Here is a 60,515-nt window from a genome sequence, read left to right as displayed (position 1 = left end):
ATATTTCTAAACCGAATTTTTTCAATATCTTTATATAATGTATCTATCTTCTTCTTTTTTTCAATTATATTTTATAATTAATATATATTGCAATAAGTTGGTGGTGGTTAACACTTGTCTTCAATTGTCTCAGCAAAGACAAAATTACTCCGAATCCATCAATTCTTAGTTCAATAAAAAGAAATCATTTGACAAACATCAATTAATGTTATAAAAATTTTGGATGGAAAATTGAAAAGGTGTGAAATCAAGAAAGATTGAAGTTTATAGATATATAGAGAGAGAGTTTTAAACATTGCAATTGATTGACACCGAAGCCCCATTGGGAAACACTCCACAGGGCTCCAAAATTGCATGATCACAAGATCTCTGTCAGGCTGCATCACTGTTTCGTGAGATCCAGCCTTGTTTTCTGATAAGCCTGATATTTGGGGAAAAAATAACTACATATATGAATAATTGGGTTGCCTCTTATTTTGCTTAATGATTTGGTATTAGTTTAGTTTAGTTTTAAAGGTCGAACGAGTCTGATACCTACTGACAAACAGCAATGCTTTCTTAAAATAATTAATGAAAACGTCAACATGTATATATTTGTTGCCTTGAAAGAGTGGTATATAAATTACAACCCACTTTTAGGAGATATTTAAATATCAAAGGAGGGAAATAGGAGCAAAACCAATTCCAATTTTGATGGCTTAACAACTAAGTTTGTCTGTTTAACTGGGTGGAATAATTTTTTGAATGCAAAAGAACCAACTCTGGTTGAAAAATGTTACTGACTTGAAAGCACCCTTCCATTCTCTCGATATTTGTAAATGATCTTTCATTACTAATCTTCATCACCCTTCCTTATCCACGATTCAATCCTACCGTGATGTTTTTATCTCTACTTTCCCCACTTTTTATTTACTTAATGCATTGACTTGGAAATCACTTTAACTTCAATTTTTGCTGTGTCAGATTTGCTGCCATTCTCATTTCGTTCAAAAAATTCTAGAAGACCTCCAGAGATTGGCCAAAGCTTTAGCTTAATAGCGTTTGTAAATTCATACAAAATGGCCAAAATGATCATCGGTTCCAGTAAACTACCAACACAATACATTATTATGGCACATGGGTGAAAATATGTATGTAATATACCTCATCATGGGTTGACTTTCAGGCCTGGGTGGGTGGTTCAGCCCATGATCCAGCTTACTATACAAATGGTCCTGGGTGGGTGGTTCAGCCCATGATCCAACTTACTATACAAATGGTCATCTAATTATGTCAATGTTCCTATTTTGGTTATCTAACTTTAAAAAATTTAAATTTAGACATTAATGTCTAAATTTGTTCTCGTTCTGGTCACCCATGTTAAATTGATAACGGAAAGTTTTTTTTAACTAGTAAAATAACACATTTAGTCCTCAATACTTAAATGTTCTAACGATTTAATTTTGATTCTAAATAATATTTTAAATTTAACCCTTCACATTTACAAATTTTATCAATTTGATCCTTAAACTTCCTAACCAAAGCTTTCAAGTTTTAAAACAGAGGCATTCCACGTCTATTAATTGTTCTATTTATGGTTGAAATTATCCAATTCGGTACATAACTTTTTTTTATAATTTTAAAAATTCAGTATTAGAAATTACCTAAACACCATTAAAAATAATAGGAAATAAAAAATTTAAAAATATAACATACAATAAAATTATATAAATAATTTAATATTTATAAAAACAATTTTTTTACTCTTACTAGCATAATTTTCGTTTTTAATTAAATTAGTAAATAATTTGACACTAAATCATATTATTATTGATGCAAATTACTTATTGTGGATTTAAAATTTAAAACACATGATTTAAAATAAATAGAGAACATAATAATCTATTAATTAATTCATAAAAAATCATTATCAATGTAACAAAAGGAAATTCAATTAAATTTTCACATTTTTTTCTTATGAAAAATTAAATGTTTATAGTTTTTATTATATAATTATTGATTAAACAATTAGATTTTTTGAAGTTATATTTTCTAATCTGAATTTAATTTTCAAATTTCATAAAAATATTTTTATTTATATTTACCAAATCTTTTTTTTAAATTTAAAAATAGAAAATAAAAATATTTCAAAAATCTAATAGAGTCTATATTATTACAACGAAAAAAAATAAAAATAGTACATCAAATATTTTAAAAAATCACTAAAAATGAAACATCTGTTTATAATAATCTAAAAGAAAAAATTCTAATAGGATTGATTCTAAAATTAAAATATTATTTATTATGATTAATTTAATAGTGAGTTTTAATTATCATTTTAATATTATTAAAATGTTAAAGTGTGAAACTGTGAAGCAATGAGGCCCACAGTTGTCCCATAATCAATTACTAATAGGTTAGAATAAATGTTTAATGATAAATTTGGTCATTAAAATTGATATGTTTATAAAAATGGTCCTAATTATATTTTTGAGTCTTTTTTTGTCATCAATTTTTAATTGTTTTTTCTAACAATTTTTTATGGAAGTATCATTAGAAAAGCTAACAGGATGATGTGAAATATTTTTAATGAGATGTAATTTATTATTTAGATAAATCAATAAAATAATTACATATGAAAATAATATTAAATAATTCATGAAGTTAAAAAAATAAATTTTAATTTAAAGAAAATAAACATAATTATCTAAAAAAATTCAAAATGAAGTATTTTCGATTTGATTTATTAACTAACTTTTTCAAAGCTTTTGTATGCATTCATTTTTTTAGATTATTTTCTTTAAATTAAGATTTTTTTTAATTTCATGTATCATTTATGATTTATTTATTTTATTATTTTTCATATGTAATTATCTTATTGGGTTACCTAAATAATAAATTATATCTCATTAAAAATATTCGGTTAAGTTTTTAAAGTACTTTCATCAAATCTGTTAGAAAAAAGCAATTTGAAAGAAAGAACAAAGGTTTATGGAAAAAAAAAGATTTAAAAATACAATTAAAATCATTTTGACAAAACATGTAAATTTGATTAAGCCTAGAATAAATAACATTTTTAAAAAATATACAAAAATTAGTGATCCATTAAACAAAAACTGAACAACTTCAAAATTCCTAAAATTTCTTCCCTTCCCCCTGATCAAGTAAAGACCCCTTTTTTGAAAACTTGGAATAAATGGTAAATTGAGATATGAGTGGATTAAAAAATACAAAACGACTGAGTGAGTGCGTCATAAATCAAGTTTTAAGACTGCATTATTTATTAAAACGAAAAATAAATCCAAATTCAAAACTCCCTTTCCAGCAAAAATCTACAGACCACAAAAAGCATCCAGTTTTACTGAAAATTTGGGAGATGCATGGGATGAGTCTGGTCCAAACTGGACCGCTTACATACAACTTCAATGTTCTTCATTAGTAGGATTATTAGGATAAAATTAAATATAGGAAAAATCTAATAGATTATTGGTATTCTGCATCTCGTATTTGCCTCTATCTTACACCGCATATATTAGTATATATATATTGTAGTTAAAAAGAAAAACAGAACTGCTATTCTGAATTATAATCCAGTACAGTATGATCCAACAAGTGGCAGTGACGACTCACAATTATATAGCATCAATTTCTTAATTTTTCTCATATAAGTGATTCATACATCATGATATCTCATCATATACTATAACTATAGAAAATCTCTTCCCCAAAACAAAAAAAGCTGTTGCTTGGTATACCAGAATATCTATTATTCCATAATGGAAATCAGAAAATATGAGTATGATGATACAAGAAAAACTCCACTGAAGGGGATCAAAAGAAACAACAGTCAGAAGTAAGACCAATACACTCAAATGAAAAGAAGAGCAACGTCAGACAAAAAGCAACAAAACCAGAATTACATGAGAGTTTGACTACCAATAACTGGCCGCAACCTGCTCTTCGGAACACCCAAGGGCAATGCGCAGCATTCATAGGATCATATTCAATGAATAAGCTAATCTTGTGAAGCCCTTCAGTCTTGGTAAATACTTGTAAAGCAGTTTTAGCCGCAACCAGAACAGCAGTCCACGTTACGGATATCTGCTGCGCTCACCTTTTTTTTTTCTTTTGGCAGTAAATTTAATTGTTAAAGGAAGCTAACAATAACATATTCATGAGCTTCACGGCTTTAATTTCCACAGGCAGCTTGTGCCAAGCCATGCAATATGGTAAGCAAGATTAGGGATGCTAGAAATCATATTGTTTCCATTTCTAGTTCAACATATGTCCGTACGGCGTGCCATAACATATCATTAACAAGATAAAATTTTCATAAAGTTCCATGATAAAGTGTTAAATCAAATACAATTGCTTTTTATACAATATGAGAGGTGAGAAGGAGAGTAGCACAATTCGAACCTATTCACTCGCACACTTCTTTTGATTACACCTAGTTACTGCTAGCTTATAAGCACATTCATTCTTTCTTTCTCTTTCTCATAAACATATTCATAGGGTAAATTAAACCGATCACTTAAAACCTTCCCGCACGTTTGATGTTGCTGCCTCTCTCTCTTTTATATTTATATATTATTCTTTTCCTGAGTGTTCAGGGAACTTGTAAAAAGCCATGTTTAGCCGAACAAGAACATTCTCCCTAAAGCTTATTTTTTGCAATCATAATTGTTTGCAGAAATCTTTATATATATATATTATTTCTTAAGCAAGGGGAGAAGCTTAATTATGAATTTCTCTCAATTAAGATCCTATTAATTGTCATTTAAAACTTGGAACAAAAAATAAATTGGCTGGGACTTACTAATATGTACCAGTTAAATAAGGCAACTCTAATAGTGCAGCGGCTGATCACCTTTCACGGTCCCATCCTTTACTAGTTCACCAACTCGTGCAAATATTTAAAGCTCATATAACTCACTTTGCAAAAGAAAAGAAAAAGACTGAGCAAAACTACTGTAGTACTTAGAAGATCTATCAAACAAGCAAAGGTTTATTAGTGCTATGGAATGTGACAACTTTTCAAATGCAGCAAAGTTGAGAGAGAAAGGCTCAAAGTTTGTTGAAGGGGTTTCCCAGAAAAATTAAAAAAAAAAAGTTTAGCAATTTAGTAGAACCGGCTAAAACCTGCATTAAATCGGATACTTACACAAAAAGACATGTTTGTTCAATCTGGTAGTGTGATTTATTTTATATATAACAGAATTTCGAAGATAGTTTGATTGAATTCGATCCATCCTGAAAAAAGTTTTTAAGTTACGCTGCTGAAGGACGTCTTATCTATTCTAGGGTTCTTGAGGTGCACAACAGCTTTTCACCCTCCGCAGAAGAAGAAACAAAATCTGTCTGATGTACTCACCAAGCAGGAGAAATGATTGACGACACGATGTGGCATTTGATGAATTTCCCCCAAGGAATAATACCATATATCCCCCCCCCCAATGCACTACATTTCAGTATTTCCCTTTCAGGTTTGAACAAAAAGAAAAATAGTCCCCCTTTCAGATATTTATGATCTTTGGAAATCCAGTATGTATCTTGCCAGGAAATCAAGCTTTTAGCCATTGCTGGTAAAATTAAATCAAAATTATTGCTGTTGTGGAAAAGAAAGAGAAATATATATAAAAGGAGAGCAACATTAAACTTGTTACCTTGAGAAGCCCTAGTGATGAGTAACAAAACGTCTTCAAAGCTTCAACACTATAACGATGGCCGCGGGATTTTAACGAAACCTGGAACTGCAAGCCCTCTTGGACCTTGTTAATAAACCAAAGAGATGGAAAGGTAAACAGGAAAACACGTATAACAGAATTCAGAAGGTGAAGCTACTTACCATGGTTAATGTGAAATGGATAAGTACACGCTATGTCCAAAAGAAAAAGGCCAAAATGGCATTCAGCTGCGCCTGCACCTGCACCTTATTATTATTTTCTGTTTTGGTCCTATTCTATTTTCATCAACATCACAAACAAACACATTTGGTTTCTGAAGCAGAAGCAGATAATTAAAAACAAGAAGGTGCAGGTGCAAATGCAGATAAAGGCTACATCTTAGCAAGACTTGGTTGCTTGAAAGAGCTTAAGCCCATCTACCATCTCTCACAAATTTCTTTTATCAAGTCTATTTATTTATAAAGAGAAGTTGGGAGGTGTCTTCAAAGTCCAGTTTTAGGGGAGGGGGAGAGAGATAGAAGGCAAGGCTCTAGAATTCAATCTGTTACTATTTGTTAAGCCAAAAAGAGAAGTGGTGAATAAAGATTTTGACAAGACAAGCCTCCATTATTTAATGTCTTTATGCGAGGCAAACTACATATATTTATGTCTGTCCAATGAACCAACTGGGGTCGGGGCCGCCTTCCTCCAAGGCCACGTGACCCAACCCACGATAGCACGTGGGTATTTTGGATACTTTCTAATCACGAAATGCCACGTGTCTGCCACATCTGCCAGTTCACTTGAATGGGAAGCGCTGCCTCGTGGGCGACCCAGCAGCTGGGATAAAAATTGTAGTTAATAATAAGATTAAATAGTAGTAACAGGTTTCACCAAAAAAACAAAAGTAATAATAGTAACAGGCATTTTGGTAAGAGGGAAAGTGGAGACCTTCAACAAGTATTGTCTCCCTTGCAAGTGTAAATGGATCATCCAAACTATGACTCGTACTAGTAGTAGAAGATGCCAGATATTGGCTATAAATAATAATAGGCTGTCAGTAGGGCCCTTTTCTCTTTTTCTTTTGTCTTCTTCGTCTGGTAGGGAACCCTTCTCGTCCTTTTTCTTCCTCAACTATCCTAAATCTGTGGGAGCCAAACCAAGGTTTGTTTTTGCCAATATTCTCTATGTGGCTTTTTTTATTTTTTATCTCCATATTGTTTTCCATGACATTCTTTATATTTTATTCATTAATACAGTATAAATTTGTATACGGAAAAACAACTAAAAATTGAGCAAGACCAGTTGAGTCGGGCTTTCAAATGATAGCATGCATGGTTTGCTCTGTATCTACTTACTAAAATAGAAATGCTTGATTTATCCATACAACTTGCTTTTTGGATTGAATGTGCGATAAGACGCATACAGCCTAATTTGGTAACACATCCTGCTTTACTATTTTGAAGTAGTAATCATGCATAAATATAGTGAATTTAGATGTTTATATTGTTGATTTTGGTCTATAAACTCCGAAACTGCTTGTGGTTTTCTTCATAAATACCTCAATTTAACTTGGCTTGGTGAATATCGGCTTTTAGTTCAAAACGGGGATTTTGAGTTTAGATGTAGTTGATCTAAATAATAATAACTGCAAACTGGCTGGGGATTACCATTTTGCAACAGAATTAACCAATAAGTCAAGAAAAAGAAATAATAATAATAATAATAATAATAATAATAATCTTCATTGTAAATGAAGTGGCCTTACGTTTGCTGAGATGAAATAAAGAGAAAAGCAGAGTGGTGGGTGTCGTGACCTTGTATTTCAAGGTGTGTGGTGCCCCCCAACACACTCCCATTGAGGGAATCAAACAGATAAAAAATACTGATGATAGTGGAGATTTTTGTTGAATAAAGTTAAATTTTGGCATAGTGCATCTACCACATATGGGGCCTGGATTATCGAATAATTCCAGCTAGCTCCCCCAAGCCTTGCACGTGCAGATTTGCCATTCAGCATCCTAACTAGCCACTGCTCAACATGAAATCTGGATAAGGAGCTCCAACCACAACACTGACAGCTTTGAACACCAAGACGAATTTTCCGTGTGATAAAAGTTCATGGCCCCGCTTGAAACCTGGAATTAGGGGTGAGCATTCGATCGAATCGAATTGAAAATTTTCGAGTTAATCGAGTTTTCGAATCTCATTTTATCATTCTAACTTTATTTGAAGTTTTCTCGAATCGAATCGAGTGAGATGGAATTCGAATCGAATCGAGTGAGATGGAATTCGAATCGAATCGAATATATTTGTTCGAGTTAAATTTTAAAAAATAATTTTGGGTCCTTATAACCATTGTCACCCATCGTAATAAAATTTGTCCACCTTAATCAAATTTTTTATTAACTTTCATTGCCTCATAATTTATTTATTAATTTTTTATATACTGGTTAGCTTCTTTGCTTGCTTAGTTGTTTCAATTATCTTCAGTTTCTTATCACTATATATTTTTGAATTAAAAAATATATTAAATATAAAAATATGATTTTTTTAATAAAAATTATTTTAAAAATAAAATGTGAAATTGATACCAATATAAAATTTTAACACGAATATTTTATGGCATAATTAATAATTCAATTTTAATATAAATATTCAATATGACTAAACAATTCAATAATATAAATGATATAAAATGTGAAATTTAATTTAATAATATAAATAGTAGATATAAATAAAATTATTACTATTTATGTTTAGAGATTTTTTTGGGGATAATTTTGATTTTTTATTTGAGAGTAAAGGGTGATAAGTAAAAGTTTAGGGGAAAAAAAAAGTTTTGGGGAATAAAAGTTTGAGGGAAAGTAAATAAGGGGAGTAAAATTTTGGAGGGAAAATATTAAAAAAAATTTGAGGGGGAAGGGTTTGGGATAGATGGGAGGTGGGATGGGAAGAGAATAAAAGTTTTAGGGGAAAAGTGAGAGGGAATAAAAATTTTGGGGGAAAATAAAAGGTTTTGAGGGTTTTTGAGAGTAAAATTTTGAGAAAAAGTAAATGGGAGAGTAAAATTTTGGTGGAAAATGGATTTTGGGTAGATTGGGGGGATGAGAGGGGAGGGGAGTAAAAGTTTTGGGGGAAAGTGGGAAGGAGTAAACGTTTTGAAGGAAAAGTAAAAAAGTTTGGGAGTTTGGGGTAAAAATGTAAAATATTATAGTTTGATATTCGAATTATTCGAATTATTCGAGTTATTCAAATTCGAAAACTCAACTCGATTCGAATTTGAAATTCGAAAAAAAAATTCGAGTTGATTCGAATAACTCGATTAACTCAAATAACTCAATTCGTTTAACTCGAAATTCGAATTTTTTTCGATTTTTTCGAGTCGAATCGAGTTTTGCTCACTCAAACCAGATTTCAGAATTGTGGAAACAACCTATAGACATGTGTCAAAACAAGACAGTTACAAACCCAAATAGCAAGGCTAACCGTACTTTTCCGGCCATTAAAATGGCAATGCTCTGATCTAATTTGCTTCACTACATCAGTTTTGAGAACCTCCTATTTGAAAATGACAAAACTTTTTTATTTTTTTTTAATGTTCTACTTTCCAGTCGCTCATTGACAACCTGCTTGCTTACTTATTATTATTCTTCCTAAGATAAGATCTGATCAAACCCGTTGAAGAAGGTCTGGGGGACTGGTCTTGCGGGGCCATGGCTCCCCCTAAAATTTATCAAATTTTTGTGTATCATATATATATAATAAACACAAAAATTAAGCAGCAACCATTGTTAGCCTCAATGCTCCACTGATGTCATGCATATTATTAAAAAAATGATATATTTCTATTCCCCCAATTTTATTTTTTTTAGGGAAAATTAAATTTTTTTTGAATTACTTTATATTGTTAGTCAAAGTTTCTTTTGTTTTTGGTAAATAAATTGAAATTATTTTTATTTAAATCACATTATAAGTTTATATAATATTATTATAAAATTAGTATTTATTTTTTAAAATAAAGAAATCAACTATTTAGGCAAATTAGATGAAATCATACCTGAGCTTAGACTTCTTTTTAGATCAAGTTATAACTTTATTAGATTCTACTCATAAACACCTCTTCACCCTTCTCCCGTTTCTGTCTTGGCAAAAAAAAAATGTAATGAACCTTTTTTTCCTTGAAAGACAAACATCAAACTTGTTAAGGTAATATATTTGGGCTTCGTTTATGGAACCAAAAACAAAGATTTATAATGAACAATGTTTTGTTCCTGGGTACGTACGCAGTCGAAAACATGATAAGGAAGAAGCCTCATGCGAGGAGCATTTACGGGTGATTCATCTCACATTAGCTTATATATAAACTAATAAAATTGTTACTCTCTTTATATATAATGGGTATAAACAAGAAATTGTTTTCTTCTCAAATTTATTTAACAATAATTATATATAGTTGGAGTGGTAAATATTTTTGTATATAAATTTTATCTTTATGGTTTTTAATCTTTTTAACTTAAAAATTATATTTATGTTATTTTATTTTTATTTAATAGATACAGAAACTAATTAACTTAATATTCTTTAACCTTGTAAAAGATTATCTCGTAGTTTTAGTGATCATTTTTACAAAAAAATTTCTGAAAGCAGTTTGAATATATAATATATAAACTAGATTTAGATTTGGCAAAAAAAGAAATAGGGTTTAAATAAACACTTCTACGGGACTATGATTTTTTACAAGTAAAACTCTGGTAACTTTTTGCTATTCTGAGTAAATGGTGGATTTCGTTTATGTATTTTAATATCATCAAATTTAATTTTTGTTTTATTAAATTTTAGAAATTCAATTTTGATTCAAACAATAACAGTTAATTTTGTTAAATTAAAATTTTTTATTACGTGGGAATTATAGATTTTAGTTATTATTATCAAATTTGACCATTTTTAATCTTAAAATTCTAATTCTAACTCTATGCCTTGCCATTATTCATGTTCTATGTGTATTTGTGGATTTAATCACAATTCTTCAAGTTGATCATTTTTTGTTTTTATATTTTTTAGATTTTAAAATTTCAATCCAAACTCAAAATGGTAGCCCTTAAATTATTAACTAAGTGATTTTAATGTAAATATAAATAACAAATTGACATGCATGTAGGGGTGAGCAAAACTCAATTCAATTTGAAAAAATTGGAAAAAATTCGAATTCCGAGTCAATCGAGTTATTTGAGTTTCGAGTTCGAGTCAAGTTGAATTTTACAATCCAAATAACTAGAATAATTCGAATAACATATTGGTGTAAATATTTTTTTGGTCCCTATCAAGTTTGAAAATGAGTAAATTGGTCTCTCTCAACAAAAAATATAAAATAATTTTAAAAACTTCAAAATATTTATAAAAATTTCAAAAATATTCTTAAAATATATATAAAGAAAGTTAAAAAATTAAAAGTTTTCTAGAATAATAATTTTGGCGACCTAAATAAGTTAATTAATGATTCAAGTTTATTATATTAAATTATTTTATTATTATTATTATTTTGCTTTCAAAAAGTTTTTAACTATATATGGTTTCAAAATTATGCACTCTAACATAAAATTAGTTATCCGTAACAAAATTTAATTTGACATTTAATTTTTTTAATTTAACTCAAACAATTTCACTCGATTCGACTGGACTCAAATTTCAATTCACTCGACTCGATTCAATAAAAATTAAATCAAGTTAGGATAATAAAATAGGATTCGTCAACTCAATTAACTCGAAAATTTTTACTCGGTTTGATCAAACGCTCAAACCTGAATGAAAGTTCAAATTATAAAAAACCTATAAACTAAAACTAACTAATTTAGAATATAAAAATTAAAATTAAAATTTAAGAATAAGGTAAAGACTAATAATAAAATTTGAGTTGCGGAGGGTGCTCAAGATTGCCAACAATTTCTGTAAAAACTGGAGGCCAGCCATTAGTCTTCACACAAGTGGCTTAAACAAATGTTGAGCCCAGATGTTGGGCAATGCTTGTATGATAAATGTAGTGGGTCGAGTCATTAGTCCAAATGGGTGGGTTTCCACAACAATGAAGGCCCATCCACTAATCAGAAACGTGGTTGGTTTCTCTTAAAATTAAGTACTAATTGAAAATAACGGAGAAGTGGTGCATGATTTTTTAGTTTCACTTGTAAAAAATCAAGTCGCAATCAATAGTTTTGAAAGTGGAGAGTGGCATATATGGAGTAAAAAGTTAGCTATTTAAGGGATGAATCGCATACCTATGGTTTAGGGACATTTTAATGAAAATAAATGAAGGGTACAGTGTTGTTAAAGAGGGCAGTACTTGGGGGCAGGTGGCGGAGTAAATTACTGTTATAAGAAGCAACTGCTGCATAAACAGACAGAAAGAAAGAAACAGCCAACAACTTCCAATCCCACAAATCACACCCTTTTTTAAACCCCACCACTTTAGTACCTTCCCCTTCTCATTTAAAACCATCCATGCAACATACATACATACATACATCATCAGCATTTTACTCCACCATGTCATCTCCTCCACTATATTTATATGTATATATATACTCCCAACTTCTCTCACTCCCTTTGTTTCCTCCTATTTCCACTCATAGCAAAACCACTTAGCATAACGGATTTTGACTCACGATGGGAGAGGTTGGTTTGCAAATACCATATCTCATTTTTTTTGGCTTTTCCTTTATTTTTTTTTATCATTATTGATAATATTATATGGGTTGTTCTTTGTCTATGTTGCAGAAAAAGAGTGGTAACAAGAAAGGAGGAGATGGAGATAAGAAGGAAAAGGGTTCCTTAACTGTTGTTTTCAAAGTTGACTGTCTTTGTGAAGGTTGTGCTTCCAAAATCCTCAAATGCGTTCGTGAATTTGAAGGTATAAATATATTCCCTTCTTTGTCCAATAACAACAACAACAACAACGAAGTTTGAATATTTCCAGTTTGTTCATGGGTTTTACCTTTTTCTTTTTCTCTCAGGTTTTTGAAACATTTCTTCTGTTTTTTTTTTTCATCTTTTTGCAGGGGTGGAGACAGTGAAAACGGAGAGCAACTCAAACAAAGTGACAGTGACAGGAGCTGTGGATCCAACAGCCATCAAAGAGAACATCGTGAAGAAGTCTAAGAAGAAGGTTGACGTCATTGCTCCTCAGCCTAAGAAAGATGATAACAAAGAAGACAAAAAAGAGAAAAAACCTGAGAAAGACAAAAACCAGCCTTCTGATAATAGTAAACAAGAGAAAAAACCCAAAGAGGTATTATCTCTTTTTTTTGCTGCCATTCTCAATTTTAATTTTCGGCAATCAAATTGCTGCATTTGCATGTTGGTTTTGAATTGAAGTGCATTCAAATCCACATCCCTGTCAAAAATTTATTACTTCCTGCCGTTTAAGTAAAACAAATTAATAATCTTTTTATATTTTGAATTTAAGTTGGTTATTTATTAATTTTGCTTAGGCTCCGTTGACGACGGCGGATTTGAAGGTGCAGCTGAAATGCCAGTGCCAGGGATGCATTCTAAAGATTCGCAAAATTATCTCTGAAACCAAAGGTGGTGACTTTATCACTGGTTTCGGACTGTAGATAGCAAGATTTTTATTTACCATACCTTTACTATAACGTCGTCGGAATCTTGTTGTAGTTTCTGACGTTTGATTTGTGACGGCGATACAGGGGTGCAGGAGTTGAAAGTAGACACGCAGAAGGAGCTGGTCACGGTTAAGGGGACTATGGATGTTAAGGCCTTGGCCGAGGTTTTGAAAGACAAACTCAAGAAGAATGTTGAGATTGTGCTACCTAAGAAAGAGAAAGATGGCAACAAGGAGGGTGGCGACAATGGTGCTGGTAGTGGAACTGCTGGTGGTGGTGGTGGTGTGGGTGGCGGCGGGAAGAAGAAGAACAAAGGTGGCAATGCTGGTGGAGATGGTGGAAATGAGGCTAATGCTGTTCCTTCTGGCGGCGGCGGTGCTAAGGTGGAAGGCAACAGGATGGAGTTTTTGGTTCAACCTGAATATGGATATGGATACATGCCAAGTTACCCTGGCTACATGCCGAGTTATCCTGGATATGGATACCCGGGTTATGGGTACGGATACGGGCACCCACACCCGCATGGACATGGGCATTGTTACCCGGCCTATGTTCCGAACTATCCAGTGTTTGTTCACCCACCTCACCAGATGTTTAATGATGAGAATCCTAATGCTTGTGCCATTTTGTGAGGATAAATGGGGTTTATGGTATAGTTTATCGGCTAAGTGGGAAGATCTACTAGCACTCTCTATGCCCATCGATAGACTGTTCATTCACTCACCAACAGAAACAAATGGGAAGAGCTCACTTGGAAACGAAAATTTTGTGTTAAAACTTGGAGCTTTAAAACCTCTTTGAGTTCCCATTACGTTGGTCTCTAGGGTTTTGATGTTGTTAAAAAGGTTGAATATTGGCATTTTTAATGTGATTAGTAGTGGTATTTTGCTGTGTGGCCAATGTTTTTTATTTTGTTCTCCATACTGTTTCTACTACTTAGTACTATAACCTTTTGTGATGTGGGGTTTGTAGGACTTGTCATGTTTTAATTTGCACAGCTGGAAATTTCTACTTTTGGTGTGACGATTAAAGTGAAAAAAAAATACAGGCTGGTGCCACTCCATAAATATGAAGAAAAATTACCCGAAGCCCCAAGGATGTGGACATTTGCTATTTACTATTTACTAGTTTTTTTATTTCTATGTAACCCCAAAGGAAAAAGGAGAGGAGAAAGAAAATGCTTTACACAAAACGATTTAGTAATTATACTTTTGACTGAATGTTTGACATGAAGGATTCTTTGTTTTTAAAATATCTCATCTACCCTTCACCCCATCCAAAGTGTTGAACTATTTAAGGGTCTTCCTTTTCTTTGATATCATAACAGCTACACGATCTATAACTTTGTTGATAAGCAATAGCATACATCTGATATGAAAAACTGTATTCTCCCAAATCCCAAGAGCATACATGTTTGCCAATACAAGTGAAGCATTATCTTCAGTTCCCGTGAAATGTGAAACGCCAAGATTGCACAACCACTGTCCAAAAAAGAATGTAAAGGGAAACTCTCAAAGTAAGGAGGAGAAGATCAATGCTGTTTGCCTGCAGGATTTTATGAACGTGCAAAAGCTTTGCTCACTATGGTGGTGGGATCAACAAAAATAATGGCACGGCACAGGCAAATGAATAATTAAGTATCTTTGCTGAAGGAAGTCATTTTTGTATAAAATACATATTGAAGAGTTTAAATCATAAAGTGGGGATATTTGACAAAAATGGTGAATAAACCTGCGACTTCACGCCTTTACTTTTTGTTTGTCCTTATTTGGGATTGGGAGAATCAATTTCTTTGTTTGTCCTGGTCTTCAAGTACGAATAGGCCTCTGTTATTGTCCTTTTATCTAGACTGGAAATGGGTGAGCGATATGCAGCATTTCCTGGATGGTACACAGGGCAGGCTCGTGCCACTCCCTGTGCTCAAGTTTTACACCAAGTACAAAGGGGGGGGGGAGACATACCAACCACAGGGACAGTGTGCAATAATAAACCAAAGCTTCATGTTTAGATGTTGTCATCAATAAACCAAAGCTTCATGTTTAGATGTTGTCATCACCTTGTTGCAAGCTTTGGTACAAAATATGAGAGAGAGACAAGTTCAGGAATGGGAATGAGCAACAATCTGGAGCGTCACATCTCTATAACTTGATGGGCAAATACTTGGTTTCTTTTAAATTCTTATCATGCTGCTTTGAAGAATTGTCTCTCTCAAGTTTGATATCCTGAACATGATTGACATCGTCATATTCCAGAATCCAGATCCTGTTCTTTTAATTATACTTGCCTTTTTTTCAGATATGAAAATAGAACTCAAATCATTGAAAGCTGTAATTAATTGAGTTTAATCCTATGTGTCACTTGTAATATTCTAATCTATCTCTGTCCAAGGGAAAAAGGGATAATTATTAGTTCAAAACCCCTCTCTGTGAATACAGAAACTACGTTTTTGCCCTTGATATTTGTTTCTATTCTTTCAGTCATTGTTTCCATATTCCAAAATGGTTTCCTTCATTTTCAGTGACTCATCATTCATTTTCATGTATAGTTTACCATTTTCCTCGAGCATAAAAACAAACAATAAGAACCCATCCTTTTTGTATGATGATGTGGCTGGTTCACATGTACATGAATTTGCCATCATTATGATGCCTCAATGTGACATTTATGCAGCAAAGCAGTCCATGCGAGTGGAAGTAGACCCTATCAAGAAAGTGGATTCAACAAATACTCCTTTTTGATGCGTATGCGTGTGGATTTTGCCAAGACAAGGCAAAAGGAGAAAACGAAACAAAAACAAGAAAAAGAAATGCTAAAGGTTCTTTCTTTTCGGTAATTTAATTCTAAGATGTCTAGCAAAGCTTATGAAATGGCTAAGACCCTACTTTATAAAACATAACTAAGATTCAATCTGCAACTGTGAGCAACATATCCATTGAGCATTGTTATGAATGATCTCTAATCAAAGCTACCTTCTTCCGGTGTCAGCCAAAACCCCAACATTCCAAAATTTTCATGTGCCAATGAATGATGCATCAAAGTTTGGCACTCCTTTCCTGGGTCACTCAAAGTCTAATTTATGAATGATAGCATGGGATTGAACAAAGCAAATATAAAAGAAGATTATACAATTTGAATGGCTGACAAAGATGATAGTACGACTTCCATTCATCTCAGGCTGTTGAATTGTGTTTGCCCCGGAAAAGTCTATGTAGGGATACATTTTTCCTTGCATAAAAATGTAGCAAAACAAACACAAGGATTCTATATCCGACTGCCATGAGGAACAATACCAGTACATTCTCCCACTTGGCGTTACTTCTAGGAGAAATATCATAAGCACTATGCAGTGCCTGAAAACCCGATATGCTCCTCACTTGTCCAATGGCAAAATTCACTCCTAGATACTCGTTCTCCAAAAGTCCCTATGGCAGAAACACAGGTCACAAGTTTTAAAGATTCATTCAGTAATGATAAGATTGCCTAGAATGGATTCTCCAATGCCTACAGGGACAGAGTATTGCAAATGCAGTTTGATATAGTGAAAAATACATGATGCTGAACTATGTGGTTTGTAATAATGATTAAAAGAACTAATGTTAAAATCAAGCACACACCTGGATGGAGTAAGTGTGAAAAGCAATGTCTGATAATGGATGCGTCCACACAGGTCCGGGCAACTTGCTTCGGATTCTGAAATAGCCCGCTGCGAGCATCAGTACCACCTGAAACATCATGCATTTTGATCATAAGGTTCCAAGGCTTTGTAAAAGCTAAAGGCTGGAACTGAAAATAATTATAAAGGCATGCAAAGATTACTTGTCTTTTATATAGTGAAAACTTACATGTATGGTTACAAGTGTTAAGACACTCTGGAAAATATTTTTCCACAAAGAAACAACAGCCAGCATCAATCCTTCATTTACTAAGAGGCACATGAAGAAATTCAGCACAAAGTACATCAACAAGCTGAATTCATCTCGTAGTCCTATTAAGAAATAGAAGACAAGACTTGATGATATTGAGATGAGGAATAGGAAGGGAATGCTTGAGAGTAGTTGCCCAAACAGAAAGGCTAAAGCTCCTGAATGTTGGTTTGATTCCTCACTTGCATATATCTGCAAAATAAAAAAGTAAGTACATTTTTTTTTTGTTCATATAAAAGAAAGCACAATTTGAGCATGAAAGAAAAGGACCAATCATGCAACTTTGCAAATAGCCATCATAATCGAACAAAAAATGATAAGGATCACCTTGATTTCTTTCATTAGCACAGGTACTCCAGCAATGCTTAAAAGTGAAGTAAATGATACAAATACAAAAATAGCAGCAACTCTTGTCTGCAATAAGAAAAAATAAATAAAATTTAGAAATGCACTCATGCTTCATAAGTGAATTAGTTATCGTTCAGAATACAAATCCAAAGTTTTTAAATTATTACTTGAGAAAATTCCAAGTTCGCAGAAGAAAGTAGTAGAAGAACAGAGCAGCTCATAACTATCAGCAACTTACCATAAAAGCATGACATTAGCGCATAATGACTATGGCAAGCCAACCATAGACAAAGTAAGCATATAACAATAAGAAGAAATATCCTAAGAGAATAAACAAGATGCAACTATAACAATTATAAATATGTGCATAATATCCGTACAAATGCTTGTCAAATTTACCAAAAACATAACAGCAAAGATATTTTGAATCTTATACATTGGATTTACTCACCACAACTGAGGACAAAGAATGGCCCAAGCCAGAAAATATAGTTCCGATACACAATGTAAGAAGCATATAAAGAATTAGACGAAGCCAGTAGTATTTGAATTCCCTTGACATGATTAATAATGATCTCCAAGTCAATACTGCAATTCGTGTCGCATTGCTAGCTTTGCCCTTGCTCTTGAGAAGTGGCCCTTCCTGTGGAATGAAACAAAAGTGAATGAAAATTGCAAAGGCTAGCCTATAGCCACCACAAAACTTTGAGGAAGTCATGCATGAACAATGCTAAGATACAAGGTAAATATATGTCAGCCAGCTACACTCTGTCATCCACTTACCTTTGCTCATGCTAACCTTTAATTTGAGGACATGAGGTATATTAAACTGTTTCTTCTATGTATACCAAAACAGTAAGATTTGGGAGCATCATTAGTTTCAAATCTAACAAATGCCTCATATAAGAAGTAGTCATACAGGTAATTAAAGCTTCCTATTAGTCAAGGCCGAGAAATTATAAGTGGTTCAACTTCAATCCATATAAGACTACAAATTGTACCTTCTCAGTGAGTCTCAGTATCATAGTTTCAACTGCAGCAGCATCAGCTGACGATTTATATGTTGCCTCAAGAGTACATATTGCAACAGCAGTATCCATGTTCACAGCTGAGAAGTCTCCATTATAGTCCTGTCACAATGTAGCAGCTCATATTATTAGTAAATTACTCCAAATTAGCAACATTAAAGACTAGAAGCCAATGATAAATGTAAAATATTAAACCATAGAAACAGTCAAGATCGATAAGGCCTCCATTTTGGTAGAATCAAACTCGCCATTGACAATTTTTCTAATTTAGAAGACATAAAAGGTGCAGCCACAAATAATGGGCAAGGTCAAGTTCGTGGTAGTACCAAATATAGTATAGTTGTAAAACAAAATAATATGATGCACTTCACAAGCACTTTAATCCTCTTAATTTATCATCTAGCCAACATGGACCAACAGCTTTTGAGATCTGATCCAAGTTTGAGACATTTTTCATACTCTTTTATTTTGGGGCTTTACTTGTTCCAAGTGCAGTAAGGCTTTGAACTACAATATGAAGAATGAGAATCATTAAATACCTGCCAATTTTTGCACATCGCAATGATCCTGTCAAAATCTGTATTTATGGCACGGAGAAAGTGATCAGAAGGACTTTGCATTATTGGGCAAGGGAATCCAGCATTTGAGAAGTGCTTCATTGAGAAAAGGGAGATAAATTAGAATAAACAGAAGCCACAGCAGGTACTCAAATGAAAAGTTTAAATATATATATAATATATTCAAATCTTTATAAACGTATTCTATCTTATTTTACTTGCTATATGTTATCTTTAAATGGACTTTCTTTTCTTCCTCATCAAATGACGCCTACATGATGAAGTCACAACTGATAAGAATCAAAACAATGACAGGATTAGCAAAAATAATCAGATTATATTATTAATTACCTGCAAGCAAGCTAATGTTTCCCCAAAAAACAAGGTGTTTCCATTTGAAAGCAGACAGATACGATCAAAGAGACCAAAAACTTCTGTACTGCTCTGATTAAGCGTGAAAATGAGAGTACATCCTGTGCTTGTAAGTTTCTTCAGTGTTACCATCATCAACAGGGCAGAGACACTGAATAAAACAGAATATTATCATAACATCATAAATAATGTTGATTTTCTGGAAAGTAGATGGCAAGCCAATCAGAGAGTAAAACATTGTAGAGCATGCAAGAGACAGGGAAAAAAAAAGTAAAACACTGTTAAGAGTTGAATTAAGAATACCAATAAATAAATAAGCTACCTATCAAGATGATAAAGAGGCTCATCTATAAATAAGATATGCGGCCTCATCACAAGTTCCCGAGCAATAGCAACACGCCTTCTTTCACCACTAGGAAGTCCTTTCATAAAACAATGACCACCAATCAGTTTGTTCGCAAAGTCACCCAATGACATGGCATGGATGGCTTCCTCTACAACACTGTTTTTCTGACTGAAAAATCCGGGAAGTTGGAGCACAGCAGAGTAGTATAGATACTCCCGGACTGTGAGTGAACCAATTAGAGTGGTTTCCAAGTCAACAAATCCCTGTAGATTGGATGTTTCAATTTTAAAAAAAAAAAAAAAAAAAACCCAGAATGGTTCCTTGCAATTTCTGTTCAACTAAAATTGAATAAACTTTTAGAAGGAAAAGAACTAAAACTAGCACAGCTCAAAAGCATGGAAATCATAGAATCCAAACTCATGAGGCTTGAGTGGGAGTGATTAATGACTTAAGAGTATTTACACAATGAGATTTTCCTATAATGTATGATACAAAAGTGGACTGAGACTTGTCTAGAAATTTCAGGTATATTTCAACTTCTGTATGGCCAGTTGGGGCATAATATAATTCCAAAATGCCAAATGCAATTTTTTTACTAGAGGCGAACTAAATAAATAATGAACATCAATTTCGACAAGAAAGATGTTAAGTAGTCACTGTCACAATCAAACTGACCCTTGTCAACCTAAGGACCATAGGAAGCAACGAAAGTAACATGTAAAAGTTTCACCCTTCATGAAAATGCAACTAAAACTCACATATGAACCATAAGGCATGTGCATTCTCGCCCCATTCACGAATATTTCGCCATACATTTTAGCTGCTGGAGGTAATCTTCCTAAACTCAACAGAAAATAGAATTTCAGTCATAAACATCTGAAATAGAGCAGGGGTAACAACATAAAAAAATAAAACTCATCATTCAACGAGTAGCCAACATAAGAAACATGACCTGCAATAGCCCTCAGGAGTGTGGACTTCCCAGATTTTGCAGGACCCATGATTACAGTCATTGTACCAGGTAATGCATAACCATTTGAACCCTTCACAACATTATCAGAGTATTTCCTTTTCCCCTCTATAGTAACAGTCAAGTCTTTCCATGCAACCGATGCACCAGCAATTTTTCTTGCAACAGCTGCACCCTCAGGCAGGTGTGGTGAAGGCAAGGACCCACTATTGAGCTTTGAGAGAGATGGCGACACTGATGTGGTTGCAGCATTGATGGAGTCACCACCTCCTTCCTCCACTCTCACATCAGCATCAGTATCCTCCCACTCAGGTGAATCCTCAAATGAGATAGGTTGTCCGAGAGAACCAGGTTTCCGTAAATAGAAAAAATTAAACGCAGGCACCCTACTTGCAGGACTACTGGCTGAAGAAGATGAAGACCTATAATGGTCTGATTGAGACTGTATTTCTTCCATTTACACCACTAGAGATTTCCAAAAGTTCAGATTGTAGAAACAGCAATTGCAATTGAACTGGAAACTTCCTACAACCTCACTTAGGAAATTAAGGGATCACATCAATCTGAAACTGCAGGCAATATTTAACCATCCACACTTTGAATGCTTTCACGACTCCTAGTTAAAACACCATGTATTCATTATTGCGGGATTAATAAAACAAAGGATTGTCCATATCCTTTCAAACAAAATCAGGATATGAACTTTCATGGAGATAATAAATGAAACGCAATCAATGAAGCACACAAATAAAACAAAAAATACCCAACATCATAAAATTACAGATAACCCACCAATCCACATCAACCTTATCAATTCGCCAGGAAATCAAAGCAAAATATAGTCCACTGATGCAACTCAAACTACCCGGTGCTCCATTTCATTGACAAAACAAAATAAAGCAGGAAAATACTCTAAAAAAAATAAAACTTCAACATAAAAACAAACCTTTCTACTTACTAAAGGAAACCCATAACTTAGTCTGCTTTAGGGAAAAAAAATCAAAACTTTGAACAGAAACCATCATTTCTTCGTACAATTACTGATTATTGATGAAACTAATGCAGAACTACATATAAGCAACTAAAAAACAACCTTAAAGCTTTAAATTTATTGTCTCTTCTTAGTAACTTAAAAACCCAACAGCAGACAAAATAAGCTAAGCTCCCATGTCAAACAAACTAAATTAGAAATTAATAATAGGGGGAGGCAAAAGCTAAAGAGGAGTGAAAGAAAGAGACAAACCTGGATCTGAGTAAGAGAAAGAACTTCAATATGAGAGGGTTGAATGTGAAAATAGTGAAGACGCTGACAAGAGTAAGATAGAAAGGAAAAGGCCTCGGTCCTGAATAACAAAGAATCTAAAAACTGGGCAAATGTTTGCTAGATTACTTGACCCAAGTTTGTTATCTTTACATACAAGGAAACATCGATATAAAATATTTTCTGGTTTTGCTTTGTTAATCATTGCATGGCATCTCTCTGTCAACTCTGAACTCTTTTTCTCCAAGCGTCGCTTTTATTATTATTATTCTGAAGAGGAAAATAAATCAATTATGTTTGTTTGTGCCATTTGAATACGCTTCCATCTTTCATGACTTTAGCATCATATATTGTCCCTCTCTCTTTTTTCTTTTTAAATTGGAATCCACTTTTAATTGGTCATCTCTGTTCTAATATCACAGTTCTATATTTTTATTAATGAAATATGAGAAGAGATTGTGAACACTTCAATTTAGTGAGTAAATTTTCTGAATATTTTCGTATGATGTATCCATCAGATATTTGGATTCCATTTTTTGGCGGGATAATGAACTGGATGTCTACTTTATGTTGACTGATAAGGTTGATAAGATGGTGCCCATATTAAATGAGATATACACGACATGTGGATCACATATATTTCCAGTGGCCATCACCACACTAAAAGTTGATTTTTATTATTTTTCCATTATTTAAATTTACATCCCACCACATATAAAACATATATGTTTTATCCCAAATCAACCTTTTTATGTCACGATTCATGCCCTGATTCAGATTGTGGCAAAATGAAACTATTTCTTGGAGAAATGTTCAAACCAAGTTGTAATTTTGAGCTTAGCTTTATGGTCTGGCACTGCTGATGATTGCTAAGTAGTAATAGCATTTTGTTTTTAGTTCATATATTTTCCTCCTCTAGCATTAACTATTAATTTTTTTAAAGTAAAATTATGTTGTTTATAAAATATCATGTGTCAAACATATTATCGTATATGTAATGTCATGTTAATTTATTATTTCCTCATATTACTCGTTAACAACCCAGTTGGTAAATTAACTATTATCATTTGCATCAAGACTTAAATTTTTAAATTCAAAAAGTATAGGGACTTAGAATGATCCAATTGGATAAAATGGGCTAAATCGATAATTGTACACATAGTGCAAAACTAGTAATTAAATTTAACCAAACATATCTAATTGCTACTTTTGAAAAACACAAAGACTAAAGTGACCGATTCGAAAAGTACAAAGACTAAAATCGAATAAAAGTACAAAGATTAAATCTATATTTTTTATAAAATACAAGGATTAATAGCAAAATTTAACCAAAGTGCATGTTATTAATAATATTATTTGGCTTGTGATTCAAGGAAATAGCCAATTCCTTGTTGTGTCCCCTCATGATTCCATTGGGAATTGATTGTAAACACAAAAGAGTAATGATGAACAGTATGCATTTCCTTTAACTTGTTTGATACAACAAATCATTGCCACTTAATTATTGTTTTTTTAGTCGCATACTTTCTCTAATTTTATCCAAACAACTCGGTTAACATAGCCTGTTTAATCAAAAAGAAAAAAAATACATGCCGAGGGCCTACTTTTATGACCAAAAAAAAAGAAAATAAAAAACGATGCATTTACTCCGTATATATATTTTTAATAATTTCATTATAGGTCATAAATAGGAGGATAGTGCGTTTCAGCACACTTAAACTCAATTGACAACAATACTCGTACTCAATTACCTACATTTATTAACAAGATTTTTAAACCACGGTATATTTTTAGATTTTTTTTGTTCGTTAAATTGAATTGAATGCTTTTATTTTTATTCAAATATATTTTGATATTCAAACTTCTTAGAGAAACATAAAATTGTCTTGAGTGATTTAATTTTGACGTCAATAATAAAAAATATTAAGTGATTTATAGACAACATATAAATTTAAATACCATTTTCAAATAAGTAAATATAAATATAGGAATTGAGCCAAGCATATAAGTGTAACAATGAAATAATGAGGTGAGAGCGTTGGCATGGCAAAACTTGATTCATATCCTTGCGCTGTAATGAATACTCATGGTAAAGATAAATGATACCCCGTTTTGCTCTTTTAGTTTTAGCAATTGAAAGGTAACCATCATGCCTCATGATTTCCATACGTTTTCTTCCTAACCTTATTCCATCTAATTAATAACATCAACCTTAATCAATAAAATAAATATCAAATATTTTAAAAAATTATATTGATTCGGCTAAGTTAACCATATTAATTCAATGATTTATACGTTTTTTACATTTAAATATATATACATATATATAAAAAGTATGTTTTCCTTAAAATTTGGATATCAAATGTCGATTGACACGGACATTGTTGACAATATAAGAGGACGTGGGTTCGAGTGCGTTAAATCGCATTATCCTTCCATTTATAGGTTAAAAAGGAGTTGTAAGTATTTTATCAAAAAGAGCGAGACATTGTTCAAAAATAAAATAAGAAAAAAAGGAAAAGACATTTGGAATTCAAATTCCCCTTACTAGTTTGGGCTTCAAAATGGGCTCCTGATGGTAAAAATTCAAGCCCTTGAAGTTAAGGGATTTCTCAATTGTCAAATGCCCAAGGTTTAACCATATCCCAGATTTAAAATTTGGAAAAATAATGGTTTTACTTTTTTAAAACATTGCCAAAAAAGAAAAAAAAAACTTATAAAAGATAGAGAAGCTGAGAAGTAAGAATTGAAATGCAAAACTTCAATCGCCTTCAAATGAAATGTTCATCTGGTGTTGTTTGTGTGTAGGTAAAAGTTTATTTTGAGGTTTTAGTTTGCTTAATTTGTTACATTATAGTAATTGTACCATAATGGACACAGTAGAAAACGAAAATAAAATAAAATGATGTGATGAGAGAGAAGATTGAAAAGGTTAACACATAAAACTGTGTTATTCTTGTGCATAAGTTTTAAAATTTATGATTGCTGCCTCCTTTCCTCATGTCTTTTAAAATGCTGCTACTGTGCTTCCATTGCAGGCTTTCGGCACATTGTCCAGTAAATATGATATTTGGCTTATCAATAACTTTTTTTTATAACTATAAACATTTTTAATTAATTTGGAAATATTTGCAGGACATAGAGACGGAAAAGAGGAAGAAGAAGAGAGAAGGCTAAGACCTTGGAAGAAGTAGCAGAGATTAAGGCTGCACTTTTGGAGGAGTCAATTAATGAAGTTCGCTCCAACAAGTGTTAGTGCTGCGCAAGTCGAAGCTGGGAATATCATTTAATAGCTACTACCATTCTCAACCTCAACATCGTCGTTTAACAGCTTCAAACGCATCAATCTCAATTCTCAAGCACTACTATTTTCTTTATATATATATATATTTATATTTAAAATTTTTAAAAATTGAGAGGGCTGAGCGCTGTCACCCCTAAGCTAGGACCATGATCCGCAAATACCAAGCATTTGCTCAGACTCTGCAACAGTCCAGGGTTTTGGAAACTAATTTAGAGGTAACTCATGGGCAATGTCTGATCAGGTTTAGGTCCGGCCTATACAAAATATTTAGATTAATTTTTTAAATTTGGGCTTGGTACTACTTTAAATATAAGTTTATTTTAGCCTAAGTTTGATTCATTTTAAGAAAAGGTAAACTCAACTTCATCTGGCCTGATCATATTTAATTTTTTAAAACTATTATTTTTTAAATATAATACATTAAATGTACTAAAAAAGGACTAAAATAAAAATTTTCTAACACGTTGAAAATACATTAAAAACTATTTACATTGAAAAACACTACCATAAATATAATAAATGTTTTATTATGTTAAAAACACAAATAAATATTTTATTGTATTAAATATAATTTTTAAAATTTTATATTTTGAGTTGAATTATTTAGCTGTGTAACTTTTATTTAGGTTTTGAGTAATTGATTTAATTGTTGTTGGGTTAGTGATTTAATATAAATATAAACATATATAATTATTATAATTATTTTTTATAACATAATACTTTAAGTCGGGCTGAGCTCGGACAAAAAACTCTTATCCAATGTCTATCTCATATAAAAAACGGACCTTAAATTTTACTCAAATTTAATTTTTCAGACCTCATATATTTGTCTAAATTCTCTCATTTTCCAAATCGAGTTTCGAACCTAACAACTTTCCTCATTTCTAGTTATTGCATGTAATTTAGCACTTCAAATTAGAGACTATAGTCCTATTACTAGAATGCGGTTATTGGTTATTTTTTACTGATGATTACTCAAAGTTAACAAACCTCTTCTGCCCTTCAATTATTTCCAACTACCATTCTTTATTAGTTAAGCGCTCTCTCTCTCTAAGATTGCTACATGTATGATCTTAACAGGTGTATAAATAAATCTCATAAATGGATAAAAAATCAAACAAATTAATCTCATAATTAATATATTTTAGATTCTTTAACCATCTTATTACTAAAACACCTACCTCCTTGTACATATAAGCTCACTCCAATATTTACTTTAAGCAGAAAACTAGGACAGCCAAAAATATATATATGTTGGCAACGTACATATATGCTCAAACACTTAGGCATTATGCCTCCCCCCCCCCTCACAAGCATTATGTCCCCTCAAAAATTAATAATAATAATGATGCAAGTCGAACTCTTATTATACATACATATTTCTCTTAAAATCAGACAAAAGTATATGGCATGATAAAGGCTTCTGATCAGCTCAGTGCGCTTTTGTAGCACAAGAAGAACCAAGAGTTTGATAGTTAACATAGCGGCTTGGAGCTGATGAACGGCGAAACCCTTTTGGCATGCAACTCTTTACTTCCTTCTCATGGGAAACCTTGTGCTTGTGATTCGGTAGTACTTGAGGGTTCATCTTCACGTAATCTACGGATGCAGGCCTCATTGTGCTCGGAACACTCGATGGGATGTACCGACCACCCATTGCAACATCCCAAGAAGAAGAAAACATCAAGAGGAGACAGATGAAAACGATGCAACATTTTGTGGCAGACATTATTGGAATTAGGAGGGATCGTAATGTTTCTCCTGTTCTTTTGTGTTCTTCTCGTAATGCTTCGGTTTCCTTGGGTGAGTTGGAGAGGTTTCGACAGGGTGTTTTTATGATGGCAAAAGGCTTTCGAAAGATGGTTGCAAACAAAGTGGCAAAGGGTGATCTTATTAAATAGGCTCGTGAGCAGCTCAAAATAAAGAAGGGTAATGACATCACAGCTATGGCGTTGCATTAGTTTCGAAGATTGAGGTGGGTTTGGTTGGGTACTTTCTTTTTTTTACTTTAGAAATTGGGATGTCCGTGAGATTCTTTAATTACATAATCAAACCAAAATGTAGACTGTTTCATTACTTCAAACTTTTTAATCCCCATAGGGACCGCTATCTTAGAACAGTAATATATTTTAATTCAGTCAGTTCCTTTGGCTTAGACAATATACGCTCATTGCATGCAAATAATCAATTATTACTACATCCCCATTAAGTAGCCATAAATATAATAAATGTGTTTATTTTACCAAAAATGATTTATGATTTTAAAAATTTTAAGTTATATTTTGAAAAATAGCTCGTTTATAAATCATTTTAATTTTATATAAAAATTAATTTAAATGAAGTCTGTTATTATATATTAATAATAATTTTTTTACTTAAATTTTTAAAAATATTTAAATATTAATATCAAATATTATAATATTCAATATTATAAAACATAATGCTCTTGTTATTGGGTCAAAAAGTTGTTGGCTATAATGTTTAATATTATTAAACATACATATTTAATTATTAATATAATTTATTATTTTAATATAATAATTTTGAATTTTAAATAATATTCTTAATATATTATCAAAAAATTTAATATTAATATTTTACTAATAATTATATATTACTATTTATAAATATTTAATAACAAATATTTTATAGTATAAAATATGAATATTTATTTAAATTAACATGTCACTATCCACCCTTGTATACATAATATACTTAATTTAAATTAAGTTTTAATTAGATATTATTTGTTTTTAAGTTTATATATATATGATATTAATTATTATAAAATCAAATTTGAATGCAAAAAAGAAATGGTACTAGAATATTTTGTACTAAATATATTTATGTTGTTGTCTGTGATAGGTGGCAGGGTTTGCCTCAAGCTTCTTCCCAACTTCTGGTATTCATTGTTGCTTGCCTCTTGCATTAATACCAATAATATCGATCGCTGTGTAATATTGTTTGTCATCAGGGCATTTATCAGTTCAACCGGATAACATAAATCCTGTCCTGCAATCTACTCATTTTTGCAATAGAAGAGAACTCAGAACTGAAGCATCAAAACAAACTCCTCCCAAATGTGTAATATTACTATTCAAATGTAGGTCGACATTTTCATATCAAGGCCCAGTCTCCTTTTTCTCTGCCAACATGGATGCATTAAATATATAAGCCACTTGACCAATGTAGGTGAATGGAAGCTAACCCACATAAGGGTTATGCTTAAAATTACTCGCCTGTAATCAAATAAGGGCTGGTTGGCAATGTTACTGGCAGAATAAGTATTTTAATCTATAGGGGTTTAGCAGTAGGTAAGAGAAAGGTGCACCGTTAATGTCAAAATTAAAAACGATTTATGTCTAGAGGTGTTGACATTTATTAAATTTAGATGCATTAACTTCGTAGAGTAATTCTCAACCAGTCCTGCAATTTTTCCAGGGTGCAAATCGGGGACTAGTTTCACGTTTTGTCTATGTATCTTGAAGCTTTAGGCCGATATATATTGAATAGCTGTCTAGAATTTGTGGCCCTTCACTTAAATGCACATTAAGTTTTGAACTGGTTGAAACATAAAAGCAATATTCAGCAACAGCTTAGTATAGAGGTATTGCTATCCTTGCCTAGAAACTGAAACCAAAGAAGTATGAACTTTATCAAACAGCAAGCAAAGTTGATACACTTCAGGGTTACCTATGGCTATGGGGGGTTCTGTTGTTAAAATTCGGGTTTAGTGTTGGTTAATGCTGTAAAACTAAAATGTCAACATGTTGATGTCCAGAGGATTAATAGTTGGATATGTTGTCAATTGTAGATGTGGGTGGTATTTACGTAATTTTATTGCTGAATGAGGGCTAACTTGTTATTTTACACGACAGCGTAGATAAGAGACTTGAGACTCGAAAAAACCAGTTGTTCTGTTAGCTAAAATAAAAGACCCATGGAGCTCTCGCTTCAGACTTTAACCTTTACATCCTACTGCAGGAGTAAGTCTCAACAAACTGTAAACTCTCATTTATTTTGATATATATGTATATATATACACATGAGAAATTTGAGGTAGACTGTGTTAATTTTCATTTTCTCTCTCTTTATTACGAGCTTAACCACTCAAGCTTTATGAAAATAACTGGAAGTAGTTGGCTGTAATAGATGCACCTAAATTTGAAACAATGAGAGTCCTTGTAATGAGAAATCGACAATTAACCATTAAAGATTAGGCCTTGGCCTCCACGGGGTTGTTATATTGTATTCCTTTATTGTAATATTTATCAAGAAAGGTTTGTGATTTAACGGTGCAATCATTTAAGCTAGAGATGGTTGCTTGAACTTGTTTTTTCAAGCTATTGATGGTCGCGGCGGGTGAACGGAACATTAGAATAGGGTTGGTTGCGCTGTGGGGGGAGACACTAGAGTTAAATGTTAGTTGGAGATTGTTGTTTCAGTGAGAGTTCTGGGTGGAGTAAATGCTTTGGTTTTAATCTTTCTGGTTTAGACCTTTATATCTATGATTAATTGTTATTATTAAGGCTTTAGGTCTGCTGGATTATAGAAGCTGAAGGTCATGGCCCATGTCAGTGTAGTACTTGATTGGTTTCATTACTGCTAATGATTTTTGGAGGAGCAAATCCTTGTGTTTGTTAATCTGATTTCATTGCTCTGGGCTATCATATGATTCTCTCAATTTGGCCATCTTACAAGTCTTTCTCCCATTCAACCGATGGTGTTAGTTCCATAAAAATTGTGATTGAATCAAAGAATTTATAGATTACTAAAGGCAAACCTTTGATATGCCCTAATTTCTTTCCACAAATAACTTAGGTGCTTTGAGTAAGATAGAAACTAGATTCCTTTCCCCTGGGAATTGGGCCCTTGTTTCCTGTCTGTTCTGTTCTTTAAGTTGGATTTTGGATTTTCATTTCATTTAGCCTGACAGAATGCAGTTTATCTGCGTTGTTGGAGTGTTATTTGATTGATGGATTGTGGAAAATTGTCAGTTTGCTTGAGCTTTGCGAGCTAATTTGATTGACCCTGGATAATATAAAAAAAAAGTAAAAGGGCGTCGGTCAAGTAAGCTGTGATCCTTTAGCAATTTATACATGATGATACTGTTTTGTTAAGTTGGAGGTTGCTTTTGCTGATATTTCCTTATGATGTTGTGAAGCACTAGGAGATTCGTGGCCAAAAGTCCAGAGTGCACTAGATCATAGAGCCTTTTCCTTGATTACTGCAAAACCAAAAGAACATAGACGAAAATTAGCCACGCCATCTTTGGCACTGCCGGAAACGGCTGCTTCAGTTGCAATCGCTGCAACAGTTGTGGGAGCGGCAGCAACATTTCTTGTTAGGAGAACTAAAGCTTCTGATGCAACTGAGGTTAGTACTCTTTATGTTTCCTCCTTTGATTTTAAAAATGTTGATTTCATAAACATTGAAGCAAGTAAAATTTTCCTTGTGCGTTCCTCAAGTGCATTTGGTTTGGAATGTTGCCGAAGCCTTGACCTTTGATCTTTCCTTTGAGATTGAAGGTTCCTTTGAGAACTTGTGAAGATTGTGAGGGTTCTGGGATATGTTCAGAATGTAGAGGTGAAGGATTTGTGTTGAAAAAACTGTCAGAAGAAAGTGCAGAAAGGGCAAGACTGACTGCAAAGAATATGGCCACACGATACACAGCTGGGTATTTTCTCTCTCTCTCGCTCTCTCTCTCTCTCTCTATATATATATATTTCCTCATTCATTCTTCCCCTGTATATTAATTGATGCTATAAATGTTGAGGATTGGAGCTGGATCATTTCAGACTTCCCAAGAAATGGAGCTACTGCACAAAATGCTCTTCTACTCGATCTTGTACTACTTGTGGAGGGAGTGGAAAGTTAAGCTAGTTTTGCTCGAACAGCAATGTTGTGTTTTTGCCCAAAATGTTGCTGCCTCATGGAAGGCGAGAATCATGTTTCAGCTAAGGAATAGAAGTAAATTAATTTTTTGTGTTTCAGAGATGATATAAGATACCTTGTTTCATGCATGTACCTAAAGTACTTGATAAGCTTCACTCCATACATGGAGCTTTCTGGTGACCTTCAATTTCTGCCATTTCTGCCCCTCCAAAAAGATAATTAGTAGGCAACAGGAAAGGAGGTAGACAAAGTGTGGTAGGAAGTGTTGATGTTGTATAACAAGGAATTGGTCGTTAACTTTGTAAAAGCCCTGGGAGGGTAGCAGCAGAGATTCCTAGTTATTGTGATTGTTTGAACTTGGGGCCCGGGGGTGGGCCTTATCGTATATCCCAAAGGGTCAGTTTGTTTTTTCACAATATGGTATCCCATCAACTTGAGAACTACTAAGAACCAATCATAGTTTTATGATTTTCCCAATAAAGCAGGGTTCCCACTATTCTGTTGCTGCTAGATGGTGGTTGTAAACATGTTTGCTATCGACCTGTGGTGCACTATATTACAGAAGGTCAGGTTAGTTATAATATCTAAATCAAAAGTGGACTTTGAATAACCTAATTGCCATTTGATTTATACGAAAAGGCCATATATATAAATTATTGTAGCAGGAGCTCTATTTTCAAATAGAGAGCCGTGATAGTTGGAACATCCTGTGCTGAATATACCATTTTTTATACTCATACGCTCAAATCGTCTCAGATTAATTTGGAAAGTTAGATTTGTAGCCAAAAATAGTGTGCCTTAATCACTGAGTAGAGTTAAAATTAGAAGTTCTCTTTTTTTCTTTTAGGTGAAAATTAGAAGTTATCTTTTTAATGTTTTTAAAAGCCCGCAACAATATTTCCTTTTCATTTCTATGGTTTTTTCTTCCTTTTTTTTTATATTTAAATTTACATTTTATCACAATCAAAAGTGTTCATGGGTCGAGTCGGGTCGGCTTACTTACACTTGGTTCAGCCCAATATATGAGTATAAGATTTTACCTAAACACGTCAATATTTGTAAATAGTTAATCCAAGCTCGTTTTAGGTTTGTTCAATTTTTAAAAATTTTAAAAATATTTATTTTAATTTTATATTTTAATATTTTTTATCTATTACAGTTTTATATATAGTGATCTTAAATTTTGTTAATGTATACATTATAATAGTACTATATATTACTATTGGTTTAATTTTTATGTGTTATAGATTATATAATATATAAAAATAATATAATATAAACATTACAAATTTGAAAAATAAGTTGGGCTTGGGCCTTGAAGGTTCAAACCCAAACTCGACTCATATTTTTAAATAGAACTAATTTTTTTACCTAAACTCATTTTTCGAATATAATATTTTTATCTAAACCCTTTTAAATTTTAAATGAGCCTTCAAACTTACTTAACAAGTATCATTAACATATCTAATCATAACGTTTAATCTAAAAACATTATAAAACCATATGAAATTTTTATCTATAACAAAGCACCATGTGGCATTGTTTTATCCATATCATGGACACAGCATGTCATATACATAGAGCTATGTCGTCATTTCTATGAAATAATTGTAAAAAGATTGTATAAAATATAAATGGCCAAAAAATTATATAAAATATAAATAATTCAAAAAGAAAAAGTAAAATTCTATAAAATAAAAGGTAAAATTTTAGAAAATTCTAAATTCTTAAAAAATCTAAAAATATGTAATATCAAAAAGTTTATAAAGCTCCAAGAAATAATAATAAATAGAAAAAGTTGAGGGTGTTTGATAAATCATTGAAATTTTTATTATATTTAAGATTTTAAATGTGTTTGATAATTATTTAAATTTTTTACTTAAACCAAAAAATAGTGTTGAATAAGATAAGTAGGTGGGGCTCACCATTTTCTTACTGTAAAAATTTTACCCTCACGAGTTAAATGGAATTGTGGTTGCAATGTAATATAAAACCAAAAATCCCATTTCACTAATGCTGTGACCAGTGTCCTGAGTATGAATCAGGACTCTTCTGTTTCCCTTTTCCCAACTAGCCCAGCCCTACATCTTTTTTAATATGTTGTGCTTACATATGCATGGACAAAACTCGAGTTGTGTTTCACAATGAAAGACAAGTCAACTTTCCCTTGATATTAAAAAATTAAGATTGCCACTGCCACGCACATCAATAAACAATTCCCATTTAGATTCTTTTCTTCATTAACTTGGAATCCTATTTATGGATATTATAATAGTATTAATGTTGCATCTAAACAACACAAGAAGGGCTTCCCAAGAAGCAAAAGAGATGAAAAGGCAAAGGTTCAGATTCAGAATACAACACGGTACAATAACCCTTCCCATTATTCAACAAGAAAGATTAATTTGTAATATCTACTGTTCCACGCCTGGATAGGTTAAACCTGGGACGGTGTTGCATTGGGCGGAGTTGGTGCTGAGGCCACGCGCTTTCCACGCTCAGACTTGCTGTTCTCGGCAAACTTGAGACTTGCGGAGTGCTTGCCCTGTTTCTTTTCGTCCTCGTTCCACTCTGAGGAGTAGTAATGTTCTTCGGTGGATTTGTTTTCATCTTTTGAAGGCGGAAGGAACATGCTACCCCACTGGGGGAAATGAACCAGGCTCACGGGAAGAGTGCAAGCCACGATCATGGCTCCCATCCAAGTAAGACCTGCCGCTGTGGAAAATCTTGAGGTTGAGAAGAATATTAGCTGCGTCAGTCCGGACCCGAAGTTTCCACCTGCACCTGTTAGACCTGAAATGATTCCCAAAGATCGTCGTGAAATGAATGGGATGATCCCAAAAGTGGCTCCGCACGCAGCTTGAGCTCCAATGGAGAAGAGGATCATTGCCAAGACAGCAACGGGAAGTGTATTGGCACGGCCTAGCCAGATGCAGAAGACACCTCCACATGTTTGCAGGATCCATAGGACCCACAGCCTGCCTCTCATCCCAAACAACTGGGCTGCTTTGTCCGAAGCATAACCACCGAAGGGTCGAGCAACAATGTTTGCCATACCAAAGGTAGCAGCAATAATTCCGGCTGTGTGGAGTTTGAGATCGAACCTGTTGGTTTAATTACATTAGATTTTTTTGTTAGTGTTTTTTTTTTTGAATCAAAAAAAATAAATATGTATAGTTTTTGCAGGGAGACTTACCTGTCAAAGAAATATTCAGCAATGACATTATCTGTTGATAGTTCAACTCCCATAGAGTAGCCATAAAGAAGGACAAAAATCCAGGTCCTGTAATTTGTGACGGCATACCATAGCACCTGAAATGATAAACACCATTTCCTTTTTAGCAATCGCAAGCAATTGACATCATGGAAATTTTACTGGGAAATTAAATAAAAATACTTGCCTTGCCGAATTTATCCTTAGCAACATCACCCTTCTTTTGTAGACTGCTTAGGTTCCCATCGGGCAAGTCCTGGCCAAGTGTTAAGACCAGGATCCCCATGATGATATGAAGACATCCAGGAATGAAGAAAGCGATTCTCCAAGCAGTGAATGGAGTTGCTCCAGCATGACGAATAATGTCATAAACTAAGGGCATCAACAACTGAGTTGCACCTCCTCCCATGTTACCCCATCCGGCTGCAGTTCCATTGACCAGCCCAATGATCTTGCTATTAAACATCGTGCTCATCCAGTACTGGCAAGACACAAATGTAGCTAGGGAGAAGCCGATCATGAACCGAACAGCGATATACCCTCCAGCGTCCGAAACAAACGACATGCAAAAGACGGTTGGAGCTGATAACATGACCAAAAATGCGCAACCATAACGAGGTCCCAAAAGGTCACAAACAGCACCCATCACTAGCCTTGAAAATATACTACCGGAAACAGATGCAACCCCAGCGTTCCCAATATCTTGCTTCTTTAAATTGAGGTTGTCACGAATAATGGGAACAAGGGGTGCGGCAGCAAAGGTGGAGACGAAGCAAGTGAAGAAGGAGATCCATGACAAGTGAAAAGTTCTCATGTGGGGATTAGCAAAAGAAAAAAGCTTGAAGACTTTGGCTTTGTGCTCCGAATCCACAGGCAAGTCAAACTTAGCTGTTGTATCAGTTGGGACCATTGGTGAAGCTACTGATAAGGCAAAAGCCGGTTCCCTTCCGGTGACTCCATGCATGGAACTTCCTGGGGATCCCTCAATGTCACTCATTGTCTCTCTTTTCTAAATTGGTCCTTTCCCTCTCTATATGCCAAAGCAGGAAAAGTGTAGAAAGGAAGTTCCTTTATTGTTGTTTAGACTAAAGAAAACTTGATTGGTATTTATATGAGAATGCCTTTGACATTTAAGAGCTGTTTAAAGAGCTAATGGAGATTCCCAACAGTTAAAAAGATATTTAAAAATTAGTATATAAAAAGATTAATCCACTTCGCCGCATCAAGCTAAAGGGAAAATGTCTCATCATATATTCAAGGGATCAATTAGTACTCTGTAGTGGGGTCCACCAGCTGCTTAAACTACCAAACTAACCTCATATTATCAACATGAATAATCAATGGCACTTGAGAAATAAGGGCACTATAGGGCAGTAACATTTTCCCTGGCAGAGATGGAGTGCTTCGGACTCGACGGCCGAGTCGCTACAAGTAATTAATTAAGTCTATTACAGAGATTTAACCAAGCTAATGATGTTTGTGGTCCAGCTACCAATGCTTACCTTAATAAATAAGACCTTGATTAATATAGGGCTTTTGTGATTTTCTATGTTTCATTGAAGCTGTAATTCTTCCAATGATATGTCAATTATATGGCCAGTGATGAATCTCACTTTTTTTTCTTTTTTGAAAATAAATATTTTATTGAAGTAAGTATTAATGGCATCAATCATAATTTAGTGTTGTGGTGAAGTAGGATAATCCTCCATCCAAAAACATTCATGTGCAGCTTGATATCAATTTCTGTTTCATCTAAATCAAAGCAAGGAAAAAGAAAGGCAAATCCTAGCTTTCCATCTTTAAAATGCAAATAGTAGTCCCAGCAGGCCCTTACGATTTTTTTGTTGATAGATATTAAATATAATTTAATAGGTCGGCAAAACTAGAAATATATAGATATATGTGTTTCAAAAGGTCCAAGCCAGTATAAATTTGGATGTATGTATTGCTTTAGTTACTTTTAGTATTTTGTTTCCTATATTTTAGTTTATTATTATTGCATTTGATGAGGTCAGATACATACAGCTTGACAAATGGTAATAGCAATCTCCTGGAACAAGTGGAAGTACACATGCTAACCTCGTGATCTCATCCTCTACATGTTGCTAAAGGTTTCTGAAATCACACTTGTTTATTATGTTAACCTAAACTAAAGGAGAAGCCTTGACAGATCAATGTTTGACAAACTTACTTAATTACCTATACTTAAATTCTCAAAAACAGGATAAAATTAATAAAATATACATGTCCATCCCTACTTGGGCTAGTTTGGCAACTCAAACCCCTCGTTAACTTGACCAAAATTCACATATAGCAAATAATTTCGATGAAATTTAATTCAGTCTCCAGAGTTGAAATATTAATAAAAAAAGCATAAAAATAATGCCCACAATTTCATACTTATTCATAAGTCAAATGATTCATTATTTCTTAATGCATAAACTAGAGTTTTGTTTTTCTTTCTTCCCCATAGTTTGCTACTTTTGCTTACCGGTTTATTGATGCAGACAGAAACTATATGATATATCTCAGTCTTACCCTTTCACAGGCTCCGAGAGCTTTTGGAAGTGTACCCTATGGTTGGAATTTTATGGAGATGAAGAGGAAAGTAACTCCGCTTGAATTTTTTTGCATCTTTCAAGAGCGAGAGTCTGATAGTTAAGGCATCTAGAAGTTGAAAAAAGGAAAAAAAGATGGAGGATAATGTTGTGTAATATTAATAAAAACTCCATTATAACATGTTTAATTCATCCCTCATCACATTGCTTACTAGGAAATGGATAAAGCTTACCAGCTTTTAGAAGCGAAAATCTGCACTGAATTAACATTTCCTTTTTCTTTATATGTCAACTGATGCATTTCATACACTTTGACTAGAATAATATATAAGAATCGTGGAATGATTAAACTCAGAAATGTCGTAAAGCATTTAAAGATAAATGCCAGCTCTTATTCACTATATGATAACTTTTAATTGATCTATCAATCATAGCCGACCATACAAAAGGAAAAGAACCAAAGTTTAGTTATACTAATCAAAACTGATTAAGTTTGATGACAAGATTTCATCAAGTTAGCTAGCCAAGGCAACTACAATTAAAGTAATGAACGTTGACCATAAGAATCCACCTCAACATTATCTCGAGAGGCCATAAAGCGTGAACTATGATTAATACATCATCAGGAGCATTGACTTCTGCATTGCTAAAACTAATACACACACACATATATATATATATAAACCTGGAAAAACATCGTTTGAAATGCTTGATAAAATACCCACCGTACACAAGTACATTGTTCAAAATATTTTTAGAATTCATGCATCGTACTAATCCAGAAATGCATATCATCACATGATAAACCAATCTTTTTCATATGTTTTGATTAATCTCAAAATAATTTTTCTTCATTAAAAAAAGGGTTGAAGACTGAAGATAAGCTTGATGGTAGTTGGCTCATTTCAAAGCACCTGTTTCTATCAACAATGGTGATCGGATGATCGACGTGTTAGCAGCACAAAAGTCTACGCCTGTGATAGAACACTATGTGATGGCCAGTATGGCTATCAGATCCATTAGCAAATTCACAACATAACTGATATGTCAAAATCTATAATATATAAAACCAGCTCCTAGTTAATATTAAGTTTGAGGTTAAATGGTCGACCAACCAATAAATATTGTTTGTGCTAAATGCTAATTAAGTAGTGTTTGAGTCCATTGCAACTAATACCATCACAAGGACAAACCAAGCAAGCAACCCAACGTAAATCTTGGAACTGGCTTGTACAGCAGCGCAGTAACATGCTTGGAATGGATGCCCTGAGCGAACGCAAATGCCGATACGGATGTTGGTGCCTCACTCTGGGTCTTGGATCAATGTAAAGATGGTTTAGAATAACAATCATGGTATGCTTGAAGGGTAGCTAAGCAAGGCACGATGCAGGTGTGGAGGGACAATGGGCGTCATTTTCATTCCCAGGCTACGCATTAATTACTATAACTTGAATCAGGTGATCTTGGCACTCCGAGTCCAAACCAAAGGTTGCTTCATCCTCAACAAAACCACTGCACCTAATCTTCTGGGGTTTTAGGTATGGTGTAATAGGCCCAAACTACTACTACAAGTTTTAGATCATATAGATTATCTATTTCGGCTTTTAGCCTTAACCCAAGACTATAAGAATTTGGGGTTACCCCAGCTTCAACCACTGATAGGCTGTTACGTCAATGGACTTCACCGCCCTCCTTCAGCCCAAGTATTTTAACACAGCTCCCCATTCCCATTCGGCTTTATTGACTGTTCGGCCCCTGAACTATACCCATTTACTCATTTTGTTCCCAAAACTTTTATTTGTTCCATTTTAATACTTAAACTATAATTCTATTACACTTTTTGGCCCCTTCCGTTAATGATGTTAAAAAGAAAAAGAAACCAACCAAAACACATCATGTGTCCCAATGAACCACTAATGTGGACGATGATGTGGCCATTAGTCGTGTTGATTAGATCAAAAGATTGTAGAGTTTATTAAAAATCATAAATAATATTTAAAAATATTAAAAAAATATTAAAACTTTAAATAAAATAAATATTGTTAAAAATATTTTAAAATTGTAAAAAAGTTATTAAAAATTATAAAATACTATTTAAAATTTGTAAAGATCATCAAAAATTGTGAAATTTATTTAAAAAAATTGCGAATAATTATAAAAAATTGTGAATAAGTAGCATTTAAACATTTAATTGGCTAGTTCACAATTTTTAAATAATTTTTATAATTTTTTAATCGAATCATATATTGTTACTGTTTGAAGACTGTGAATATGAGAACAGTAATGCCATCATAATAAAGCAAGAAAAGAAAGTAAAAGATAACATAAAAAATCTCCTTGTATTATTTTGGAATTTATAGAGAAAGTTGAAGAAGAAGAAGAAATCGATTTGTTAATTATTTACATTTTTTTACTTTTTTTTAATTTTAAATAATGTTTTATGATTTTTAACAACTTCTTTTACAATTTTAAAATGTTTTTAACAATATTTTTATACGGTTTTTAATGTTTTTAATAATTTAAATATTCTTTACAATTTTTATATATTTTTAATATTTTTTTCAATGTTTTGATACGGTCAATACACAATTAACATGGTTGATGACCACATTAGCGGTCACTGAGACATGTGGTGTTTCTGATTGATTACTATTCTTTTAACAGCATTAACAGCAGGGGGTCAAAAAATATAATGAAATAAAAATAAATAAAATTCAAGGGAAAACAGCGTTCCCATTTACACAAAACAAGATTCTGTGATTCACATGTAAGAAATCCAACACTCTTCTCATTATGTAGCAACTTCTGTAATTCGATTTAGATAATGATAAAATTATTTAATTCCTTATTCTAAAATATGAAACTGTCGAAACCGTTTTTTGAAAACAAAAATTTTAGTTGTCGACTTTAAAAATAAAACTAGAGTCGTCACCGATCCTTTATTAAGGTGTGATCGGCTCACCCTATTTTGGTCTACGAATTTTGAGAAAATGAATCCAGGAGTTAGTTACGCACGAGGAAGGGTTAGCACCATCGTAACGCCCAAAATCGGTACCAAATTGATCATTTAATATCTTAGTGTCGAAGGTTAAAAAGATTTCTAAAATCTGCTCAAATGATGAAATTTGAAAAAGAATAATCAATTGTTCAAGTCATGTAAAGAAATCGAGTCCCAATACGTTAGAGTACAATTCCTCATAATCCCTGAACTTTGAATATCACTTTTATTTTATGTGAAAATCTTCATTTTGAGAAAGTAACATGCCACACCCAATGCGTTAGGGCACAACAAGTTAAGTTCCCCAAAAATGATTTTTATACTCATGCATTTTGAATGAAGAATATCTTCGATTATTTAATATTAACAAAGAAAATTAGAACCCAATACGTTAGGGCTCAATTTCCCTCGAAAATCCCAAACTTCGAATATTGCTTTTATTCAAAAAAAACCCTTGAATCAAGAAAAAATGATTTTGATATATCGAAAAAACCAAGATTTATTTTCCAAAGGGTACGTTAAAAATTAATGTACAATATGAAACAAATATTTTAATTTAAAATATATATGTACATGTATTTACAAAATATGTAAACACAAGCACAATACACAAGTAAATTTAAAAATATGTGTATGCATATATTTAATACACATATACAAGTATACGTATGTAAAAAAGACATGTACAGCAGAACTTATAGTAATCTCCAAAAATATGTATGTAGATTTCAAAGAAAATATGTATATGTACAAAAATAAGGAAAATACATATGTATTGTAAAATATAAGTGTACATACATATATACTTATTCATAAAAACTATGAAAACAAAAAAAAGGGAAAAAAATATAAATTATGCACCTATTAAAATATGTATATATATATATATGTACATATATGAATGCAAAAACTATAAAAATAAAATAATATAAAAAAATATAAGAGTATGCGGAGATGTATATATTCACAGAATAAAAGAAAATGTATAAGTATGCATATATATAATATAAGGTACATAAAAGTTAAAAATAATAATTAAATATATAAAACGTATGTAGAATGCATGTATTTAAAAAGGTTTAAGAATATATATATTATATAAAGAAATATGTATATATATACTATATAAAGAAAATGCGTGTATAAATATAGGAATAATAATAAATAATAATAAATAATATAGTAATAATTTTAAAAAAATGCAAAAAAAACAAAATAACCAAAAAATGAAATTAAAAAAAGAAAGGGGACCAATTTGCGACGCGCGCACTACATGGGGGACCTAAAATGAAAATAATCCCTCTCCCCAAACGGTGCGCAGCAATGGGGACCGACTTGAAACAAGGTAAAAATATTTGGGCCAAATTAAAAAGAAATAACTGGCTCAATAAAACATGGCGCAAAGGGGGAGGACTTATTGCGCAATTCTCCCACTTAAGGTTGATATGCGCAGACCCCCAAACTAAACAGCATCATCTTTGTTCCGTTTTAAGTTTTAGAAAAAAAACAAATTCAGGGTAATATTTTGCCTTTCCCTTTGAAGCAAAAACTGCTTCTTTCTGGGTTTCCTTAACCCTTTGGCCGCCGTTCAGCCCACGCCTCGATTCCGACGGAGGGGACACCAGCTCGACGACTCCGGCGAAAGGTAAGTCTCCCTTTTCCCCTTTTATTCTATTATTTCACAAAACAAATAAAAAAGAAAAGAGAAAAAAAAGTAAAAATGAAAATAGAATAAACGCGATTAACCTTCAATTTTCTTTGTATTTCAATCTTTTCTCTCTATTTTCGTATCTTTTACACTGCATCCCCTCCCATATACAGATTTTAATTGGCTTTTTATAGCCAAAGCGAAAAGGAAAATAGATATATAAAAATATTTCTTTCCTTCCATTTTGCTATGAATCCCTTTCTTTTCGCTGTTTGCTCCTTGTTTGTTGTATTGCAGGTATGCGGCCAGTCAATGTGGAGGAGAACGTGGGTGCTGCTGTGCGTGGGAGCGGCGCGCGTGTAGGGGAGACCGGTTTAGGATTTCAGCAAATTAATTTTTCTTGGCTAGGGTTTGAAAATTGGCTATTGGGCCTGCTAGTGTTGGACTGTTTATTTTTTGTTTTAATTTACTATGTGGGCCCGGGCAAATAATTGGTATTACAGAAACAATACTATTACCAAGGCTCAAGAATTAAAGGTGAATGTCTACTGTTCTGATTGGCCTTCCAAAGCTAAACCTTAAAGGTGAATGAAACAAATTAAGGTTAATTATTGTAATGGAGCCCTCATGAATTGTTTTTGTTTTTCTTGGGTGTCACCGTCAGTCATGTTGATCTAATTGATTTTCCCCATAAAATATGATTTTGGGTCACCGTCCAAAACAAAAGATTAGCCATGAATTAATTTAGTACACCATCGCATGCATGCGGAATTAAAGATTTTCTTAGGCTCTCGTTTCATAATAAAACAAATTGAGATGTAACATTTAGCATTTTCACTTCCGGTTAAAAATAAGTAATTCACTTTGTGCACAGTGTAGAATTTATATTACTAATCGAAGTCAAATCTAAGTTTTATACAAATAAGATTATTGCAAATATAAACTAATGTGTGGGCAAACAAGGGATGAAATGGCTGTGGCTGTATTTGCATTACTTCAGAGCTGCGAGTTGAGGCACATATACCTGTTGCTAACATCAATTTTAACATCCCTCTATTTCGCATTTAGAGGGATACCAATAATCCACCTATGTTCACTATATTTCCAAAATATCAGTAAATTGTACCAAATATCTCTAAATTATTACTCTTATTTTAAATTGCCCTCTAAATATTGAAACATTCTAATTACATTATCGAATTATCAATATTATATCAATCATTTCCTTCGATTATTAAATTACATGTCAAATCTTATGTAGTACAATTAAAAACAAAAATTTTAAAGAAAAAGGTAAAAGATTACCACGTAACTTTTAAAACTTAAAAAAATTAACACCGACCATAATGACTATTTTAATTCACTGCCATAAATTATTATACATTAACGTTGAATTTAAAAAGAATATTGTATTGAAACTTATTACTCTGGTTTATCCTATTTCTGAAAACAAATAATTTCACCTCAGTGGATGTCATAAATTTTTTTGTTCATGCCCTCCCCATCCCCGGAGGAAATTAAAAATTTAATGATTTTATACTATACAGTCATAACCCACCCCCATTCACACCACAAACTAGTTTTAGGACAATCCAATCATCCACATTAGCTTAAGATTTTATTACTATCATCGATGTTATATATATTTATTATTTGAACTGCGTTGTAAGCTTCAAATGTAAATCGATGGATTTCCCATGATATTTTCCTATCTAAAAATGATATATTGTATATGGTGTTTGTCATCTACCTTGAATACGGATGGATTGTAAAGAAAGAAGAAACATAATTATATCATCTCAACTCATTTTTTTGGAAGTCTACAATGAACAGCTCAATATCCTCCGCTAACAAATAATTGAGTGTTTTCCCTGTAGACGTTGCTATACTGAAAAGCGTGAGGTCGGCCTTTTTATTCCTAGTGTATTTCAAGTCTCTGTTTGCCAAAACTTGAAACAGCTGATTTGTCAGAGGCAACAGCAGGAGAATCAGATCAGATCATATCATATCATAAATCAGTCACTCTCTGCCGGAAATACAACGAAATGCTCAGAATTAGCCACCGGTAGATCCACCTGATGAACAACTTCAACTATTTTCTTTCAACCACAACACTGGTATAAAGTTCAAAAAAAAAAAAACAAACGGGTTGTAAATACCGCATTCTACGCCTAGGGTTCATACCATAGTTACGAAGAGTCAAATTATTAAATCAAAAGTAGAAAAGAAAAGGTACCATCTGCATTCATTATACTTCAAACTACAGTTTTTAAATGATGTGATATAACTTGGATATTATTATCATATATAGGCAACTAGATTGCCTATATATGCCTATATGTTTGAGTTAACGAAAAGATGTTATCCTGATTGATGTATACGCTTTTGGAAAATAATTAAATAAATGTTAAATATAATTATATTTTATGAAAATTAATAAAGTTAAAATTTTAAATGACAATATTATTGAGAAAAATAGCCATCAAATTTAAAATAATTTTTAGAAGGAATTTTAAGATGATTATTATTTTATACTTTTTGGGTTTTGGTTTAAGAAGTTCAAGTAAGTGTCTTGATATCTCTTTGGTGTGTGAACACGAGACTGATGTTTCATAGATTTTATATGTGTATACATACATATATTCTGTCATTTAATTAAGCCTGCAAATTACATAATGATAGGTTTTTTATATGAATTTTAGAATGTAATTTTACTTTGAAATTGTATTTTCAAGTCATAAGTTATTTATTATAAACTTCAGAATATGAATTTTTTTACTTTTAGATAAAAAAAAATTTACTTTGAATTTTTATACCTTTGTTATAAAGGTTAAAGGTGACTTTGGTATGTTATAAAAGACTAATTAAAATATTGGATTCATGAAATTTTGTTGCGTTTTACTTTCTGAAAATTCTGGGTTTTGAATAAATAAGCCACAATATTCTGATAATACTTTTAAACAGATAATAATTAAAAATATAATTTTTAAATTTTATGACTAAAAAAGCCACAATATTTTAGTAGTACTTCACCTAAAAATCAGATTATAATTAATAATAATAATAAAACTCCTTTACACAGAAGGAGAACATCTGGACATATACTTGGGTTTGTAAAAGGCGATGATGGATTATAACAGATTACGCCTCAAATACTCATGACAACAAAATCCGTGCACAATCCTCTTTCGAAGGTTTCATTATAAAATTCTTTATATGAGTTATATTAGATATTCATATATTTATGATGGGACTGAGTGCGGAGGGGGCGAATAGGTGCCTGGTCGCACCTCGCTATTAAAAAGGAGCCTAAAGACAGAGGGTGTCGGCGGCACATTGTCCTTTGGAGCAGCCCCATTGTCACGTGGAGTAGTGGCCCCGTCCGTACGATATCCACGCCCCTTTCTCAGTTTTCACCATTGGAACCACCGTGCTTCCCACGTGAAACTCCCTTCCCCACCACCACCCATCACCATACTCCTCTCTTTATTTATTTTTCCTCCAACTCAGCAATATTGGAACCACAACTTTCTCATCAACCCCTTTTTCTCCAACTTGTTTTGTCAATTCCATTTTTACCGTCCTTTTTCTAAATTAAATATGACATCTAATAAAATGATTAATTATATTGCTTTTGAAGTCATTAAAACGTAATGCACACGTGATGCATGCAACACGTAGATGAAGCTTTTGATTCTGCCTCTTCTTTCAAACCTATTTTCAACTTTAAATGGGAAGTTTTTATTAAGTTTCACTTGAGAGATTAATCATATCGAGAGAGAAGAAGTCGAATAAAAGACTTACTAGATTATACTACACAATAAATATCATTAAAAACTAAAACTCTTTCATCTCGGTTCACACACGCGCACATCTGTGTATCTTCTTTGTCTCTTATTAGTTTCTCTTTCTGGCCAACTTCTTTTGTTAGTTTGAATAAAATTGAGTTAAATTATGTTATTAATTTTGTGGATTTGTTATTTTATACTTTAATTCGGTTAGTTTTAGGTTTTATATTTTCAAATTTTAAAAATTTAGTCATTAAAAAATATAATTATTAGATTTATTAAATTAGGTTGTGATTTTTTTCAAAATCTAATACGACAAACATATTAAAGTTAGTCTCATATGTTAACTAAAATTTATAAAATATAATTATTTTTATGTGTTTATTGACGTCATATATTAAAGTTGGAGTCGTGCCGCTCATCTCCAAATCTGTAATTAGAAAAACCATAGCAAAAATTAAAAAAATATTTATTTATTTATTTAGCGTGAAATAGAAAATACAAAGATCATATATTAAGTTTTATTTAGTGTGAAATAGAAAATGGGAAAAGCGCGGAAGGATGAAGTGGCTAAAAGGTGAAAGGCGTGGCACGTTTTTGACTCTGAAAAGGCCAATCATCATTTTATGGCGAACCCCCTACCTTCTATCTCTATCCCAATCACCATCCATTTATAGCTAACCCTACACTTAGCAACTACGGTTCATTTTCATTTGCAAAAAGCCCTCCTTACTTGGCACTTCAATTTCAATCCCTTTTTCATTACCTCTCCTCTTTACTCATTCTTTTCCCTCATGTGCTCCACCATCCGTCTTAATCAAACATTGTATTACTTGTTTGGTTCAAACTACTTCTTAAATTTGCTTAAGCATATCTAAGCCTCCACATTTAAATTCAGGTAACATATTCTAAATAAATATAAATCTTACATTGACAAAAAGAGGCAATGGCCTTTTGTTCTTGATGTTACATCGTTATCATGATTACGTTGGTTGGAACATGCAACGTGTGCAAGATCTGATCTCAAATTCCACATATACCATTGTACTAATTAATTAAAGATTGAATTTCAAAGAAAATTCACCATTGTTGAAAGAAATAGCATTTGTGCTTAGCTGTCATTGTCCTTGGTGCAGACACTAAACTCCTAATCTTCCATCGAGGGTTTTGGCATTTCTCCAAGTATTACTCTGGAATCATTGCTTGGGTTTCTGATCACATCAGAACATATTTTAATCAAAGCAACTTATTCTATTAAAAAAAGACATTAAAGACTGTTAAATAATATATAGACCTGCGGACTGAATCTCTTACAAACGCAATACATACAGTTTTTTTTTCTTTAATTTAATTTAATAATATATAAACTGAATCTCTGACATACAGAGTACAGTTTTTGGATTTATTTATAAATATATTTTTCACATGAAACAGGAATTTTATTAGCAAAAGTAGAGTGAATTTCGGTGTTAACCACTACGCGTCTATGCTTCAGGATTTTGATTTTATGACAGCCATTCATTTTATTCGTTAATGGATGGCTTTTTTTTATGTGATCATTAAAATATTTGGCAGGACCATCTGTTATATTAAACGTAAAAATTAAAATACCCAAAAAAAAATATGTAATTGAGCTGAATCCAAGTTTTATTAATATCTGCATCAAATTTGTAGAAGGAAGAAGAGTGATAAATAGGAAAAAGTAATATAAAATTATATATTTCTCAATCATGGTGATTGAAAAGAAAAAGAGGCCAAGTGGCGAACAAAATGAGAAGAAAAACGAGCACCAGCCACATCAGATTGTTCGAATCTGGGCCAGGGTTCAGGTGGAGGCTTGATTGAAAGAATCTATCAATTCACTTATATTATTATTATTAATTTATCTACTTTTTCCTGTGCCAAAAACATCACACTGCAACACACAGGTGGAAAAGGATTTTTGGGTTCTCTTTCCTCATATCATCAGCCTTCCCTGCACCTTATCTATATGACTAACAATAGCAAAATCATGCCATCTGATTTTAGTAAATATCATTAGGTAATTGGGCCAATAATAAAGGCTATTTGATCCCATGTTTTTTAAGGCAATGGGATTGGCAGGCTGTTTAAATTTCAAAATTAAACGCGGATGGAATAAAAGCCTATATAATTGGGATGTTTGTCGACTTTCTTGTCATGTGGATGAACGTGATACAAAACCATGGACTGACTAACTTCTAGTGTGCAGCCATGTCTTCACTTTCAAACCAATCACTAGATTTTTAATTAATATCCACCATACTTATATAATTTCAAAGCAAACATGAAAGAAATCCTTATCAAATCAAACATAACCATAATCTCATCCTATAATCCATTAAATCCTAAATCAACTCAATGATTAAAGGAATAAAGTTTCAATCTCTTTTTTTAAATAAATAATATTTTATATATTCACACTTATTTTTTTTTAAATGGTTAAAGGAATAAAGTCAAAATATCTCATTTATTTGTAAAAAAATATCTTATTTATTTTACAAAATTATTATTATTATTATTATTATACTACAGTACATTAATAGTGGGTTTCCTACATGTCATTGTTAAATATACCAAACCCCATTACCCACAAGTATATATAAAAGCTAGGGCTTGAGGAAGATAGGCAACCTTATTGCTGTATTGTACAGCCAAGCATCAACCAATGAAAACCCAACGACGGTAAAACTCCAATTAAATTAAAGCCCACTCAATTAAGTTTTTAGTGTTATATATATATATATATATCTTAATTTGAAATATAATATAGTAAAAGAAATAAAGTTAATTAAGTCTTATTATTAAAACCATTAAATAACATCCCAAATTTTATGTGCACAATTTAAATAAATTTGTTTAAAAAAAATAGAATGTTATAGCATAAGTTTTAAATTTTAAACTAAAAATAAAGTAAAACCGAATAAATGGGAATGGAAGATAAAACTTTCGTAAAAATTTCAAAAACCTCGAAATCAAGACTTTTAAAATATTCATTTTTGCAATCATTTTAAACTATGCCACATGAGATTTAGCATATGATTTAACAATTAAATTAATGACATTGGTAATGAAAGGACCTTATTGATATAACCTCAATAGTTTGAAAATATAATTAGAATGTTTTAAAGGTTGAGGTCAATTTAGAATGAAGGTTATAATTTGAGATGTATGACACAATTAACTCAAAGTAATAATTACTTCTCTATCTATAAAAAAAAAACCTTTTTGTCACTAGTCCCTCCTAAAGGTGATCATGGGTCGGGTTAGGCCTAGACAAAATTTTAGGCCTGTTTTCTACGCCCGAGCCTGGCCCAAAATATGGGCCTAAAAATTTTTCCAAGCTCGGCCTGAAAAAAATTTGCTAAGCCCGAGCCCAGCCCGACCCGGTCCATATTAAATTTTATAACACCAAAATAGCATATTTTAAAAAGAAAATAGCATATTAAATTTTAAAAAGTATATTTGATTAAAAATAAAATTATATATTTAATATATAATTTGGGCCGGGCTCAGGCCAAAAAAATTTACATGAGGCCCAGCCCGTTTTTTAAACGGGCCTTATTTTTTTGCCAGAACTCATATTTCGAGCCTATACTTTTACCAATCCCTCCCATTTTTTGGGTGGGCCGTTGGGCCGGGCCGGGTAGCCCAACCCATGATCACTTCTAGACTCCCTCCTACACTTTTGAAGTTAAAACATATTTTAGAAAATACTCATGGGAATGTATTTTTGAAAATTTTGATAATATTTATTATTACTGTCAAAAAGTGTTTTTGAAAAAAATATATCTATTTTAAACATATCTTATAAAGTAAAAAATATGTTGAACTTCTTCAACGAGGATAAGAAAGTAATTTCAAATAAAAACACTTTAATAAAAAGTCAAAAACTAAAAATATTGGGATTTTGATTTGAGTTAAAATGAAATAAAAGTACCATGAAGACCCCTATATTAGAAGTTAGATTGTATTTTACCCCCTTTACCTAAAAAAAGGGCAAATTAGTCCCTACACGTTAGATCAAAGAGCAAACTGATCATTTCTGATAAAATTTTCATCCGTTTTCACTGTTAAAAATTGATGCGGCTGATCGAATAAATGGAACAAAATATAATCCGACTCTTTGTACAAAGACTTCCATAGTACTTTTACCGTTAGTATCCAAGTTTAAAAACATGATTTTGCTTGAAAAGCTCGATGTTTATTTTGATTTAAAATCATATTTAGATTTAAAAACTATTTACAACCTCAATGAAATATTTTCTTCAATCTTATAAACTTATAAATCACATTTGCAGGCCTCATATTTAAGTTTTTTCCGGCATTTAACATATTAATTAAGGGTGCTCGTGGACTTACACACATGTTATGTCTGTATGATAATTTAATTAGATATGCGTGTAAATTTAAGATCTTATTGTATTAAAAAAGTTTTTTTTTATTTAACTTTCAATTTTCATTTATTTTAAGATTTTATTTCAATACAATTTTTGGCAGCTAAATGATCCATACACCTTTAGTTATAAATATGGCATTCACAATTAATATGTTAATTTTTCTTTATCATATTAATAAGTTGATTTTCTACGTGAACAAAGAAAAAAGCTGATTTTCTACGTATAAATGATAATGATTAATATATTAAAAATAATGAAAAAAAAACAATGGTTTTATATATTTTATATTTAATGTATTAATAATTCTATATAATAAGTGTACTATATTAAGATAATATTTTTCAATAATCATATTAAGATACATTACTAATAAAATAAATTAAAAAGTCATTAAAACAAATATAACTATAATATTTTCTAACATATTGTAGGTTGTGATTCATTATCTATAATTGGGGATGAGCAAAACTCAATTCGATTCGAAAAAAATTAAAAAAAATCGTATTATTCGAGTAAACTCAAATATGTAGTTCGAATTTCAAGTTCGAGTCGAGTTGAATTTTACAATTCGAATAACTTAAATAATTCTAATAATTTGAATAATAAATTGATGTAAATACTTTTTTAGTCACTATCAATTTTGAAAATGAGTAAATTAGTCTCAACAAAATTTACAAAAAAAAAATCAAAATGATTTTCAAAAATTTTTTCAAATATATATGGTTTCAAATTTACGTGCTCTAACATAAAATTAATTATATTGTAACAAGATTTTAACTTGTCATGTTTAAATTTTTTAATTTAACTCAAACAAATTCATTTGGTTCGATTCGACTTGACTCGGCTTGAATTTCATTTCACTCGACTCGATTCGAAAAAAATTTCAAATCGGGTTAGGATGGTCAAATAGGATTTGTCAACTCGATTATCTTGAAAATTTTCCACTCGATTATCTTGAAAGTTTTCCACTCGATTTGATCGAATGATCACCCCTACGTACAATTAGTGGATTAACATGGAATTAGTTAAACTGTAACGAGATTTTAATTTGGTACTTTTATTTTTTTTAAATTTAACTTGAATAATTTCATTCGATTCAACTTGACTCGAATTTCATTTCACTTGACTTGATTTTAAAAAAATTCAAATTAAATTAAGATAATAAAATACGATGTGTAAACTTGATTAATTAAAAAAATTACTAAATTTCATCCAACGTTCACCCTACGTAGACCTATCCATGGGCCGGGCTCGAAAAAATTTTCGGCCCGCCACCTAGGCCCGGGCCCGGCCTGGCCTGGAATATGGGTCTAAAATTTTGCCCAGGCTCGGCCCGGGAAAAATATCATAAGCCCAGGCCTAGCCCGGCCCGACCCATTTTTTTAATAAACATTAAAAAATTATTTTAAAAATAAAAAATAAAAAATATATATTTTAAAAGTATTTTAAAATTAAAAAATAAAAATATATATTTATTATATTCGGGCCGGGCCGGGCCAGACCCGGGCTAAAAAAGTGGTACCCGAGGCCCAGCCCATTTTTTTAAACGGGCCTAGTTTTTTTACCCGAGCCCATATTTCGGGCCTATATTTTTATCCGAACCCTCCCATATTTCGGGCGGGCCGTCGGGTCAGGCCAGACCACCCGGCCATGGACAGGTCTAGACCTTACGTATATTTAGTGGATAAAATTGTTTAGTTGATTTAGTGGTGGAGATGAACAAATCCAAATGTGGTAAAATTAACTAATACATTTTTTTAGAAAAATCAAACACATTTGAGTCGAAATAATAAGAAGACATCCAACTTTACTTCAAGGCTTCAACTTGTTAGATTCTTCTTGGGTAGCTCTCACGTAATCACTTTATTTTTGATCCAGTGGTAACAGGCCACATCAGCTGGCCCTCGTGCCCCCTCCTCCTTTGATGCTATACAAAAATATAATAAAAGAATAACTAATGGACATTAAGTTTTTTTCTTTAATTTTCTTTTTTTTTTCATCCTAAAATTTCGATGTTCTTGGGTCCTTTGGGTCAAACTCGACGTCTCAACTCTCCTTGATCTTTCTCCCGTCTCGTCTCCATTTATATAAAGCTCATGTGTATATATAGATAGATATCGAGTTTTAGCTAAAGCGGTCTCTCTTTCTATATATGTGTGCAAGGATATGGGAGAGATAGATAGATTGATGGATGGATTAACAGTCGTTGTTTGCGGGAGTAGCATCATCAAGATTCACATGCAACTGCACGGTGGCGATGATAATAATACTAACTCTCTTTCCTCTTTCTCCTTTCTTCCCTCCCTGTCCTAAATTTTATTGCCAAACTTTTTTGAAAGTGAGAATCTTGATGATGCTGCATCGGCAATAAACGACTATACAAAACAAGGGAAAAAAAAATTATACGAGTCTTTCGAGATATCTCAGTTGCAAATGTACAGTTTTGCACTTGTCAACAAAAAGAAGTTGATTCTTTCTTTGCAACTTCCCCCACCTTCTATTGTTTTCTGTTGTTGTCAGGTGGGTTTGTATTTTTCTTCTATACCAGTCTTGATTTCACGGGCTAATCTTTAAGAACTAATGAAGGGTTTCTCCATAAAATGGATTTGATGCTTTTATTACACGGCCTTTTTCTTTTTCTTTTTTTCGCTTTGCAGGGTATGTTAAGCCTAACGAATAGTGAATACTAGGGTGTTTCTAAAGGACTTTGACTTGTAGATCTATGATTATTCTTCTGAGTCAAATAAACTGCTACAGTGGAAATGGGTACCTTTTCATGGAGAACAGACTTTGCCCTGCAACTGAAAAAGATGGGAGCCTTGACATAAGAAGCTCTTAAGAGAATATGTCAAAAAGGTGAACTTTTATCATTGATCCATTTCTTTTCGTCTCTTGTGTTATCTTCTATTAAAAGAAATTAGATCCATTCCTATACTCTGCAGATCTTTGATTTTGATTATCTCATACTCAAGTTATTTGCAGATATACAGGCAAAGGAACAATCTTTCTGGTCTAATGAGCTTCGATGAAAGCTAAACAAGCTAGGGATGGTCGGCTCCAGGAGTGGTTCAAGCAGAAACTGTGGAAAGAAGGGTTAGAGAAATGAGGTATATACTAGATTTGTTTGTTTATGGGATTTGATGATATCAGCTAAATGGCTTACTGCTAAAATTTTGGTTCTTCCCACCACCTTTGTCTTCACTAGGGAAAAAGATTCAAAAGAAATTTGATTACATACTTTATAAAAACAAAACATTGTGGGCATTTTTCCAAGTGGATTATAACTGTAGAATCAGTAGATCGTTGAAAAATGGAACTGCTGTCCGGAACTTCATGTGTGGAGGAGAGATGATGGTGGGAACATGTCACATTGCCATTGCCATTGCCATTGTTTTGAGTTTGATGGGCTTTTGCATTAATCAGCCATCACCCTTTGTTGGTGGACCATCCACCAGAGGCGCATCTTTGCAACTTGGACCCTGAAACATGTTCTCTCTTTCTCTCTCAGACTATCCAGCCCCACCTATATGTCATCCCTTTCAATAATACACGTAACACATTAACTTGCTTCATAAAAGTCTCTAAATTTGCTTCTTCAGTCATGAAAGGGATAATTCAGTGTGTGTACAATTATGGATATCCGTGTGCCTCTATCACTTTCCAAGCTTTGGTAATCATATATATGTATATGTTAAAGGTATATGCCCATAGTTTCTTTCAGCTTAGTTCCTTACTGCTGCATTAATTCTAAGCCAAAACTGACACGAAAAGTTTGGCCCACTAATTATCAACTCTAACACCGTATAACCTTATTATAAGTTACTAATTCTGGGAAATCCTTTTTTTACAGTCTGTTCTACTTTAAAGAGAAATAAAGCGTTAAGCGAAGAAAGTAGCAGTACTACGTCGTTAGCATGCGTAGTGTGAATCAACTTTCCTTTTGCATGTTGTAATTTCAATGTTTCCATCTGTTAGAAATGGGGTTCTTCTCTAGATTTGGCTTATAGGTCTTATGAAGCTCTTAGTTTTACTTTGGTTCGAAAAGCATTTAGAATTTATATACATTATATGTTAAACAAGTTCTTAGAAGAAAAAATATTTCAGGGTTTTCTGTGTATATATAGTGGTCTAGCAAGTATTACATATGGAAATTTGTAATGAGTGGGCATTCTAAATAGGGCCTTTAGCTTTGTTTTCTTCTCTAATCTTTATTTTGATCCGTTTAGTTCTCTCCCGTGAGTGAGTGTAGTCATCCACTCATCATTATACCTTGGATTATATCCGTCTCTCCTATTTTTATGGCAGTTATTTGAACAAATATTATATACTTACACAGTTTCTTATCGACTTCTGTTTATTCATTTATGACAGTCAAATCAACAACTTAAATGTTCTTATATTTCATGTTCAGAAGTTGATTAACAAGCTAGCTTACAAAATATACTTTGTGCTATTTTTTCAGTTTGACTTTTGGGATATTATACTTGAGTAGTTTTGAAAGAATAGTTCTCCCACAAACTCAATGATCAATAGCTGAACCAAGTAAACTTCAATCGTTAGTTCCTTCATATTTGCTTAGAATGCTTTTTACAAAACTCACTGAATAATTTTAAACCTAATAAACTTGAAATCATGTTATTTCAAACTTTTATAATAGTTAGCTGGTAAATATCGTATATTCTTCCTTAAAAGCATTGCAAATGCTTGTTTGAGAGAAATTATTCTGAAATTCTTGTTCATCAACTCTGACTGGTACTCATATGAAACATTACCCTTACCATCTGCTTTAATCTTAATAATCATCAGAATTACAGATGCTCATGGATTAGAAAATTGAAGTCTCATCTTATCATTAGTTAATGGTGGCCCCATTTTAATTTTTCTCTCGTTCTCCAAAAGAAAGACAAGGATGCATTGATACCGTACAATGGCTGCAGCTAGTACACATATGCAGTAACAGGAATCACTATATATATATTCCTTTTTCTCATATGTATCTGCTAAAACAAGAAGCCAGTTATAAGAGTGGAATATTTTCAAGCTTAGCCTAAAGCATTAGCTTATGATATTGTGGTTTTTATCATACTTGTTACTCTATTTGAGATCTTCTCTTATTTCTCACCGCCTTATATGTTGGTTCACAAACTGTAAGCTTAGTAATACTCCAGTCCAAAATGACTTAATATTTTCCCCTTTCAGCAAACATTGTTGATTATGAAATACAACAGTTTATCTAATCAAATTACAACCCAATTTTCCCCTTGTCTACTGTAACATATTTTAGTACACGTGTATGATAATTTTACTTTGTATTGTCATCTCTTGCAGTGTTAATTGTGTATATATAAATGAGTTGGCATCCTAAAGTCTAAGCTTGTGCTCAATCAATAGACTTGTTGTTGAACATGGACTGTAAAGCAACAAAGGAGAAACTTCGTGCATTTTGTTTATTTTGTTTATTTTGTTTATTTTTAATATTTGTAATGATAGCTATAATTGAAACAAGTTGATATGCAACTTGGTTTCATAATAATAGCTAATATGCTTTCATAATGATAGCTATAATGCTTTCATCTTTTTAATTATTAATTGGCAAGTTGCCAAATTTAGTGGAAATTGTTAGGTAAACATTCCACTTTTGTAACTCTATATTTTGAAATGAAATGAAAATGGTATCATCATTCGGTTTCAATCAAACATATTTTTTTTTTCCTTTTGCTTGTTAACCGAGAGCTTATGCTCTTGATGCTTTGTGTTTTTTTGCTTGCTGTTTGAAGAGCTTATGCTCTTAGTGTTTCATTGTTTGGTTGTTGCTGCCATTTTATCTAACAAATGGTAATCAGAGCATCCTATCTTTGAGGACCTTTGTGGTTTTGTTTTAGTTTTCAAAACAAAGTCAGTTTTGCTTCTGCAAAATCAGTTTCAGCAACATGAGCTTTGCACCTCCTCCAACACCAATTTTTGCTGGAGAAAACTACCACATTTGGATAGTTAAAATGAAAACTTACCTCCAAGCACTTGATCTGTGGAGTGCAGTTGAAAATGATGTCGAGCCACTACCATTGAGAGCAAATCCAACCATTGCTCAGACCAAGCAACATGGTGAGGAGCGAGCCAAGAAGCATAAAGCCATGGCCTGCCTACAGAATGGAGTGTCTGATGTAATTTTTACTCGCATCATGGCCTGTGACTCACCCAAAAAAGCTTAGGACAAGCTGAAAGAGGAGTTCATGGGATCAGACAAGACAAGGCAGCAACAAGTAATTAATCTTAGAAGGGAGTTTGAAAATTTGAAGATGAAGGAGTCAGAAACTATCAAGCAATATTCTGATAGGATTATGGCTACTGTCAATAATATTAGACTCCTTGGAGAAGATTTCAGTGACAGCAGGGTTGTTGAGAAGGTTATTACCACCTTACCTGAAAGGTTTGAGTCAAAAATCTCCTTATTGGAGGACTCGAGAGATCTCACAACCATTTCTTTGTCTGAGTTGGTTAACTCACTTTATCCACTTGAGCAGAGAAGAGCAAGTAGGCAGGAGGAAAGTCTTGAAGGTGCTTTTCAAGCAAAGATCAGAGAAGGCTCCAGCTCAAGTCAGAAAGCTAAGAAGCCTTGGTTTGAAAAGAGGGAAAGATCAAAGAAAGATGTCGGTAGAAGGAGGTTTCCACCATGCGTTCACTGCAAGAAGACTAACCATTTGGAGAAGTATTGCTGGAACAAACCAGACATCCAATGCAAGAGCTGCAAGCAGTATGGTCATCATGAAAAGATTTGTAGAAATCAAGAAAAGTCACAAACTCTGCCAGTACAAGCCAAGACTGCTGAAGATCTTCAAGCTCAGGAGGAGCATGTCTTCACTGCCTCATGTTCTACAACCACAAGCAAATCCAAATGCAGTTGGCTTGTGGATAGTGGCTGCTCACATCACATGGCATCAAATGAGAGCCTGTTCAAGGATCTTGACAGGAGTTTTGCTTCAAAGGTCAGAATAGGCAATGGGAATCTGATTGAAGCTAAAGGCAGAGGTGATGTTGTGATCAACACTAGTTCAGGTAACAAGGTTATTTCAGATGTGCTTTATGTACCTGAAATAGATCAAAATCTACTTAGTGTAGGTCAGCTGGTTAAGAAAGGCTACTCTCTAGTTTTCAAGAATGATTCTTGTGTTATTAATGATATTCTTGGTAGAGAAGTTGTTTCAGCACCCATGGCAGATAGGTGTTTTATGTTGGATGTGAGCCAACTTGAGAGAAGAGCCTATACAAGTTCAGTTGACAATGCTGATCTGTGGCATAGAAGATTTGGCCATGTCAATTTCAGGTCATTCAATTTGCTGCACAAGATGAGTTTGACAGAGGACATGATTAAGGTTGATGCAAATGAGTCTGTTTGTGAAGTATGTCAGGTTGGTAAACAGGCCAAGTTGCCTTTTCCAGTAAACCAAGCATGGAGGGCTCGAGAAAGACTTGAATTGGTGCACTCAGATGTCTGTGGACCAATGAAGACTCCTTCACTGAATTGCAGTAAGTATTTTATACTGTTTATTGATGATCTGACCAGATTTTGCTGGGTTTATTTCATGAAACAAAAGTCAGAAGTGTTTGAAGTTTTTGGAAAGTTCAAGGCATTGGCAGAAAATCAAAAAGGCTGCAGGATTAAGGCCTTGAGGACAGACAATGGTTCTGAATACTTGTCTGAAAGATTTCAGAAGCTATGTGAGCAGGCTGGGATTCATCATCAATTGACCACAGTGTATACTCCTCAGCAAAATGGAGTATGTGAAAGGAAGAACAGAACAGTGATGAACATGACCAGGTGTTTGTTGTTTCAAAGCAAGCTTCCAAACATTTTTTGGGCTGAAGGTGTCAACACCTCAGTGTACCTGCTCAATAGGCTGTCAACACATGCTTTAAATGATAAAACTCCTTTTGAAGCATGGTATGATCTTAAACCAACAGTTTCCCATTTAAAAGTGTTTGGTTGTATGTGTTTTGTACTTGTCCCTGCAGAAAGAAGAACCAAGCTTGAGAAGAGATCAGTTCCTGGTATATTTGTTGGCTACAGTAGCTGCAAGAAGGGCTACAGAGTATTTGATCCTTCAACCAAGAAGATTTTGGTAAGCAGGGATGTCAAATTCGATGAAGGAAGGTTTTGGAGTCTAGATGGCTCTAACACAAGTCAGTTTGAAGAAGAGCAGATTGACAACAATCTGGAATTGGCAGAAAATGAAGTCAGTAATGCCAATGTAGATGATACTCCTGTGAGAGGGACCAGGTCTATTGCTGATATCTACCAAAGATGCAATGTGGTCATTATTGAGCCTTCAAGCTATGAAGAAGCTGCAAGAAGCAAGAGCTGGAAGAAGGCTATGGAGGCTGAAATCGACATGATCCATAAGAATGACACTTGGGATCTGGTAGACAGACCTGATCAGAAGAAGGTCATAGGTGTCAAATGGGTTTTTAGGACCAAATTCAATGCTGATGGCTCTTTGAACAAGCACAAGACAAGGCTTGTGGTGAAAGGGTACAATCAACAGTTTGGCATTGATTTTGAGGAGACATTTGCTCCAGTAGCAAGGCTGGACACCATAAAGCTCCTGTTTGCTTTGGCTGCACAAAAACAGTGGAAGGTCCATCAGCTTGATGTCAAGTCAGCTTTCCTGAATGGCTTCCTTAAAGAGGAGATTTATGTTGAACAGCCTGATGGATTTAAAGTCCAAGGAAAGGAGGACAAGGTTTACAAGCTGAAGAAGGCACTCTATGGACTAAAACAGGCTCCTCGAGCCTGGTATGACAGGATAGATGCTTACCCGTCTAAGCTCAATTTCGAGAAAAGTTTGAGTGAGCCAACTTTGTTTATAAAGAAGTCCAAAGATGAGACTTTGCTGATTGTCTCAATATATGTAGATGATCTATTAGTGACTGGAAGCAGGGCCGATTTGATTCAGGAGTTCAAGAAGAATATGCAAGACATGTTTGACATGACAGACTTGGGAATCATGACTTACTTCCTTGGTATGGAAGTAGACCAGTCTGATCAAGGCATTTTTATCAGCCAGCATGCATTTGCCTTGAAAATTCTCACTAAGTTTCATATGGAAAACAACAAACTAGTGAGCACACCATTAGCTGTGGGAGAGAAACTAAGCAGCTTTGGAAATGAAGAAAAGGTAGATGAAAAGGAGTATAGAAGCCTGATTGGATGTTTACTTTACTTGACAGCAACCAGACCTGACCTTATGCATTCAGTTAGTCTATTGTCTAGATTCATGCACAGCTGCAATACAACTCATTTGAAAGCAGCAAAGAGAATACTCAGGTATGTCAAAGGTACTTTGAAGTTTGGTGTAATGTTCAAGAAAGGAAGTGAGCTGAAATTAATTGGCTACTCAGATAGTGACTGGGGTGGATCAGTTGATGATATGAGAAGTACTTCAGGCTACTTCTTTACACTTGGTTCGGGAGTTTTCAGTTGGAGTTCAAAGAAGCAACAAACTGTTGCTCAGTCTACTGCTGAAGCCGAATACATAGCAGCAGCTGCAGCAGTGAATCAAGCCATTTGGCTTAGGAAGTTGCTATGTGATTTGAATGAAGAACAGCTCGAGCCTACTGAAATTTTGGTGGATAACCAGTCAGCAGTTGCCATCTCTAAAAATCCTGTTTTTCATGGCAAAACCAAACATTTTAAGCTCAAGTTTTACTTTGTTCGAGAAGTTGTCCAATCCAAAGAAGTGAGTCTAATACATTGCAGCTCACAAGATCAATTGGCTGACATTTTGACAAAGCCTCTTGGCACAATCAGGTTTGAATTTCTAAGGAAATCAATTGGTGTTTGTTGCCTACAGCCCAAGGAGGAGTGTTGAACATGAACTGTAAAGCAACAAAGGAGCAACTTGGTGCATTTTGTTTATTTTGTTTATTTTGTTTATTTTTAATATTTGTAATGATAGCTATAATTGAAACAAGTTGATATGCAACTTGGTTTCATAATAATAGCTAATATGCTTTCATAATGATAGCTATAATGCTTTCATCTTTTTAATTATTAATTGGCAAGTTGCCAAATTTAGTGGAAATTGTTAGGTAAACATTCCACTTTTGTAACTCTATATTTTGAAATGAAATTAAAATGGTATCATCATTCGGTTTCAATCAAACATATTTTTTTTTTCCTTTTGCTTGTTAACCGAGAGCTTATGCTCTTGATGCTTTGTGTTTTTCTGCTTGCTGTTTGAAGAGCTTATGCTCTTAGTGTTTCATTGTTTGGTTGTTGCTGCCATTTTATCTAACACTTGTTCGTTCTTATACTTATATCTCTTATCTATCGGTCATTTTTTGAGACATGACCGAATATATATCGATATGATTCATTCTCCTTTCAGCTATTCTTAATGCACATCTGAAAAATCTAAAGTACTGGTTATAATCAAGCACTACATATGACTAGGGCATCTTAGCTATAGGAACCATGTCTAATAAAAACATTAGTACTGCAGCTGTGATGGAAGAAAGAAATCTAATTGTAGGATTCACCAGCTGAGACTCAGAGGTAAATTAGTATTTTGTCAACAAAATATTTCGCAGTAATGATTTCTATAAGTGGTCCTACTACTTTGTAAA

The 60,515-nt window shown here is 33.0% G+C and overlaps 4 protein-coding genes and 2 long non-coding RNA genes across 8 annotated transcripts; 3 read left to right on the top strand and 3 right to left on the bottom strand.

The window, feature by feature from the left end:
• Positions 1-4,289: 4,289 nt before the first annotated feature.
• On the bottom strand, positions 4,290-6,249 carry LOC107906271 (uncharacterized). Its single transcript, XR_001686697.2, has 3 exons — positions 5,828-6,249; positions 5,646-5,732; positions 4,290-5,561 (listed from the first exon to the last, which is right to left on the bottom strand). It is a non-coding gene; the product is annotated as an uncharacterized lncRNA (long non-coding RNA).
• Positions 6,250-12,157: 5,908 nt separating this feature from the next.
• Positions 12,158-14,164, top strand: LOC107906270 (heavy metal-associated isoprenylated plant protein 3). The gene is made up of 5 exons (XM_016833229.2): positions 12,158-12,317; positions 12,420-12,552; positions 12,701-12,930; positions 13,133-13,226; positions 13,349-14,164. Exons 1-5 carry the CDS (start codon positions 12,309-12,311, stop codon positions 13,894-13,896), a joined length of 1,014 nt encoding a protein of 337 aa, XP_016688718.2. The 5' UTR covers positions 12,158-12,308; the 3' UTR covers positions 13,897-14,164.
• A 2,002-nt stretch (positions 14,165-16,166) lies between these two features.
• On the bottom strand, positions 16,167-22,382 carry LOC107906269 (ABC transporter G family member 3). The gene is made up of 12 exons (XM_016833228.2): positions 22,052-22,382; positions 20,791-21,424; positions 20,597-20,676; positions 19,815-20,101; positions 19,472-19,643; positions 19,103-19,216; positions 18,537-18,665; positions 17,987-18,178; positions 17,515-17,601; positions 17,107-17,379; positions 16,879-16,986; positions 16,167-16,686 (listed from the first exon to the last, which is right to left on the bottom strand). The coding sequence occupies exons 2-12, from the start codon at positions 21,263-21,265 to the stop codon at positions 16,435-16,437; spliced, it is 2,169 nt and encodes a 722-aa protein (XP_016688717.1). The 5' UTR covers positions 21,266-21,424; positions 22,052-22,382; the 3' UTR covers positions 16,167-16,434.
• A 6,844-nt stretch (positions 22,383-29,226) lies between these two features.
• LOC107906267 (uncharacterized) lies at positions 29,227-31,778 on the top strand. 3 transcript variants are annotated; one of them, XM_016833227.2, is made up of 4 exons: positions 29,227-29,359; positions 30,538-30,749; positions 30,902-31,050; positions 31,172-31,778. In XM_016833227.2, the coding sequence occupies exons 1-4, from the start codon at positions 29,314-29,316 to the stop codon at positions 31,254-31,256; spliced, it is 492 nt and encodes a 163-aa protein (XP_016688716.1). In that variant the 5' UTR covers positions 29,227-29,313; the 3' UTR covers positions 31,257-31,778. The 3 variants fall into 3 exon arrangements, with proteins under 3 accessions (XP_016688716.1, XP_016688715.1, XP_016688714.1); XM_016833226.2 differs by having other exon boundaries at positions 31,158-31,778; XM_016833225.2 differs by having other exon boundaries at positions 31,150-31,778.
• A 1,699-nt stretch (positions 31,779-33,477) lies between these two features.
• Positions 33,478-35,706, bottom strand: LOC107906266 (high-affinity nitrate transporter 2.1). Its single transcript, XM_016833224.2, has 3 exons — positions 34,670-35,706; positions 34,465-34,580; positions 33,478-34,372 (listed from the first exon to the last, which is right to left on the bottom strand). The coding sequence occupies exons 1-3, from the start codon at positions 35,477-35,479 to the stop codon at positions 33,706-33,708; spliced, it is 1,593 nt and encodes a 530-aa protein (XP_016688713.2). The 5' UTR covers positions 35,480-35,706; the 3' UTR covers positions 33,478-33,705.
• Positions 35,707-40,999: 5,293 nt separating this feature from the next.
• On the top strand, positions 41,000-42,331 carry LOC107906265 (uncharacterized). Its single transcript, XR_001686696.2, has 2 exons — positions 41,000-41,683; positions 41,984-42,331. It is a non-coding gene; the product is annotated as an uncharacterized lncRNA (long non-coding RNA).
• The last annotated feature ends 18,184 nt before the right edge of the window (positions 42,332-60,515 follow it).

This window comes from Gossypium hirsutum, chromosome D05 (assembly GCF_007990345.1).
Source record: "Gossypium hirsutum isolate 1008001.06 chromosome D05, Gossypium_hirsutum_v2.1, whole genome shotgun sequence".
In the NCBI taxonomy this organism is placed as follows: domain Eukaryota; kingdom Viridiplantae; phylum Streptophyta; class Magnoliopsida; order Malvales; family Malvaceae; genus Gossypium; species Gossypium hirsutum.
Note: the sequence above shows the minus strand (reverse complement) of the source record. Positions and strands in the feature narration are given on the sequence as shown.

Excerpts from the sequence above, each read along its gene's own strand:
- LOC107906266 (XM_016833224.2), bottom strand. The coding sequence starts at position 35,479 with ATGAGTGACATTGAGGGATCCCCAGGAAGTTCCATGCATGGAGTCACC. Across the intron at positions 34,581-34,669 it reads CTAAGGATAAATTCGGCAAG|GTGCTATGGTATGCCGTCAC; the intron begins GCAAGTATTTTT and ends TTATCATTTCAG. Across the intron at positions 34,373-34,464 it reads GCTGAATATTTCTTTGACAG|GTTCGATCTCAAACTCCACA; the intron begins GTAAGTCTCCCT and ends TTAAACCAACAG.
- LOC107906270 (XM_016833229.2), top strand. Across the intron at positions 12,553-12,700 it reads ATGCGTTCGTGAATTTGAAG|GGGTGGAGACAGTGAAAACG; the intron begins GTATAAATATAT and ends ATCTTTTTGCAG. Across the intron at positions 12,931-13,132 it reads AAGAGAAAAAACCCAAAGAG|GCTCCGTTGACGACGGCGGA; the intron begins GTATTATCTCTT and ends AATTTTGCTTAG.
- LOC107906267 (XM_016833225.2), top strand. The coding sequence starts at position 29,314 with ATGGAGCTCTCGCTTCAGACTTTAACCTTTACATCCTACTGCAGGA. Across the intron at positions 30,750-30,901 it reads AAGCTTCTGATGCAACTGAG|GTTCCTTTGAGAACTTGTGA; the intron begins GTTAGTACTCTT and ends TTGAGATTGAAG. Across the intron at positions 31,051-31,149 it reads GCCACACGATACACAGCTGG|GATTGGAGCTGGATCATTTC; the intron begins GTATTTTCTCTC and ends ATAAATGTTGAG.
- LOC107906269 (XM_016833228.2), bottom strand. The coding sequence starts at position 21,265 with ATGGAAGAAATACAGTCTCAATCAGACCATTATAGGTCTTCATCTTCT. Across the intron at positions 19,644-19,814 it reads CCTCTTTATCATCTTGATAG|TGTCTCTGCCCTGTTGATGA; the intron begins GTAGCTTATTTA and ends TGTTTTATTCAG. Across the intron at positions 18,666-19,102 it reads CGATGTGCAAAAATTGGCAG|GACTATAATGGAGACTTCTC; the intron begins GTATTTAATGAT and ends ACATTGTGACAG.